At 43.3% G+C, this 71532-nt stretch overlaps 3 protein-coding genes and 1 long non-coding RNA gene across 6 annotated transcripts; 2 read left to right on the top strand and 2 right to left on the bottom strand.

The window, feature by feature from the left end:
- Positions 1-12863: 12863 nt before the first annotated feature.
- LOC134870404 (uncharacterized) lies at positions 12864-13168 on the bottom strand. Its single transcript, XR_010166556.1, has 2 exons — positions 13009-13168; positions 12864-12903 (listed from the first exon to the last, which is right to left on the bottom strand). It is a non-coding gene; the product is annotated as an uncharacterized LOC134870404 (long non-coding RNA).
- Positions 13169-19898: 6730 nt separating this feature from the next.
- On the bottom strand, positions 19899-42555 carry eme1 (essential meiotic structure-specific endonuclease 1). The gene is made up of 9 exons (XM_063893519.1): positions 42369-42555; positions 28110-28774; positions 27527-27654; positions 25567-25656; positions 23822-23940; positions 23438-23534; positions 22873-22988; positions 22600-22789; positions 19899-20228 (listed from the first exon to the last, which is right to left on the bottom strand). The coding sequence occupies exons 2-9, from the start codon at positions 28756-28758 to the stop codon at positions 20052-20054; spliced, it is 1566 nt and encodes a 521-aa protein (XP_063749589.1). The 5' UTR covers positions 28759-28774; positions 42369-42555; the 3' UTR covers positions 19899-20051.
- Positions 42556-42908: 353 nt separating this feature from the next.
- mrpl27 (mitochondrial ribosomal protein L27) lies at positions 42909-45167 on the top strand. 2 transcript variants are annotated; one of them, XM_063893520.1, is made up of 4 exons: positions 42909-43042; positions 43682-43810; positions 44344-44411; positions 44508-45167. In XM_063893520.1, exons 1-4 carry the CDS (start codon positions 43003-43005, stop codon positions 44712-44714), a joined length of 444 nt encoding a protein of 147 aa, XP_063749590.1. In that variant the 5' UTR covers positions 42909-43002; the 3' UTR covers positions 44715-45167. The 2 variants fall into 2 exon arrangements, with proteins under 2 accessions (XP_063749590.1, XP_063749591.1); XM_063893521.1 differs by having other exon boundaries at positions 42986-43065.
- Positions 45168-52047: 6880 nt separating this feature from the next.
- On the top strand, positions 52048-71217 carry LOC134870912 (ras-related protein Rab-37-like). 2 transcript variants are annotated; one of them, XM_063893430.1, is made up of 9 exons: positions 52055-52348; positions 55879-55989; positions 57613-57654; positions 57818-57884; positions 57991-58043; positions 58211-58276; positions 69151-69207; positions 69289-69365; positions 70211-71217. In XM_063893430.1, exons 1-9 carry the CDS (start codon positions 52109-52111, stop codon positions 70314-70316), a joined length of 819 nt encoding a protein of 272 aa, XP_063749500.1. In that variant the 5' UTR covers positions 52055-52108; the 3' UTR covers positions 70317-71217. The 2 variants fall into 2 exon arrangements, with proteins under 2 accessions (XP_063749501.1, XP_063749500.1); XM_063893431.1 differs by lacking the exons at positions 57613-57654; positions 57818-57884; positions 57991-58043 and having other exon boundaries at positions 52048-52348.
- Positions 71218-71532: the final 315 nt, after the last annotated feature.

The following is a 71532-nucleotide window of genomic DNA, read 5'->3' as shown; positions in this document are numbered from 1 at the left end:
AAATATAGCCCTGGCAAAAGCTGGGAAGCTGAAGGTGTCACTGCCTTGGCTAAATGTCAAAAAACAAGTCCCAGACTGTAATGCTCATCCAGCAACAGGCTCAGCTGAGCATTATGCGCTATATGATCGGTTTCATGAGGATAACACAAAAGATCCCAGAGATAAGTTGAGAAAGCTTGGCTTAGTACCGCAACTGGCTGGTAAAGTTAACAGCCAAGTTGCAGAACAGCTATTTGCAAAGATGAAGAAGAACAATTACTTCTTAAACATGGCTTTGCCGTCGACCCATCTCTTCCTCATGAGAAACATCATTCATCACCATAATGCCCATAAGAACAAGCAACGCCTGGACCAAATTACCAAGGTTTTTGGAAATGGGGTAGCTATGAACAGCTATGGCCAAGCAGTTGTAGGTACTTGAATGTCTATTTTCAGTGCAATACAGCTGTTCTGTCTTGTTATTTGTGCAGCTTTTTTTTATAAACTGTGCTTATTTTTAGGGAATCTTGCATCTTCAGAGACATCTACCACTGTTGAACCTGTTCCAATGGACACTGATGCACCTGCAGGTGAGTAATTATAGGGGCTGGGGGACCTTTTTTTTCAAGTTCTTAGCTTTTGTATAGCAAGAAATTAATTTCATGATCAAAATGTGTTGTTGACATGTGTGAATGTTTCTCTTTACTGTTTTTTTTTCTTTCTTTTCAGTGGAATCACTGCCTCTGACCTCTGGTCCCTCAGTGCCTCTGACCTCTGGCCCCTCAGTGCCTCTGACCTCTGACCTCTGGCCCCTCAGTGCCTCTGGCCCCTCAGTGCCTCTGACCTCTGGCCCCTCAGTGCCTCAGACCTCCGGACCCTCAGTGCCTCAAACCATTATCCTTGGCTATCTTGCACAAATCAAACCCTGGGAAAACGGCTGGAACCCAGTCCAGGACCAACTGGTAAGCTAACAAATATTTTTGTTATTTTTTGCCACACATCATTACTAATCTGTTTAACTGTTGTTTGCAGCTCAAATATGTCCTGGACAGAAAGCGGCCAATGGCTGAGATCATTGTGAAAGAAGGGGCTATATGTCTCACTCGGGAAGATTTCTGCAGCCTGGGGTTGCAAAGAGACATGGACTCTCTCGTGAGTAATAGGGTGATGGTAAACATGAGGAAGGCAATATCAGGATGTGCAGTATAAACTGTGTTCGTGATGACTTTGAACATTTTCTTGCAGATTGGAAATGTGTGCCTGAAATTGATTCAAGAAGCAGCTCAGCAACTTGTATGTATTGTTTTTTTTAAAGTTTTAAGCTCATATACCACATAGAATAACATTGTGAATGTTGATGATGATGTGAATCATTATAGATTTGTGTGTTTCCTACAGGGAAATGACATTTATGTAGAGAACATGTACGTTGTTCCTACATGGAAGGGCCCACAAGAGTCAGGCTATATTAATGTCAACTTTCCAGTGAGTGCAAATAAATATGTATTTATATACATATAGTCACAAGTACTTACATCTGCATGATGGTTATCTGTCTTTAAATATTAGGATGATGTCGACATGAAGGATTTCTTGGTCTTTCCAGCATGGAGCAATGCAAATGGACCTGACCACTTTTTTCTCTGTGTAAGTGTGCATTTTTAGTGTTTCATTCTATGAATATTCAAATGCATCATCTCCAACTCTGAACCTTGTCCTAATGACTGTCAAACTGTTGTTCATCTCCAACTCTGAACCTTGTCCTAATGACTGTCAAACTGTTGTTCATCTCCAACTCTGAACCTTGTCCTAATGACTGTCAAACTTTTGTTCATCTCCAACTCTGAACCTTGTCCTAATGAGTGTCAAACTGTTGTTCATCTCCAACTCTGAACCTTGTCCTAATGACTGTCGAACTGTTGTTCATCTCCAACTCTGAACCTTGTCCTAATGACTGTCAAACTGTTGTTCATCTCCTCACCTATCGCATTAATGAGTAGATCATGAAGCCACTCCTGAGAGAGATCATCTTTTTAGACTCGCTGTACTCTATGCATGAGTCTGGATTTGGTGATGCAGAATACGTAAACATTTTTAGGTCCACAAATATACCAAATTCTTGGAGCTTGTCATGTTTTGGCTACATTCCTATAGCCTTTTTAAAGATAATAGGCTACGTTCCTATAGCCTTTTTACAGATTTGGGCTACGTTCTATAGCCTTCTTACAGATTTGGGCTACGTTCTATAGCCTTTTCACAGATATTTTGGCTACGTTCCTATAGCCTTTTTATGGATATATTGGGCTATGTCCTTAAAGCATGTTTTGGTTGCACTCCTGTTGCTGTTTGTCTCAGTGGTTGTCATTTTTTACAATTTTATTTTTTAATTCTGATTGTTGGTTTATTCATTTGTCCATGCCTGTTTACTTAAGTGTAACCTTACTAAGAAGGTCCCTTTCTCTAAACTGAATTTGACATGCATGGCAGCCACTGTAGACTCACGCACTGTAAGTGCAACTTTATTCTACAACATGTTTTTAATTAACATTTGTTTGTGTGGTTTTTTTTTTTTCTCTAGTCAAATTGCTCAGCAAATTGATCCTGGTCTCTGGACAGAGAGGACTGGACATGATATTCCAGTAAGTATAAATACATGATTTGTGTGGAATAAATTGACTATTGCCTGTAATGTCCACTTTTATTTTTGTTAATTTTAGGGCTTGCCTCGTCAGACATGTGGGAACGACTGTGGAGTTTTTATGCTCATGGTAAGGTTTCTTGTGAAAGTATATGCAGGCATCAGTCAACAATGTAAATTGATCAATACTAACTTGCCTTGTTTCTATTGCCTATGTTCTAGTATGCTCTTTCCATTGTGACAAGGCAGGGATTTGCTTTTCATGAGGTAAGTTTAATCAAATATATTGAACAAAGAAAAAATATGGTTTATTGGTATGGTACAGTTGCTGTATGTGACAACATACTATTCTTCTTGAGAAAATAATAATTGAGTTAAACATTTTTCTCACCACTGGCACATGTTTTCAGATGGACATGCCTTTGATCAGGGAGTGGTGGTGCCTTCTTCTAATGAAGCGTTTCAAAATAGAAGGGTATGACAATTCTAAGACATGTTAACAACACTCAGTGATCAACAAGTGACTTGCTAAGCTAGTTTAATATCTGGCTTAACTCACAGACCGGTAGTTGCCTCTTTAGTTGTGGCTTAGGAGGATCAAAATGAATAACAAGATCAGTAAAATATCAATTGACATGTAACACTATGTATGTCTGCCTTAAACAGTAATATTTATACATGTCAGTTGTGCACAAATTATTTAACTTTTCAAAATGTCATAATTTGGATTAATGTTTTGCTTGTTTTTAAGTCATGGGCAGCGGTTTGCATTCTGGACAACTGAGGCCCTAAGTCTGATTAAGGGAGACCTGCCACCAGTGTTCAGAGTGCCTAGACAGAGTGGCCTCACTACTCAAGTTCCACCCCACATTCAAGCAGTCAGTGGCCGCACTGAGGCTGAAAAGGCACTGGTGGACTTCATTGTGCACTCACAAGGAGCTGAGCAGCATTTGATGGTAATTTTCGAATTGTTTACATTTTCTCATTACTAGTGCTTTTTGAAAAGGCACGCTGCCACAACAGCCCCTTTGTGTTAGGATTATTCTCAGAAATTGTATCACTCACCACTGAACTAACTAGCTCCTTTTTTAAGCTTTAGGATATGCATTTATTTGTGTATATGCAATGTAATATAAATGTACAGTATGCCATTATGTATTTAATTCAACTGCTATTTATAGTCAGTATTTCAGGCAGTTCTCGCCACACAGCACACTAAATAAATAATTTCCCAATCCTTGCCTTAGAGTATACTTGGTGGCAAGCCATCCAAGTGGGCAGTGATGAAACAGGTCCCAGTCTACCTGGACAGTGAAGAAGAACAGAAGACTCTCTTCACCCATCTTAAGTCACTGCTAGACAGAACACAAGCAACAGTGAAATACACTGATGAGGTTCAGTTTATTTGTGAGGTTTTCTTTCCAGAGGTGAGTATATTCTTATGTGTGCTACATAATTTTAAAAGCATGAATGGCAGATATTTGTATCAATTTAATTGCATAAAATTCTGTTTAGGCCATCATATATGGCATCTCTGCCTTAAATGCCATTTCATGGGAGGAGGCAGAGCAGGTCTTCCTGGCAGGGCCTGCTGTCGATCAAAGGTAAGGGGAGAGAAGTAGGAATTTCTGAGTACATTGATGGTTCTTCTATTCCAGTATTTATCATTTTGTCTGTTTTCAGTGAAGTGGACGAGTTCTGCAGGAGGCTGGAAAGGCAGATGAGGAAGGAAGGAGCGCTGCCATAATATGAAGGCTATTATTATATTAAGACTGTTTTGTCATTATAACCCCATGCAATAGAAAATTTAAAAGCATCTCATTTCATTGGAGGTTAATTAGTTAAAAAGTAAGTAATCCAAGCTTCACAAACAATTAGATCTTGGTGTTTTTATTTATTTATTTAGTCCAAATTATTTTTTAAAAGTAACCCAACCTTCACAATTACATCTTTTTTTTTTTATTTGTTTTTTTTTTAAATGTATTTATTTCGTCCAAAAGATTCTTTAAAAATAATCAGAGCTTCACAAACAATTAGATCTTGGTGGGGGTTTTTATTATTTATTTATTTAGTCCAAAATATTTTTTTAAAGTTTAAAAGTAATCTGATAGCTTCACAAACAATGATTCTTGATCCTCGTTGCAGTTTTACAGTCAATCAGTAGGTGGCACTGTCAAAAAACCACAAGGGGTCTGAACGTGCAGGTCCATACGTGCGGATCTGAATCTGCGGTCTCCAGGTCTGCAGAGACATACTATTGGCCCGTGTGCATCAGAGCCTAGTGTGTACCCCCTGTATACATACCGGTATACGGTACGTCCGCTCGGTCACTGGCGTCGTCTGCCGTCATCTTTTGTAAGCCAATTGCCGGCAGCCGGGTGGGGTTGGTCCCGGAATCGACCTCCCGGGTGGACGGATGCTGCAGCAGCTCCCGCAGGAGAGCACGATCCTCGTGCTGGGTTGCCGCTAACTCCAGGAGAGCCTCGCTCTGCCGTCGCTGGAGATGGCTGGTGCTCTCCTGCAGTGCTGCGAGGCTCTTGAGAGCCTGCCCCAGCGGGCTCGGAGGGTTCTGGCCTTCCATCAGGTCCCTGTTCAGGCGCCACTGTGAGCGTTCGGGCTCACACCTACGTTCCCAATGATGGAAGGACCAGTCGGTACTTTGAAACAAAAGGAAATCTTTATTACGGAACCGTACTTTCACAGTGGTACTGGCGGTTAGTGGCTCTCGTCCTGCGGGCGAGGGGAAACGGTCCTCACTCAGGCCACCGTCGACTGCAACCGCCTAGAACCAGGTTACCACCATGACTTTAATCAGTCCCTGATTACCTGATCCCGATCAGCTGTCTGGCATCCGGCTGAGCCACTCCTACCACTCCAGCAGCCGGCGCCCTAACCACAACCCGCTGCTACTGTAATGGGCTCGCTAGCCAAGCAAGCTAACTATCCATTCAGTTAAACGTTTCCCAAAAAACTCCACAGCGTGTTGAGGATTACTCATGTAGTTTAATGGTAATTTCGTGAAACTGTAAACACAATACAAACATAAGGTAAGTATTAATAAAGCTAAACAGTAAGCATAAAGAAGTAAATCTATAATTCAACACATGGAAAATAAAGATAACACTTACAGACATTGCTTTAACAAACAAGAAGATGTGGAACTGCATCTTAATGGAAGAGCTGATCAAGCTGTCGATCCTGCATGCTCTCCATGTGAATAACGTGCTTGTGACTTCCGGTCACCTAACTAGCAGCCCCTCCCTTAGAGCATTCCCTCTTAAAGGTACAGGAACCTATGCCACATACATTACAAAAAACACACTTTCAATGCCAGGGGCAGAACACTCCCCACTTAGGGTCTTACAAGACTCTACATTAATTAACAGAATCAGTCTTAGGAGACAGAAGCAGAACAACTTCTGTAACAGGACGAAAGAACGTCTTCTTGGTTCCACCTTTGACGACTTCCACTTCAACTTTCCGAACCAGTCCATCTTCTCCTGGAAAGGTCTTGGTGAGAATGCCCATGGGCCATTCATCTCTCTTTGCTTGACTATCTTTTAAGAGAATGATGTCCCCTTCTTGGAGACAAGGCTTCTTTCCTTGCCACTTGTGACGTAGCTGCAGGGTTTTGAGATATTCACTCCTCCATCTGCTCCAAAAGATGTCAGCTAGGCTTTGAACTTGCTTCCATTCCTCTTTGAAGAGATCTGCCTCATCAAAGTGGCCAGGAGGAGGAGGAGGAGTAGAGCCTGTTTTGAGGGTCAGGAGCATTGCTGGGGTGAGGATGAGAGGCGACTCCGGATCTGATGACACTGGGATGAGTGGTCTCGCGTTCATGACAGCAGTTACCTCGGACATGAATGTTGTGAGAACTTCATGGGTCAGACGAGATTTCTTTTCTTCCAACAGCATACAATCCAGTATACGGCGAGCGATGCCAATCATACGTTCCCACGCTCCCCCCATGTGGGATGCGTGGGGCGGATTAAACACCCAGGTGCAACTCTGAGTGCTCAGGTACTTTTCCACTTTCTGGAAAGTAGGACTTGTCTTGTCCATCTCCAGCTCTCGGGAAGCGCCGACGAAGTTCGTGCCACAGTCGGACCGAATCTGTTTTGCGGGGCCCCTGATGGCAAAGAACCTTCTCAAAGCGTTGATGAAGCTGCTGGTGCTCATTGCCTCGATCACTTCAATATGAACTGCCCTTGAACTCATGCATGAGAACATCACAGCCCATCGTTTAGAGTTAGCGTGTCCTCCTCTTGTGCGGCGTGAGACGACTTCCCATGGCCCAAAAACATCAACACCTACGTAGGTGAATGGAGGTGCTACTTGGAGTCGTTCTGCTGGCAGATCGGCCATCTGTTGATGTTCGGTTTTTCCTCGCAGTTTCCTGCAGGTGACGCATCTGTACAGCAGACTGCCGATACAGCGTTTTGCTCCCACCAGCCAGAAACCAGCAGCCCGTATTGCACCCTCAGTAAGATGTCTTCCCTGGTGTTTCACAGCCTCGTGATAGTGACACACCAGCAGAGTCGCCAGATGATACTGGCCAGGGATGATGATGGGGTGTGTTTCATTCATGTTTAAACCTGCTTGTGCTGTGCGTCCTCCTACTCTTAGGAGTTGATCTGGGTCTTGGAGAGGATGCAACTTCCAGAGGCTGCTGGAGGATGGAATGGGGAACACTTTGGCTATGCACTTCAGCTCTTCTGCATAACAATGGTTCTGAACACTCCTCATGATGCACACTTTAGCTCTCGCCAGCTCTTCCTCTGTAGGACGACAGATGTGCCACCCTTGGCACTCGCCTTGCACAGGGCGGATGAAGGAGTGTGCTACATGGATCAGGTGTGCAACTGCTGTGACGAGAGTGCTGAACTTAGAGAAGCGTTCAAAGCGTTGAGGATGAACCATACCTATGGCTGCATGTGTGATACTTGTGGTCACCTGAGGACGTACTTCAGAGTCAGAGGAAGGATCGATGAGGTCGTAGCTCTCTTCAGTTTCAGGCGTGGACAAGGATTCACTCTTAAGAAAGTCTGGCCCGGTGAGCCATGTTGTGCTGCGTAGGAGGGCTGGAGTAGCTGTTCTTGTTCCAACGTCGGCTGGATTAAGGTCTGTACGGACGTACTTCCACTGGCCGAGACAGGGTGATTGACGAATACGTTGAACCCTGTTATGCACGAACACATAGAATCTCCTCGACTGGTTGTGGATGTATCCCAAGACAACCTTGCTATCTGTGTAGTATGTGATGTTGTTGAATGTGACATCCATCTCTTCAACTATCAGCTCGGCTATCTCCACAGCAAGTACAGCAGCGCACAACTCTAGTCTTGGGATAGTGAGGTCAGGCTGAGGCGCCAGCTTTGCCTTCCCGAAGACAAAGCCAACCTCGGGTTGGTTTTCGTGGTTCGTCACCTTAATGTAGGCCACAGCTGCGACAGCTTTCACCGATGCATCTGCAAAAACACAGAGTTCTCTTACTTGTGCACCTGCGGTAGAGAGGGACGTGTAAGGACGAGGTATCTGAAGGTCCTGTAAGTCCTGAAGCGACTCTTTCCATCTTGTCCACTCGATCTCCATGTTTTTTGGGAGTGGTGAGTCCCAATCCTCTGCCTGCGTGGTGAGCTCTCTGAGTATCAGCCTTCCGTGAACAGAGACCGGTGCAACAAACCCTAGAGGGTCATATAGACTGTTTACGGTTGACAGCACCCCTCTGCGAGTGAATGGCTTTTTGTCGTTTTCAATCTGGAATGTGAAGGTGTCTGCTCGCATGTTCCAAGACAATCCAAGACTACGTTGGACTGGCAGGTCATCGACAAGGAGATCCAAGTTGTTGACGTCTTTGGAGCGATCTTGAGGTGGGAATGCGTGAATGACTGCTGGTCGATTTGATGCAATCTTGTGCAACCTGAGGTTAGAGGCTGAAAGCATCTTCTGTGTTCTTCCAAGAACGCTGATGGCCTCTTCCTCAGTAGCGAACGACTTCAAAGCATCGTCAACATAGAACTCACGTTCAATGAGTCTTCTTGCGTCACTGCCATACTCTGCCTCTGCTTCTTTGGCCGCTCTTCTCAGACCGTACACGGCCACAGCAGGAGAAGGACTGTTCCCAAAAAGGTGCACTCGCATCCGGTAGTCCACGACATTGCAGGTAGGATCATTGTCCCTGTACCATAGGAAGCGGAGATAGTCCCTGTGGTCTTCCTTCACCACGAAGCAGTGGAACATGTGTTCGATGTCAGCCGTAATGGCTACTTGCTCCTTCCTGAACCTCATAAGTACGCCTAGCAGGCTGTTGTTCAGGTCCGGGCCGGTGAGCAGGACATCGTTGAGTGAGACTCCTTCATGTGATGCGCTGCTGTCGAAGACCACTCGGATCTTGTCCGGCTTTTTGGGATGGTACACGCCGAACAGGGGTAAGTACCAGCATTCTTTCCCTACTTGCAGGGGTGGAGCGATCTCTGCATGTCCTCTGCTAAGCATGTTCTGCATGAACTCTAGAAAGTGGGCCTTCATCTGCGGTCGTTTTTCCAGAGTGCGGCGGAGCGAGAGGAGGCGGTCATGCACTTGTCTTCTGTTGTTGGGCAGCCGTTGTCTTGGGGATCGGAAAGGCAGAGGTCCGACCCAGCTTTTGGAGCTGTCTTGGTGGAACTCAGCATCCATGATGTGAAGGAACTCTAGATCCTCCATGGAAGGTGCAAGTCTGTGATCATCGGCAGTACGAGTGAAGATGGCTTGGCCTAAGCTGTCTTCTGCTAGCTTTCCTAAGCTATATGCGAAGGTAGGTACTGGATGGTTTTGATATGTAGGTGCTTGACTGAAAACCTCTTTCACTTTGATTTGGTTGTTGCATGGCTGTAGATGGGTAGCACGACCGTTCTCTAGGATGGATGTTTTATAGCTGTTCACCTGTGGTGATCTGTGTGCACCTCCAAGGCAAACGTCACCGATGACGACCCACCCTAGGTCCAGTCTCTGGGCAAAGGGTGCATTGCCTGGACCATTAATCTGATCTCTGACCTTGTGTAACCTCAGAATGTCTCTTCCCAGAAGGAGGAGTACGTTAGCATCAGGATCGAGAGGTGGTATTTCATCTGCAATACGTTTCAGGTGAGTATGGTGGCGTGCGGCGTCCGGGGTAGGTATCTCAGCTCGATTGTCAGGGACTTCGTTGCATTCGAGAAGCGTAGGTAGAGGAAAGCTAAGTTTCTTGTCCAGTGACTCGATAGTGTAACCGATGGCTCTTCTCCCCGCTGTCTCTTTAAGTCCTGCACATGTCTTGAGAGTGTATTCGTAGGAGCACCCAGAGATCTTAAAGACATCAAAGAACTCTGAACGTGCAAGGGAGCGGTTACTTTGATCATCGAGTATTGCGTACATCCTCTTGGACTCCTGTCTGTGTCCAGTGGGGTACACACTGACGAGGCAGATCTTAGCACAGGCTCTCGCACTTAATCCTTCGCCACACACTTGAGTGCACCTCGAAGTGACCTCCTGGGCCTCCGCTTTGTCCTCCTCCCCACTATGCTCTGAAGCGGGAGGGGACGAATTGGACTTCCAGGTTGCTGGTCCAGGGTGTAGTGCTGTCGTGTGGTTGGTGCTCTCACATTCCATACATTTGACATCGGCGGAGCAGTTCCTGGCGAGATGCTCTGTGGAGGAGCAACAGCGAAAGCAGATGTAGTGTTCTTTGAGTAACTGTTTGCGTTCCTCTAAACTCTTTTCTCGAAAGCCTCTGCATTTCATCAGGGGGTGAGGCTTTCCATGTAGGGGGCAGTGTTTGCTTGGGTCCACTGGTTTGTTACCTACTCTTGACTCAGGCTTGTCCACTGAAGAGACTTGGGTCTTGTGAACGTATACAGGCGCCTTCATAGGCCTCTCCCACTTGTTCTTTTTCTCTGCTGGAACTTGTGTGAAGAGGTTGAAGCTTGGGTCTGTACGTGCTTTTGCTTCATTGCGAATGAAGTCGACAAACACAGAGAAAGGAGGGAAACTGACCGAATGGTCACGTTTGTATCGTGATCCGAAGTAGATCCACTTTTCCTGAATGTTGTGTGGGAGTTTCTCAATTATAGGATTGACTCCTCTTGAAGTGTCCAAGTATGAAAGACCGGTGAAGTAGCCATCTTGTTTAGCTGCTTCCAGCTCTGACAACAGATCTGCTAAATCTCGAAGTCTCTGTGGATCCTTTGTTGTGATTCTGGGGAAGCTTTCCAGTTTACCAAAGAGGGCCTGTTCGACGGCCTCCGGTGAGCCGTATAGCTCGTCGAGCCGCTCCCATGCCATAGTCAATCCAGTAGGCGGGTGTCTGATATTGACCGATTTAATCCGTTTAACCTGTTCTGCTGACTCTTTTCCGAGATACTTGGTGAGAAGGTCGAGCTGTTCTCCAGCAGACAAGTCCAGGTTGTCAATAGCACTATGGAACGACATTTTCCATGACCAGTAGTTCATTGGTTGTTCATCGTATACAGTGAGTCCTGATGTCACGAGGTGGCTGCGGGCCAGATATTTAGCGAGGTCATTGGTGGTTTGAGAGTGGTCGCATCCAACTCTACAGGGCGCTCCATGGACAGGCTGATGTACAGGGGATGGCAAATGCTTATTTAGGCTATAATGTGGCGACGCTTTAATATGATGAGGGACTTGCGGTGTGTAGTCAGGTGTAGTCTCTCTATAATGCGACACTTGAGATGCGTAGAATGACGTAGTCTCATAAGGAGTGGTGTCTTGGGCTTGGCTGATGCTTTGTGGGTTTGGTAATGTGGGATTGTCACCATTTATATTGGCTGGCGAATCAACTGCAGTTATACTGGCTTGCTCTGCCACGTAAGCAGCAGTACGCTCTTCTTTGCTTTTTTTTGATACTTTACTGGCAGCCTCACTGACCACTTCGAACCACTGTTCTCTCATACCAGCCATCAGAAAATCAGCCTCCGCTATGGCAGCATCTTTTTCTTTCTCTTCGTTTAATGCGTCAAGATTGGCATTAATCCGTGCTTGCTCTACCTTTAATTCAATTTCCCTTTTTGAATGTGCCGCTCTAGCTTGCGCTGCTTCAGCTTTTGCTTTGGCCATGGCCACAGCCATAGACATCTTTGAGCTGGACGATGTACCGGAAGAGCGAGAGCTCACAGGTTTCAAGGTTTCAAGGTTTCAAGGTTTCAAGGTTTTATTTGTCATATGCACAGCAGATACAGCGTATATGTTGGCAATGAAAATCTTATGTCGCGTGCTCCTCCAACAACTCAACATACATGGTGCAAAAGATAAATAAAATAGTGAAAAAGAGAGAAGAATATTTACAATATCAGCAATACAGATTTGAGGATGTGAAATATATACATATGTGGAGTACATTGAAAGTATTTAAATACTTTACTCTGTGGAATGAGGAGGTATGGACAGATGCATATATTATGTATAACAGATGTATATGGCAGATATGTACAATATATAGATATGTGTACTATAAACAGATATGTATAATATATAGATATGTGTACTATAAACAGATATGTATGGCAGATGTGTATAATATATATATATATATATATATATATATATGTATGTGTGTACTATAAACAGATGTGAGTAGACATTCACACAGCTCAGGAGTTCAGTAGTCTTATAGCCTGTGGTATAAAACTGTCTCTGAGTCTGGTGGTCTTGGTCCGGATGCTGCGGTACCGTCTGCCAGACGGCAGCAGACAGAACAGATTGTTGCTGGGGTGATGGGGGTCCTTTAATATCCTACCGGCCTTCTTCCTACACCGCTGGGTGTAGAGGTCCTCCATGGATGGCAGCTCCGTCCTGGTGATGTGCTGAGCAGTTTTCACCACCCTCTGTAGAGTCTTACGGTTGAGGGCGGTGCAACTGCCATACCAGGCGGTGATGCAGCCAGTCAGGATACTCTCGATGGTGCACCTGTAGAAGTTGCAGAGTATCCTGGAGTCCATGTTGAACTTCACAGACTTATTATCTCAATTTTCTTTGTTTTTACTGTTAGCTGCTGACATAATGACGGTGCGTTTTTAATACCAGCAACAGATATGATGGCGTACAGGCTGTATGGATGTCTTTCCGTTAGCCGGTTAGCAATTTAGCTCTGTAAGATGGCTGTCTTCGGCTATCTTGTTAGCTGTGTTGCCGTCTTTTCACTGTAATGGGCTCGCTAGCCAAGCAAGCTAACTATCCATTCAGTTAAACGTTTCCCAAAAAACTCCACAGCGTGTTGAGGATTACTCATGTAGTTTAATGGTAATTTCGTGAAACTGTAAACACAATACAAACATAAGGTAAGTATTAATAAAGCTAAACAGTAAGCATAAAGAAGTAAATCTATAATTCAACACATGGAAAATAAAGATAACACTTACAGACGTTGCTTTAACAAACAAGAAGATGTGGAACTGCATCTTAATGGAAGAGCTGATCAAGCTGTCGATCCTGCATGCTCTCCATGTGAATAACGTGCTTGTGACTTCCGGTCACCTAACTAGCAGCCCCTCCCTTAGAGCATTCCCTCTTAAAGGTACAGGAACCTATGCCACATACATTACAAAAAACACACTTTCAATGCCAGGGGCAGAACAGCTACACTCATCTTTCGGGTTTTCACATCTTCCATTATGTTCAGTGTACTAGTGTTAGAAATAATCAATATATTAGAGCGGAACTTTAAAAGATAATTCACTGTTTCTGGACGGATCATATTTGTCCATTTCCGGTAGTAATTACAGGATGTTGTTTTTAGCCTCAGATAGCATAAAGCTAATATTGTTTTGTATATATGAGTAGAGGGAGAAGGACCAGTGGACTTGCATACTAAACACACCGCCTCTACCTCTCACTCATTGATGCTGCAATGATACAGTTGCCTGTTTAATAACTGATAAACCTCCTAAGAATTGCATAATAGACTATCGTAGATGACAGCTCCAGGACTTCGCTAACAAGATGGCGACGGTGACGTCATAAGAGGACACGCCCCCGACGACGTCAGCCTATAGAGGAGGATCCAGCCCCCCGCTACCAACCAATGAGAGCACGACAGCGGGGCGTGTCTGATTTTGAAGTTGTTTATTGTATGGTCGGAAAGGGGTGGTTCTATAAAACATGTTAGGATTGTGAAATCGAGCTCTCTTTTGTTCCGGACCGCCAGACAGTAACAACTGATGAGCTCCGCTCAGTCAGTGGCCTGTGGACGCGTGTCCCGGGCTATTGAGCCACAGCTAGGGTGGCCAGTCCGGCTTTTCAATGCCCTGTCCGGCGTCCGGCGCAGCATCAAGCCGGACTCGTATTTGTCCTCCTTCTTGAGGCACTAGGCTTGAAGAGCGGAGTTCTAGAATCTTTGCTGGGACGCAGCACAACGTCCAATGCCGTAACATATCTGTTCTAACAAATGATTGGCTAAGAGCGGTGTCAGATAAATATCTGCTATATCATTGGTTAAAAACGTAAACAAGGCTCCATGTGCTGCCACTTCATACATATGCCGGCTTCCTTGACAGAAAGTTTGCATCATGCCAAAACGTAAGACCTCATTCAATCCAGAATGGACGAAAGAGCACGATTTTATATCTAAAAGCAGTCGAGACTCCTTTCATGGCTTCTGCACACTTTGTTGTTGTGATTTTTACATAAGCAGTAAGGGAAAAGCTGCCATGGAACGACATGCGGATACGGAGAAGCATAAAACTAATAGACGTGCGGCAGGTACCTCTTCAATGAGGACATTTTTTCGTGAAGCCTCGTCGCCCCTGGATAATAAAATAACCGCTGCTGAGCTGTGCAAGGTTTACCATGCTGTAAAGCAACACCAGTCGTACAGAAGTGTAGACTGCAGCGTGAAAGTGGACCGGGAGATTTTCAGTGACTCGCCCACAGCTAAAGGGATGACTGAAGCAGCTGCCCCCTTGCCAGTCAAAAAAATGTGAAGCAGATGTTCTGCTTTTTTATGAAAGAGCAAAGAAATACATCAGTGAAAGATATGACTTCTCTGACACAAGCTAGCAAAGTGGCCAAGCTTGGCCTCAAAACTTCTGTGCCATATGAAGACTACAGTGCTGCTGTCCAGGCCTGCAATCTGGACATTGATATGGATGGACTGTATGAGGAATATGCCATGGTGGAAGGTTCCTTCAGCTCACCAGAAATGGAAGGTTGCCACAGTGAGGAACGATATTTGAAACTGTTTTCCAACGCAGATGTACCACTTGTGAATCTCAGGAAGGTCAGCGCCTATATTTTCTCCATCCCATGCAGCAATGCACACACAGAACGTGTCTTTTCAATGATGACAACTGCATGGAGAAACGAGAGGAATCGCCTGGATGTGGACAGTGTCAAGGCTGAGCTGCAAGTGTGTGTCGATTTCACTTATCCCTGCACAGAGGTGTACAAGAAGTTCATTGAAAACAAAAAACTCTTGGATGTAGCCAGGACAGAACAGAAGTATTGCAGATAGACAATCAACTACTTTGGTGAGTACACTAGTCTTATGATTTCACTGATGGGCTGCATGAAATATTTATATTTATTGGGTTGAAAACAATACAGATTTGTGAAGGTTGATAACAGTATTCTTGCTATGTTGTTATTTGTACCAGTCCCTGCAGGATATAAACAGGCCCAGGGGCAGTGGGGGCTTGGAAGCCATGATGTCAGAGGTGCTGTTGTCTCCTGAGCTGCTACAGAGGGTGAATGTGGAGTTTGCCTAAATACAGCTGGACTGCTGTACACACACACACACACACACACACACACACACACACACACACACACACACACACACACACACACACACACACACACACACACACACACACACACACACACACACACACACACACACACACACACACACACACACACACACACACACTTTAGAAATGCTATACTTTTTGAGCTGTTGAATGTAAATGGGTTTTTTTTTTTTACAATCTCCTTTGTTGTTTACATAAAAGGTTATTTATGCTTTTCAAAAAAGCATTTTTGTATTATTATGTATGTTACCTGTTATTTGTTTTTTCCATTTAAGTCCACACATGTTATGCTTTGTGGCACTCTGCACTTTAAAAGATTCATCTCAGTGGTCAGTTTTTGAACACCACAATGAATTGAATAAATACAAATACTGTGAACAAACACTTTTTGACTTTTCATTAATATTTTTTCCTATTCAGCTACACAAACATCATCTTTAAACCACACAAAATTGTATTGTAAATGAGAGTATACCAGAGTCCTATGTACACCATAGTAATTTATTGATATGCCGCATAATGTCCTCCTTTTCGGTGTTATGGAAATGGTCACCCTAGCCACAGCTGTGAAGCTTTTGTAAGGCCTACTACTGCATCCTTTTATTAAACACTCCTTTTATAACTTTTAAGGGAGTTTTGCTTTCTTTATTTTAAACCGTCTCCTGGGCTTCAAATAAACGAACATTTCCTACACTACCATTCATTAGCCTACCACGTGATTCACCTAATAGGGTGACAAAATAAGCTAAATCATCGTAGATTTAATGACGTGTGGAACTTAATGTGTAACAATATCCGATCTGACTGTTTACACGGTGGTCGCATTGTCACATATCCTATTCGTATCTGATTTCCACATATGAAGGGGGCCTGTATCCGATCTCAAAATATCCGTTCTATTTCATTGTTACTGACCGCCAGAGGCAGTGCTTAACACTGGATGTTATCCATCTCGCGCATGCGCAGGTCGAGTAATTAATATCAACAAAGTCACATGTGACCTGGGGTGACATAGGGCAGCCCCGCCTTTATCAGCCACATCACCATTAGAAATGTCTCTATTATTTTCTCGCAGGTAGCGAATACAGGTTGTTGAACACGTTGGGAAATAAACATAGCCGGTGGCCCTTCGCTGGTAGCCCTGTAACCATAGGGTTGGGGCCTCGGTTTCATCCTCCGAGGGCTGCAAATTGGTCACCAAAATCTGCACTTGTTGTACTGAAAGATCGGTGTTTTCGCAGGGTACAGTTGGCAAATTGCAGATGTGTCGACCCAGCTGAGATGCTACAGAGGTAAGTATCTGCTTCCTTGTTATAGTTTGTAAACGGCTCCCTGACGAGTTCAGAGCGTATTTTTATTATAGTATATAAAACCGCTCTCTGTCGATTGCTTTCGTTCTTCGCTGGCGCAGTCCCCGCTTTCAGAGCCATGCCGGCGAGCCCTCCTGACTCTTCCTGTAGTTCCGGGGGAGCTGTTTGGCCCGGCAGCACAGCAAGCCTTGGATCGTGGCATCAAGGCAAACCAGACTTGGCAGCAGTTTGATAGCTGGCGGGGACCCACGCCACAATACAGACAGCGACCGCCACAGGGTTATGGCCCCAATGGGCCTCACCTGCCAGCCCGTGCTGGTGGCTATCCGAAGAACTCGGACTCTCCTCAGCAGCCCATCAATCATGCCGGGCTCGCGCACGATCGGCGCCTCTGATGCCGAAGGGCCAGGGCTCTGGGTTTCGCACCCCCAGAGGCCCAAGGGGGCAGGGTGGCAGGCGCTGAGTTTTTGGGGCCGTCTGTCGGACGCTTCTCTCAGCAGCACCTCAGCTGCTGGGAAAGCTGCACTACAGACCCCTGGATGGTGTCCACGCTTTTCCAGGAGTACAATATCCAATTCCGACGCCGGCCCCCAGTTTTCAGGGGGATCAGACTGACTACAGACAGCGATCCCACAAAGAGTCAAGCCCTCTGCCAGGAGATCCACATCCTCCTGGAGAAGTGGGCAATCGAAACCATAGATCTTCAGACACAGCAAGGTGGGTTTTACTCAGTTTATTTTTTAATTCCAAAGAAAGAGGGTGGGTTGCGCCCTATACTGGACTTACGAGGGCTGTACAGTTTTCTAAAAGTGTTGCCCTTCCACATGCTGAGGACAGCAGATGTGCTTCAGGCCGTGACACGGCAAAGCTGGTTCACATCCATCAATTTAAAGGACGCATATTTTCACGTCCCAATAGCACCCCAACACAGGCAGTACCTGCGCTTTGCGTTCGAAGGGTAGGCCTATCAATTCAAGGTGCTCCCATTTGGCCTATCTCTAGCCCCACGGGTCTTCACAAGGTGTATACAGGCAGCGCTTGCCCCATTACAAGCCAGAGGCATCCAAATCCCCCCGTATTTGAACGATTGGCTGGTTTGCGCTCCGACTCGGGAACAAGCAGAGCAACACACAACAATCCTATTTGGCCATGTATAATGGTTGGGGTTGACAGTCAACCATGCCAAGAGTTGTCTTGTACCTAGTCAAAAGGTTGGCTTCCTGGGTATGTCCCTGGACTCCATCCGGATGCTAGCCTCACCGGCTCCAAGGCGGGTAGAGGCCATACTCAACCTTCTAATGCAATTTCAAAAAGACAGGAAGGTGAAATACAGTCTTTTTCTCAGGCTGTTGGGGATGCTGACATCAGTGACGCAAATAGTGCCACTGGGCTTACTCCACTTAAGGCCATTCCAAATTTGGACCGGGGGTCTCCACTTAGATCCGCGGTTAAACAGATCCAGGAAGATCAGGGTGTCCAGCCGATGCCTAAACGCGTTACGGTCAAGGAGAGACAGGGCATACCTGGTCAGAGGTGTCACATTGGGGTTAATCCCCAGCTTCGCTCACACAGGGCAGTGAGCGGGCTCTGGAGTGCTCAGGAGGCCACATCACATAAATGTGCTCAAGCTCCGTGCTATGTATTTAGCACTCCGCAAATTCCTGCCATATATGAGAGACAGACATGTTTTGATACGTTGCGACAAGTCAGCTGTCTACCATGTCAACCATCAAGGGGACACAAGGTCGTCCAAAAACGCCTACAACTAAGGGCATGACCCACTCTTAATGGCATGTGACCATGAGGTAATTCAGACTGTCATTGATTCAAGGGCCCCCTCTACCAGGGCGCTGTATGCCAATAGATGGAAATTATTTGCAGAGTGGTGTGGGGCTTACGGGGAAGTGCCTGAGAGTTCCTCAGTGCCCATAATCCTGTGTTTTTTACAGCTGTTGCTGGAAAGACGACTCTCAGCTTCCACCTTAAGGGTCTATGTGGCTGATATTTCAGCCAGCAGGCATAGCAAGGTTGATAACCAGACTGTTGGGGATCACTCTTTGGTAGGCTGATTTCTTAAAAGGTACCCAACGGCGAAACCCCCATCGGGCTTTCAAGGTTCCCTCATGGGACCTGCCTCTGGTGCTGGAAGCCCTCCTTTCCACACCCTTTGAACCCCTTGAGCAGGTAGGGCTTAAATGGCTTTCGGCAAAAGTTGCTTTTCTTTTAGCGATGGCATCAGCCAAGCGTGTGAGTGAGCTTCATGCCTTATCAGTGAGTGAAAAGTGCATATGCTGGTACTAGGTGGCAAAGGGGTAGAAAAAAAAGCTGCTTCGGCAGAGCTGCTCTGCCCAGTGAGGGCTTTGAAATATTATATACAGGCAATTGCTGGCTTTCGCCACTGATGGCCTGTTCATCTGCTACGGGGGCCCTAAGAAAGGGCACGCACTGTCAACCAGGAGTGTCTCAACCTCCTGGGCAGCATTACGAGGGGTAACTTTAAGTGACATTTGTGCAGCGGCCTCCTGGGCTTCACCATGCACCTTTCCCCATTTTTACCGGGTCAATGTTGCTGCCTCCTGCACAGCGGCGACAGCTGTCCTTCAGGAAGCCTCAGGCCGCTCCCGGTAAGGTGGGAACTGGATTCCTCGTGACTATGTTGTTAATAGTCATCCAGTGTTAAGCACTGCCTCTGGCGGTCAGTAACAATGAAATAGAACGATAGTTAGGCATGTAACTACGGTCCTGTGAATTCTGGATGACCGTCAGAGTTCTCTGTCACTCGGAATCTTGGCGAAAATATTTCATTGGGACATTTCTGATGTTGACTGGGCTGATAAAGGCGGGGCTGCCCTACGTCACCCCAGGTCACATATGACTTTGTTGATATTAAATACTCGACCTGCGCATGCGCGAGATGGATACCATCCAGTGTTAAGGACTGCCTCTGGCGATCATCCAGAATTCATAGAACCGTAGTTACGTGCGTAACTATCGAATGCATGCATCCTTTTCCTATTTACATGGTCAAAGAACATATCCGATCTGTGTCACATGAGAGCAAAAAATCGGAATTGGGTCACATTTAACTGACAGTGTAAATGCAGCCTTAGTGAGATAAGGCGCTTTTGTCATTTTCAGCGTCTTTCAGTGAAAGAATTTACGAGTTTACATTTGGCATGAACCAGTCATATGAGAAGAGAAATGAAAGGTTTTAATAACAAAAACATGACGGAAAAATAACACAGAAATTTAATTAAAACCGAATTCTAACTACATTGTGTGAAACTCCATGTTGTGAACAGTGAGGGTGATAAGTCCGATGCTGATAAAAATGCAAGGCAAAGGTCAGGCGGTGGAGTCCAGGGTGTGCTGGGGGTCCCAGGAGGTCATAAGCAGGAAGAGGCGTTTGGACAGCTCGGGACCGACGCGGCGGGTCGTGGAGGTGACTCCTTCTCCTCTGCGTATCAGCAGCTCAGAGAGAAAAGAAACCCTCTCACGTTCACTCTGACACTGACTGTAGGCCTGTAGGGGACGGGGAATGATTTAGAACCAAAAAGAGAACATTTAAAATATTTTGAGAAGTCTCTTTAAATGTGTCTTAGAAGTGTTGCCTTTATCTTTGACCAACCAATTATCTGTGGCCAAAAGAATTCACAGTAAAAATGTTATCGCAATATCTATAGACAATTGTAGAAAAGAAGAAAATGTATTATAATAGAAAGTATGAATTCATCTTTAATTATGATCACTAACTTTGTTTTTTGTACCTTTTGTCTATTGTTTTGAAATGAAGAAGGCAGTTTGTATGGACAAAAGCATACAAATATTATTCACTGGATTATTAACACAATATTATTATGTGTATTAAAATGATGTATTATATGTAATCTTTATGAGGCAGAAACAGACATCCATCAGATGTGTCTGTCAAAAGCTGCTTCATAAAACAGTTAGGATGCTTGCAGGACAATCAGTAAACAAAAACACAAGAACAAAGAAAAGAAAATGCAGGAAATGTAAAAAGTGCAGGAACAGAAAGAATGGATGAACGAAATCTCATTCTATGCATGGTCAATCTGTAATAGCCTGTACAGGAAACAGTCTTTGTAAGATTTATTTTTCATCCTCACCTCATACCAACACACTGCAGACTGGTCCATTGATTGAGGAAATCTTTATGATGTTTTTTATTTTTTATTTTACCAGATAGAAGTGCTGGGCTGATATTAAAAGGTCACCTATTATGCAAAATGCACTTTTTGCTGTCTTTATACATAAATATGTGTCCCCGGTGTGTAAGGAGACTCACTAAGTGTCAGAAAATACAACCCTCTCTCTTTTCCTCCTTACCCACATCTCTAAAAACGGGGGTACAAACGAGCTGATCCAGATTTGCTGCCGATATGACGTCATATCGGAAATGTGGGCGGGCTTTACATTGAACTCCTGGCAACGTCCCACCCATGTGACACGTCCCAACCTATCGTCCCCCATATACAGTTGCGAGCTGAATCCCCTCCCCAGCTGTGTGTCTGTGTATTCAGCAGGATGTCTGCAGGAGGGACTTAAGAGTAAAGCTGTTATATATACATCAGGGTTTCCCCACACAGACTTTACTTGGGCAGGCCGCTCAGGTATATTAACGGCCGCCAAAGTATATTTCGCATCCCATTTCGTTTTGGTTTTTTTATCCGTCCGCGAGCACGACACCATCTGCGATCGATTAACTAGTGGACAATGATCTCTCGCTCTATGCCTCCTGTACCTGTTCTCTCTGCTATCGCGTGAAGGGTATGCTAACAAGCGACCAACAGAAAGGGAGACCTTACGAGAAACAGAGAAGACAATGTTGGAATTAACTTGGAAGACGTGGACATGTGTGTGTGTGCGTGGCAAGAGAGCGAGTGGTTGTTGGCTGTTCATGCTGCAGCTGCAGTGTGTGTGTGTGAGAGTGAGTGAGTGAGTGAGTGAGTGAGTGAGTGAGTGAGTGAGTGAGTGAGTGAGTGAGTGAGTGAGTGAGTGAGTGCACTGGTACCGGGGACTGAATTGTTGTTGTTAGCATCTGGAGCTAGCTGCACTAACGGATATAAGGAGTGGTTTCTACAACAAGGTGGAGGAGAGTCCTCTATTGTCAGACAGAGTCTGATAACTACAGCTCAGTGAGGTAAAGGACTCTCTGAGTGTTTAGATTGTTAACTTTAGTCTAAGTTATCTCAGTGGCTCTCAAACGGTTCTATCACCATTTATGTAAACAAGTATTTCCAAGGCACACCTTGATATGATCATTATAGTCAGAGAATAAATGAAAAACAGCTATGAAATAACAAAAATTCATAATATAAGACAGTAAAATCTAAAATAGAGTTTAAAAGGAGAGTGTCTGGTCCCATTACTGGAGTTAATGTTGCCCCTCAAAGTGCACCAGACTGATGCATTTAACTTCAAAATTTTAAAAAAATCTTCCAGGGGCACGCCACCGGGCGCTTTAGAGGATGTTAGGTCCACCCCCACTTAAAATATCTTGACATGGAAAGGATACCGAATATATTTGCACACTTTTAATATAGTCACCCATGTACATGCTTCTGTTTTGGTGGTCATGCCACAATCGTACGCGTGCATGCATACGCTAGTCGTAGGTGTGCTCCGGTACTTTTATATAGCACTACACCCCTGGTTGCACGTCACAAGGCCATGCACTGCAGAATCATTACTTCAGGAACAGGGCTGGAATAGAGGGGGATGAGGCATGCTACAATGGGGGATCTGTTTGGTATTTTGAGCAAAACACTTCACAGACATGTTTTGTACAGATATGGCCCTACAATATATTGTTCCCTTATACGGAACCTTTCTAAGAGAAAAGCTGTGGTGAGGATGTAGGGCTGAGTACCTTGTGGAGTAGCTGTGGGGAGGGATACGCTGCCAGGAGGGCAGAGGCCATGTCCGGACTGACTCTGTTCAGCTGCTGGATCTGTCTCCTCCAAACCTGCAGCAGCCCCTTCCCAGCCTTATCTACCCGCTGCCCTCCAGCCCACTCACTCTCAAGGTAGAAGGAGAAGCCTGTCTGCTCCCTCTCTCGCCTGGAAACAGAGGAACAGAAAGCAATGAGTGCACATCAAAAAATGTGTGTTGAACAAAAAGAGGCTGAACTAAGAGCATTTACTTGAACGGGGATTCTGCAACAGCTTTGGTTGTCATGGTGATGTGATCTGAGAAGTCCTTCCAGGTTGACAGGAAGCGGACGGAGACACCAGTGTGAAGCTGGAGATGCACCAATGCCTGATGGGATGAAGAGGACAGAGAGTGAATCCCGGTGAGTTGAGCTGACAAACCATCAGGTCAGTATTTACCCAGGAAATTGAACTGATGATTCAGGAGACACTGCAAAGATTTTGATTTTAAATAGCAAATAAAACACTAATTTGGTAGATTTGAACAGTAATACATAATTAATCATTTATATAAATGTAAGGTCTTGGGATTTCCAGCTGAATGGAATTCAATTTGTATTCTTGTTCAGACATTTGACAGGTGTATTGTATTAATAGGAGATAATATTCTACAAATAATTTAACTTAAGGGATACAGTAATAATATATTTTTCTTTAATTTGGCCTCTTATAAATTAAGAGCATATATAACTCCATTCAGTTGCGATTGATAAGGAATCAATATCGAACAATTTAACAAAATATAAAAATGCGTCATTCCTTCACTAACCCACCCACCTCCTCCAGGTCGACCCGGGACACCTCAGGGAGGTCCTGGGCACCTCCGTTCTTCCTCCTCTTTTTCACTCCCTGTTTCTTTGTTTGTTTCTGCAATCTGATGATAGAAAGTTTCATATGTTGTCAGTATGGTCAAATGTCATTTTTTATACTATATAATTCATGATTTTTCATGTTGTCTGCTTCCTGGATCTCCTCTGTGAGGAGGTTCTGCTTTGTGATATCATTGTGAATACGTTTGAGTTTCAGACTGTTGGAAAAAACAGCAGTGCAGAATGAATATGTCCCCTTAGGCTCTGGGAAATCATGTTGGAGATCTTTTATTATTTTCTGACATTTTACAGATTAAACAGTTGATTGTAAAGTGACGCTGTGTGGAACTACCTGAAGTAGTTCTCCAGTTCGATGACCACCAGGCTGAGAGTCTTAGTAGGGTGACATCTCTGCTGCTGCAGCACCCAGGAGGTCAGAGTGGGACCGGAGCCTGCGCCGTGCCGCTCTTCCTGAAAACACGAACACACACACACACACACACACACACACACACACACACACACACACACACACACACACACACACACACACACACACACACACACACACACACACACACACACACACACACACACACACACACACACACACACACACACACACACACACACACACACACAAGGAAAAAAACTCTGTTCCAAGGCGCACCAACGGCTGGAACTGCGACAACAACAACTTTATGGCAGCACTGATGGAGGTTTTCAAGGTTTCAAGGTTTCAAGGTTTTATTTGTCATATGCACAGCAGATACAACGTATATGTTGGCCATGAAAATCTTATGTCGCGTGCTCCTCCAACAACTCCACATACATGGTGCAAATAAGATAAATAAAATAGTGCAAAAACAGAGAAGAATATTTACAATAACAACAATAAAGATTTGAGGATGTGAAATATATACATATGTGGAATACATTGAGAGTATTTAAATACTTTATACTGTTGAATGAGGAGGTATGGACAGATGCATATATTATGTATAAGCAGATGTGTATGATATATAGATATGTGTACTATAAACAGATATGTATGGCAGATGTGTATAATATATATATATATATATATATATGTATGTGTGTACTATAAAAAGATGTGAGTAGACATTCACAGAGCTCAGGAGTTCAGCAGTCTTATAGCCTGTGGTATAAAACTGTCTCTGAGTCTGGTAGTCTTGGTCCGGATGCTGCGGTACCGTCTGCCAGACGGCAGCAGACAGAACAGATTGTTGCTGGGGTGATGGGGGTCCTTTAATATCCTACCGGCCTTCTTCCTACACCGCTGGGTGTAGAGGTCCTCCATGGATGGCAGCTCCGTCCTGGAGGACCTCTACACCCAGAGGTTTTCTGTAACTGTTCAAGTCTTTTCCCAGTTTCTTTTTTTTTGGGGGGGGGGCTTTTTGCCTTTAATCGGAGAGGATAGTGGAGAGTGACAGGAAAGTGCGAGAGAGAGTCGGGGTGGGATCCGGAAAGGACCACGGGTCAGGAATCGAACCCGGGTCGCCGTCATACGGTGCTGGTGCCCCAGCCAGTTGCGCCACAGCCGGGGCCCTGTTCCCAGTTTCTGATCCACTAACAAGTCCTTAAACCCTGCAGAGCCCAGACCGTGTTCCTATTAGTGTTCACTTCCTGATGACCAGCGCTCCATATTTTAACCTCTTTTCCTTTCCCTTTCTTGATCCTCCTGAGCAACGGTCATTATAAAGCTTCACAGCAGTCTGCACTCCTGTATTTACCACATGTCACATGTTCTGAATCGAGTATTCGACTGAGCAGTATAATAACTAATGTTTGGTGATATTGATAGGACAATCATACATTTTCTGTCAGCTGCTCTAGCCGTGTGTTGCTGGTGAGAGTATGCTTGTCCATATTTGTAATTATTATTAAATTGTATTCTATAAAACTACTGACATTTTTTTTTCTGTGTTGGAATTCAACAGACACTGGAATGTCTGTCTATCTATCTGTCGGTCTATTCTCATGGCTCCATCTTGTTGCTGCCTCTTATTAGAACATTCCACTCTCCCCGAAAAGGTTCATTACAGTTTCCTGTGGTGTGATTAAGCAGCAGCTGACCTGAATGTAGCTGTGGGTAAGATAGATGAAGTCATCAACGGTCATCTGCATCACAACATGTGCCTCTGGTACACACTCCTCATCTTCTGGCTGAAGACACACAGGGGACAGACAGACCCCGTCACTCAGGGAAAACATATGAAATATGCACAACAAAATGAAATAAATGTCAGTAAAACCGCATCTCATTCCTACCCGAGGTCTTATATGTTACAATTACAGCAAGATGTCACAAGAAATATTTTTGTCCGTTTCTTAATCATTAAAATGTTATTGTATATTTACAAAGAAATAGATACAGTGGGGCAAAAAAGTATTTAGTCAGCCACCAATTGTGCAAGTTCTCCCATTTCAAAAGATGAGAGAGGCCTGTAATTTGTATCATAGGTATACCTCAACTATGAGAGACAGAATGAGAAAAATAATCCAGAAAATCACATTGTAGGATTTTTAATGAATTAATTTTCAAATTATTGTGGAAAATAAGTATTTGGTCAATAACAAAAGTTCATCTCAATACTTTGTTATATACCCTTTGTTGGCAATGACAGAGGTCAAACGTTTTCTGTAAGTCTTCACAAGGTTTTCACACACTGTTGCTGGTATTTTGGCCCATTCCTCCATGCAGATCTCCTCTAAAGCAGTGATGTTTTGGGGCTGTCGCTGGGCAACACGGACTTTCAACTCCCTCCAAAGATTTTCTATGGGGTTGAGATCTGGAGACTGGCTAGGCCACTCCAGGACCTTGAAATGCTTCTTACGAAGCCACTCCTTCGTTGCCCTGGCGGTGTGTTTGGGATCATGTCATGCTGAAAGACCCAGCCACGCTTCATCTTCAGTGCCCTTGCTGATGGAAGGAGTTTGTCACTCAAAATCTCACGATACATGGCCCCATTCATTCTTTCCTTTACACAGATCAGTCGTCCTGGTCCCTTTGCAGAAAAACAGCCCCAAAGCATGATGTTTCCACCCCCATGCTTCACAGTAGGTATGGTGTTCTTTGGATGCAACTCTGCATTCTTTCTCCTCCAAACACGACGAGTTGAGTTTTTACCAAAAAGTTCTATTTTGGTTTCATCTGACCATATGACATTCTCCCAATCCCCTTCTGGATCATCCAAATGCCCTCTAGCAAACTTCAGACGGGCCTGGACATGTACTGGCTTAAGCAGGGGGACACGTCTGGAACTGCAGGATTTAAGTCCCTGGCGGCGTAGTGTGTTACTGATGGTAGCCTCTGTTACTTTGGTCCCAGCTCTCTGCAGGTCATTCACTAGGTCCCCCCGTGTGGTTCTGGGATTTTTGCTCACCGTTCTTGTGATCATTTTGACCCCACGGGGTGAGATCTTGCGTGGAGCCCCAGATCGAGGGAGATTAGCAGTGGTCTTGTATGTCTTCCATTTTCTAATAATTGCTCCCACAGTTGATTTCTTCACACTAAGCTGCTTACCTATTGCAGATTCAGTTTTCCCAGCCTGGTGCAGGTCTACAATTTTGTCTCTGGTCTCCTTTGACAGCTCTTTGGTCTTGGCCATAGTGGAGTTTGGAGTATGACTGTTTGAGGTTGTGGACAGGTGTCTTTTATACTGATAACGAGTTCAGAAAGGTGCCATTAATACAGGTAACGAGTGGAGGACAGAGGAGCCTCTTAAAGAAGAAGTTACAGGTCTGTGAGAGCCAGAAATCTTGCTTGTTTGTAGGTGACCAAATACTTATTTTACCGAGTAATTTACCAATTAATTCATTAAAAGCCCTACAATGTGATTTCCTGGATTGTTTCCCCCATTCTGTCTCTTATAGTTGAAGTGTACCTATGATGAAAATTACAGGCCTCTCTCATCTTTTTAAATGGGAGAACTTGCACAATTGGTGGCTGACTAAAAACTTTTTTGGCCCACTGTAACAGGAAATACAGGGATACAATACAAGGTCAATAATTGTGTGTGTGTGTGTGTGTCACCTGTGCACACGGGGCCCTCCTTATCCAGCTCACACTGCGTGGGATGCCTTGTTTCTCGATGGCGCAGTTACAGCCCAGAGCCTGCAGTGCCACCAGCAGAGTCCCGCCTCCTTCCAGCTGTAAGAGAGCTGCAAACAAAATCACTGAAGCATGTCCTCAACAAACCCTGACCTGCCAGGCATACAAGTATAAAACACAATGTGCTTAAACTACAGAATGCAATTCCTGAAGAAATTGCAGTATGAATGCTGTATGGCGAAAAGCTGACACTACACGGCGATGCTGGGTTAGATGTGTAATGAAAAAGGTGAAGACTTCTACGGTAATATATTGAAGAATTATTGTTAATATTTCTGGAATTATGAAAGGTATGAATGTCCAGAGTAATAGCACGCCTGTCCTAATTGAGCTGCACATTTTGATTTCTAACCATTTCATACTGAGTATCTGCGATGGAAAATCTGGGGAAGAAAGAAATAACATATGTTGTGAATGCTTCTCAGCACCAAATTACCTTTAATAATTCTTTAGAGCGAGCTGATTATTTGTCAACCTATGCACTGTGCCGATTGTTTCTCTGTACCTGGGTCCACAGCCACCACCATGTGCTTGATGCACTCCTCCGGCCTCAGAGCCTTGGCAGCCTCAGCCAGAGCTTTCCTCTCGGATCTCTGCCTCTCCAGTTCCTGCCGGAGCCCGTCCTTGGCCCTCTGATTGCCCTTCCTGTTCCACTTTTTCCTCAGAACCTCTTCGCTGGAGTTCTGGATCTCCATCGTCTGCTTGGTAGCTTTCCTCTTGGCGTCGGTGGGTGGCAGCCCTTGCTTAGGGAAAACTGCCGCCTCACCTGGGTTCACTGTTCTCACCTGATGGAAGCTGAGCGGCCACTCTGACAGGCCCTTCTGTCGAGAGAGCTGTAGATCGGCCAGTTTGGATGGTGAATAGTTTTCAGCATCTTTCCCATGAGTGACAGAGGAGGAGGCACTCATAACATTTCCCTGTCTCTGTTTGAGTCTCTGTGCCAAAGGGACGTAAGGTGTATCGCCATCAGAGTCGCTGCTGATCATCATTACATCAGCCACTCCTGAACATGTTCCCACATTGCCTGAGTGTGTGTTCTCTGTGCTGCTCTGGGAAGCGGGGCAGGGGTGTCGACCCGGCTGCAGGAAGTCAAACACAGGGAACTTCTCCTCCAGATCGCTGCTGGAGTCACTGCAGCCGCCATGTTCCCCCATGGCCGAGCAACAGCAACTGGATATAAGTATGAGACAAAAAGTATTACAGCGTCATCAAGGACCGGGCTTTTCCAAGCTCCACGAGTGCCTTTTATTCTGTTAGCAGAAATCCCACCAGATTTCTTTCTAATCTTGAAAATATCAGAAACTGACATCCTCCAATATTATCCTAATCAGCCAAGCCATTTTTTAACTATTGTCCCCAAATGGTTATTATTGCTAATAAACTAAACTTGTGCTAATTGTACAAATTGCCCAACATATGCACGTTAGCATCCGGATATGATACATTTCTGACATAAACCTTTGGGGTATTCAACATTTCCGGGTTCACTATTGGACGCTGGTTCCAGTCCCACTGCAGTCAGCATGTTGTTGTGTTCCTGGGCAAGACACTTCACCCCATATTCCCCCTGTATGGATTGTCCACATTAACTGGGCCGGATCTACCATATGGGCAACCTCAACAAGTGCCCAGGGGCCCCTCTATGACAAGAGTTTTTGTTGTCTGCACAACCTCACTCATGATAAAACATTTTAAATAAAATTCACTCTTCACAGCCATAAATACCTCTGCTTTTCAATAAGGTCAAATATTATTTCCAAACTGTCTCTGCGAGGGTATCACTACACTATTTATGCACTATCACCTTTATTTATTTTTTATTTTTGCAATGCCCCTGGATCAGTTGGAGGGAATTAATGAAGTGATCTGCCTTGTACAGTACTGAATGTATGAAGTTGCTTAGGATAAAAGCATCTAACAAGTACCATGTAATGTAATGCAAGGCAATTAGACTATTGGTTTGCTTAACGTTGGTTACGTTATATTGGTTATTGCTACTTTGCCATTATGCAGGGACGTGCACAGGTACGGGCAAATGTTGCCCGGGCAATGGCCCGTTTGCCCTTTTTGGCAGACCTACCCCTCTGGAGAGAGCGAGAGTTTTTTATTTTTTCTGTTGTGGCCGAATCAACATGATAAGCCCACAATTACGGCCCGTACACACGGTTCCGTTCCGTTAACGCTTGACGGGTACCCCACGTCAAGCGTCGCCGAACTGCATTGTGGCCCCGTTGCGTCGCGTCTGCTCCGTTGCTCTCTCGAAAGTTGAGAAAAGTTCAACTTTTCAAGCGTTGAAGGAAGCGCCAGCTTATCAAATCGCATGTATGTAAATATGCCAGGAGAGCCATAGCCATATTTACCGTGTAATACAGTATTAGCTGCCCCCTGTCCCATAGGAGAACTGACAGCGCGAGGATTGTTTGGAACTATGACAGTCTACATGAACCACGTGATCGTGTGGTGGCGAGATCAATCAGTGTCATAACTCTCTTTTTCAATGGCTCTGGGGTTAACGCGACCGACAACCAATCACATTAATCTCAAGGTTTCAAGGTTTCAAGGTTTTATTGGTCATATGCACAGCAGATACAGCGTATATGTTGGCAATGAAAATCTTATGTCGCGTGCTCCTCCAACAACTCAACATACATGGTGCAAAAGATAAATAAAATAGTGAAAAAGAGAGAAGAATATTTACAATAACAACAATAAAGATTTGAGGATGTGAAATATATACATATGTGGAATACATTGAGAGTATTTAAACACTTTACACTGTTGAATGAGGAGGTATGGACAGATGCATATATTATGTATAACAGATGTATATAATATATAGATATGTGTACTATAAACAGATATGTATAATATATAGATATGTGTACTATAAACAGATATGTATGGCAGATGTGTATAATATATATATATATATATGTATGTGTGTACTATAAACAGATGTGAGTAGACATTCACACAGCTCAGGAGTTCAGTAGTCTTATAGCCTGTGGTATAAAACTGTCTCTGAGTCTGGTGGTCTTGGTCCGGATGCTGCGGTACCGTCTGCCAGACGGCAGCAGACAGAACAGATTGTTGCTGGGGTGATGGGGGTCCTTTAATATCCTACCGGCCTTCTTCCTACACCGCTGGGTGTAGAGGTCCTCCATGGATGGCAGCTCCGTCCTGGTGATGTGCTGAGCAGTTTTCACCACCCTCTGTAGAGTCTTACGGTTGAGGGCGGTGCAACTGCCATACCAGGCGGTGATGCAGCCAGTCAGGATACTCTCGATGGTGCACCTGTAGAAGTTGCAGAGTATCCTGGAGTCCATGTTGAACTTCCGCAGCCTGCGGAGGAAGAAGAGCCGCTGTCGAGCCGTCTTGGATATGACCCTGGTGTGATGTGTCCATGTCAGGTCCTCACTGATGTTAACCCCGAGGAACCTGAAGCTGCTGACTCTCTCCACAGGAGTCCCGTCGATGGTGATGGGTGTGTGTGCTTCTCTCTGCCTCTTCCTGTAGTCCACAATCAGCTCCTTTGTTTTGCTGACGTTGAGATGGAGGTTGTTGTCCTGGCACCAAGATGTCAGGGCTCTGACCTCCTCTCTGTACGCCGTCTCGTCGCCGTCTGTGATCAGGCCGATGACGGTCGTGTCGTCAGCAAACTTGATGATGGTGTTGGAGCTGTGTGTGGCCACGCAGTCGTGCGTGAACAGGGAGTAGAGGAGAGGGCTGAGCACACAACCCTGAGGGGCTCCGGTGTTGAGGGTCAAGGTGGAGGATGTGATGTTCCCCATCCGCACTGCCTGGGATCTGCCCGTCAGGAAGCTCATGATCCAGTCACAGAGGGCGCTGTTGAGCCCAAGGTCCCTGAGCTTAATGATGAGCTTGGAGGGCACAATGGTGTTGAATGCTGAACTGTAGTCAATGAACAGCATTCTCACATAAGTGTTCCTCTGGTCCAGGTGGGAGAGGGCAGTGTGGAGGGTGAGGGAGATGGCATCATCCGTGGACCTGTTTGCTCTGTAGGCAAACTGCAGGGGGTCCAGTGAGTCAGGGAGGGAGGAGGTGATAAAAGTTTTGACTAACCGCTCAAAGCACTTCATGATGATGGAGGTGAGTGCAACTGGGCGGTAGTCATTGAGGCAGATGGGTTTTGTCTTTTTGGGGACAGGGACAATGATGGACTCTTTAAAACATGTGGGGACTACAGACTGGAGCAGTGACCTATTGAAAATGTCTGTGAACACATCTGCCAGCTGAACTGCACACACCTTGAGAGCACGGCCAGGGATGCCATCAGGTCCTGGAGCCCTGTGTGCGTTGATTCTTTTCAGAGATCTACACACATCTGCACTGGTTAAAACCAGTGAGCAGGGATCCTGGGCCTTTGGTGCCTCCACAGCCGGGGGCTTCTCAAAGCGTGCATAAAATGTGTTCAGTTCATCTGGGAGAGATGCAGACACTTCCTCAGCACCACTCGTTGTCCTTTTGTAGTCTGTTATTGTTTTTAGTCCAGACCACATATTTCTGGCGTTGGAGCCCTTGTAGTTCGACTCCACCTTGTCCCTGTATTGTCTCCCGCCTGGCTCCGGACACTCAAAGCAAAAAAGCCCACTCTCTAGAGCTCGATTATATCTATATCGATATCGATATAGATATAGATATAGATATATATAAATAAAGGGAGGCTGACACAAATTTAGGTTTTCAATAAATAAAATAATTTATTAAATGGTTTCAATGTTGGCAATGTAATAAGAAACAGTAGGACAAGACAAAATGGTGGTGTGTGTGTATTGTAAGTGTGTGTAAAGATGTGTGCATGTGTGAACAACAACAACAACACACAGAAGAGCAGTAAGAGCACTGAAACAGCAGAAAAGAATAAAGGCAGCATTAAGGCAGAAAAACATTAAAATTAGGGAAGCACCGATTGCAAAAATGTCGGCCGATGCCTATACAGATGTTAAGACTAACAATGATGCCGATGGCCGATGTTTTACTACGTAAACTGCAGTTGTAGCATAATGCAGATAAGGCAGTCTATCCCTTTAAGAGAGAGAGTGGGGGATACGTGTGTGCATCAGGGATGGAAATTAGCACCCGCCACATGCGGGTGGATTTGTATGCTGGCGGGTATATTGTGTCACTTTACCAGCCACTGTAGCGGGTAATACTTTTCAGTCATATCCGATCGAATTCGCCTATCATTCATGGGTCATACGGCTGCACTTTCCACAACCATACAGTCAGATCTGGTCAAATGATGTGCTTCTGATTGGGCCGAAGCGGCGTGAGAATGACACTCCGACTCCTTATCAACAATTATTACTCCGCGCTTAAATCAAAGTAGGCTAATCAAAGTGGAACTATTTGTTGCGGAGAGATAAAGAATGTTGCAGGAGGCTACCTAAACTTGCGGGCATCACAGGATAGCTGCTAGTTTAAACCAAAAATGTGGCGTTACATCGGAGTGTACAGGAGGGGGGGATAGTAGACCTACCACCGAAAAAAAAGCATAAGCGCTTTTTTAATGAGAGATGGCGAACAACAGATTGCGACTGGCTGGTGTACCAGGAAACGAGCCAGACCATGTACTGCTCAGCCTGTCATCTGTACGCATTGGACGCTCACAGGTCAAACAACTTCATCGTTGGGACAAAAAACCTGAAATTGGAAGCCGTGAAGGACCACGAGTTCTCTAAATGTCATATTCACGTCCTGAAAATAGCAAAGGGGAAATCAGCGCCCGAAGACACCGCCCGAAGCCCACTGCCTTGAATTATCCTTCAAGGATGTGATCCATACATGCAATCTAGCCAAACAGCTGGAAGATCTGCTGTCTGGCCTGGATACTTTTTACAAAAAAAGCGCACAGAACAGGGCAAACCTAAAGCGCTGTTTTTTGGCAAAGGGCCAGAAGCCCCTTATACCCACTAGGGTTGGTGGCACCAGGTGGGTTTCCCACCTTCTCAGGGCTGTGGACCAGTTTTTAAAAGGCTACGAAGGACTTGCCAGTCACTCTGAAATGGTAGGTTAAGTCATACTGTAGAACAGAACATTAGGTCATCTATCTGCAATCCATCCAGAAGTATAATGACTAATACTAACTTTCTTTTCAGAGAGACCATTGATCTAAAAACCTTTTCTGTTTGACTTCATTGATCTTGCGCATAGGTTCGTTCACCAGAGGCTGAAGGCGTGAAAGCAGTGCATCGACTGTCACAGTAGCTGAAGTCCACAGCTGTCTGGCCACAACCCAGATCCTCACAAAATATAAAACCAGGTAAGTAACATCCGAGAATTGAAATAATTGAAAATTCATCTATATCTTTGTTGCTGAATTTCTTGACCAATATGATCCATCTACGATAGGCCTGGCCCAAAGCTGAAGGCCTACATGGACCAGCATTCAAGTGATGACACCACTGTGGCCCGTGTTATCAGGGCGAAGTCAAAGCTGCAAACTCTGCCAGAGTCTCCAAACCAGGTTATCAGACATGACCACAAGCCCGCTCCAAGCTACGAAGTTGGTTAATCTCGACAGTTGGCCTGATTCTGAACATTCTGACGGTTGGAAATTTGCAATCACAAAATAACATTTATTTAGGGTGTTTTCACACTTAGCTCAGGTCAAGTTTAGGGTTGAAAGGGACCAAGTGTGAAAACACCCTTAGAATGCTTGAAATCATATAACTTGTAACTAGTATTCTGTATTTTTACACTATCTGTGTCTCCACAATTTGGTGAGTCTGAAGTGGAGGTGCTGACTGTCCAGGACCAGTGGACCATGCTGAAGACACGCCTGTATGACACAGGAGAAAGTCTGCACATGAAGACCTGGCCAGAGATAAACAGGTTTTTGAGACACCAGTGCCCTGACATCCTGAGTCTGGTTGATCTAATTCTTACTCTGCCAGCATCCACAGCAGACTGTGAAAGAGGCTTCAGCCAGATGAAACTGGTCAAGAGTGACTGGAGGTCTCGGCTATCAACAACAAGCCTCTGTGACCTACTGGTCGTCCAGCTCTCTAGCCCTGCTGTTCAGCTGTGGCATCAGGACAGCATCCGATCTAGAAGACCAGACTTCATGTAAGAGGAAAACTAAAGAGTGTGCCTCTCATACATCAGAATTTGATTCTGATGATGAGTGACTGTCTACAGTATGTCTCTGGTTTGATTGTGTGACTGTTTGTGCAACATGGGGCTTTCTTTTATGATGTGTGTCATATGCAGTTATGTAACATTTGGAATTGGGACATTGAGGTTGATAGATTTGTTCTGTACTGTTGTGTGGACTCAGGGTTTAACATGCTGAACTGTGGTGACTTCTTTAAAAGTTTTCTCGCTGATGTTTTGGAGATCATCCTTTTCTATGAAGCATCTTGGATCTTGGATGGTTTGATGCACTGTCTATGCCTATGGTTTGTATTTGTAGTGGTTGCAAGTGGCTTGTGCTTGTGTTGTCTGTGACTGAAAGTGTTAACCATTTCCTGAGGAAATAGGTACATGTATGAAGTTTAATGGCACAATGTTTCCCAGAATAAACATTACTTAACATGGCAGATACTTGTGTATTGTTTATCATATCATATGCAGTAAGAGTGTAACATTTGCAACTCAGTTCCTTGGTAGCACCTACTTATTTTTTGATCAATTCTGATGAAAAACTAGTTGGTAGGCCTACTGATTAGAAAAAAATAATATACCCTATTATATTGTAAACATTAACGCATATATATATTACGTATAAAAAGTGGCTGGTAAAAAAGTTGAGTGGCTGGTACATTTTAGAATCCACCAGCTACAATGGCCGGTGGGCCAAAAAGTAAATTTCCATCTCTGGTGTGCATGCGTAAGAGCGAGAGAGAGGTTGAGCAAGCGAGAGAGAGGTTGAGCGAGCCATGGTACGTTTTTGGAAGTTAACGGGAGTAGCAGCAAGTATAACAAAGTCACAAATATATACGACGGCCTCCCAAGAACACTGAATGATTGATTTAATTTACCGATCCTGCAGACACCCGCTACACGGGGCGGAAGTCCTGCAGCACGCACCCCCCCACCCCCCTCCAAATGACTTTAAAGTTATGGCAGACCTACAGTCACTGTTCTAATCCTTCAAAATGTGGCCCTGACTTCAGATTTGGTCCGTCATATTTAAAAACAACAACGATAAGGCGACTTCTTCCCGTCACTTCGTCACGCCATCGGTGATGTCACCCTGTTTTACCGATGTGCCGATTGTCGTAAATAGCGCTAATATCGGCTGATGCCGATGTATCGGTGCATCCCTAATTAAAATTCAAAAGAAATTTGCATCAATTTTTACAAAAGATTAAATTAGAGCAACTGAACTAAAGAATAAAAAAGAGGGATAAGGTGGGGAAAGGAAACTTAAAAAAGCAATACAGACCCGCTTCACCTCAGGTACAACAGGCTATAAAACACTCCAGGAAATGCAGATTCCTCTCCCTGATATTAGAACCCTGCAAAGAAACCAACAGCATATAAAGATGGAATCTGGAGTATTAGGGGAGATGTTTGACATGCTGAAGCTGAAGGTAGATGGCCCGACAAAGATGGAGAGGGAATGTGTCCTGACTCGGACGAGATGGCCTGGAGCTGCATCTGGGAACAGGAAAGCTGTATGGGGACGTGACGCTACCCGGCCACACAGAAGAGGCAACACATGCATGTGTTTTTATGTTGGCAGGGAGCACCACGCGATGGAAACAAGTAGTGGCTTACCACTACAGTGGCAATTCCACTAAAGGGGCCATTTACAAATCCATCGTCCTGGACATCATTCACAGAGCAGCTTCCATAGGGCTACATGTTATTAATTTGATCACTGACATGGGCAGCCCTAATCAGAAAATGTGGAAGGCCTTTGGAGTGAACCACAACAGAACGTCTGTCCCACATCCAGCAAGACCTGACAGGAGGCTGTACTTCATGCCAGATGTCCCACATCTGGTGAAGAACTTGGAGAGTGCCCTGGTCTGTGGACAGACGGTCACAATTCCATCAGAGAAGGTAGAGAGGGAGAACCTCTCCTCCAATGAAGTTTCTGTAGGTCCTTTGAAAGATTGGGTGGATTTTCAAGGGAAGATGACATTAAAAAATTGCTCCAAACTTGTCACGCAAAACCCTTCAGCCCAGTCACAGTCAGTCAGTTCAGTTTGACAAGATGAAGGTGGGCCCTGCGTTGAATGTGTTCAGTAAAGCAACAAGTGCTGGCCTGAAATACATGGTGGAGCAAGAACAACGCCCACCCTCTTACCGGAAAACAGCATGGCTTCTAGAGCAGGTGGACCATTGGTTCGATATCATGTCCTCTCCATCGCTCCACCAGCCTCACTAACCCACCAGCCTGGTCGTCTCACCGGCCTCTCCATCGCTCCTCACCAGCCTGGTCGTCTCTCCACCGGCCTCTCCATCGCTCCTCACCAGCCTGGTCATCTCTCCACTAGCCCCACTAACCAGCCTGCCATGGCTCCACCAGCTAGTCTTCGCTACACTGGCATGGTCATCTCCCCACCAGCCTTTCCATCGTTCCACCAGCCTGGTCATCACTCCATCAGCCGGTCATCGCTACACCGGCATGGTCATCGCTCCACCAGACTCTCCATCGCTCCTACAGAAATGGTGCCACGAAAGTGCTATCACATATCTTACAGGGATTATACAAGCATAAATTGTGTCAGTGTCCAGCTGTATCTTCAAACATCTTCAACTATTTAAGTGGCATTGGCATACATTTTGGATGCTAGAGATATATAGATATATAATTGTTTATCACTTTAGTGGTTCTCAAAACATCTTGCCAAAGGACTGCATTTGAAAATGAGCCAGCTGGCTAACACTGGCTCATTTAAAGAATTTTCAATTAATGCGTTGTCCTTATAAATAAATAAATTAACTTAAACATTAATGAAAAATGATAACAATTACATACCTTGTTGCTTTTTGGTTCCTCTGAACACATGCAAACAGTCTGAGGAGTTAACGTTAGTTCTCTGCAGACACACATGGAGCTGGACAAAGGGTTGCTTGAATCAACAATTTGGAATGTTTACTCAAAAACATTCAAATTTAAAAGTAAAAAAAAAAAACGACTTGCCTCCAACGTTCTCCTGTTTGCCGAATTTCAGCAAACATCTGGTCATCAGTTAGCCTCCCATGCTTTCATATGTCAGCTCTTCAACAGAAAAATATGTGAAGTAATTAGCTACCTGCAGTTATACTTTCTTTTCATTGGTCATCTACATTTATGCTGCTGATCTTATCACTTGTCATTGATGCAATGCCTAGAAAAACGATGTGTGTAACATTAATTCCTGAATTACATCCTTGCTAGATACAAGCTAGTTGAGCTAGCTACCATTCATTGTAATCAGATGTACTGATACGGTCAAAACTAAATGTTGCTAACTTTAACAATAAATGAAACTTTAACAATAAATACTAAACAAACTCTAGGCCAATGAATACCAATAACTGCAATTAATTTGAGGTAAATGTAGGCCAACTGATATCTGGTTATGGTAACGTTAGTTAGCGAAGTGTTGCTTATGTTAGCTAATGTTAAAGTTAACTGCATTTAGAATATAACGAGCTATTATCTTACGACAGTGTTGTAGTCAAGTCACTATGCCTCGAGTCCAAGTCCAGGTTCAAGTCTCCAGTGTTCAAGTCCGAGTCAAGTCCAAGTCATTAAAAAAATGTCCAAGTCGGGTCCGAGTTGAGTCCACTACTCATCCAAGTCAAGTCCGAGTCGAGTCCCTATTGATCAAGTCTGGGGTATTGAACAGGCACAGGAGGCGTAGAGCTAGGAGATCATTTTCCACTAGTTAATCAATCACGGATGGTGTCGTGCTCGCGGACGGAATAAAAAAAAACTAAATGGGTGGTGTTACACCTAATATTGATTATCATTTCTCACAGTCGCGAGATACAGTTGGGCGGCGTTAATATACCTGGGCAGCCTGCCCAAGTAAATTCTATGTGTGGGAAACCCTGTGTTGTTAGACTTAAAAAACACACAACTGTTGTCCCGCAGCTCATAGGCGTGTCCTAATGGCAGGCGCTATGAACTTTCATATGCATTGAAAGGGCGAATAAGAGAGCTTGACACACACATCATTCACAAAGATGTATGCGTCAAGCTCTATTATAGGCCCCCTAGCTCCGTCTGTGTATCACGTAGAATCTCGCGGGAGAATGCATCGGAAAGAAGAGTCTACCTCCATAAAATACAGCTATTAACTAAATTCATTTGAGGTCTGCTAAAAATAAAAATAAAAATAGTAATTTCATCAACTTACCAGGGATTGTGCCTCAGAAATACTGAAAATGAATGTGGCTCAAGGCTGGAACTTACCGTGTTTTGGAACTATTGGTCGCTCCACGACACGCCTCACTTCCGCATTCCTCAATGACATCAGAGGTCTATGGGAGTGTCGTAACTCTCTTTTCCAATGGCTCGGTTAACCCCAGAGCTATAAAGATACTAAGAGTTGCGACACTCTCTGATGTGCCGCCAGGGCAGTCACATGGTTCATGTAAGCCCCGATAGTTCCAAACAAACGCTGCGCTGTCATGTTATTCTATGGGACAGCAGCGATTGCATTATTGAATGGTAAATATTAAAGAAAACACACACCTAAGCACTTTTTCAGCTGTTATTGCATTATTGCATATTTGTAAATGTCAGTTTTGCATTTGGAGAGGCAGGTTGACAACGGAAAGCTGTTTATTACTTAGATTAGTTTTTTTAATGTTTGGGGAAAGCTTAGTGTTCATGTTAGCATGGGTCGCACTACTGGCTTTAGAAGTTCTAACTTATATTTTCCTTTCCATATCATTCATCTGATGACAGACGTCTCATGATTTTCATTTTAACGTAACTGGGCTGTTTTATTTATTCGTGATTTTGCTTATAAATTCCATACCAGCCTCTGCCACAATCAGCTGCCGTTCACCACTGGCAGCAGCCTTGGTTGATATGAGGCTGAACATTTTTTTATTTTGTTAAAGTAAACTAGTTAACATTAAACTAGTTGACATTAAACTAGTATGTACATTACAATACAAAGTTTCTTCACAGTAAATGAGTATCTGAGATATATCACGGGAACCCGAGTGTTCACGCTTCGTTCATAAATCGACATCCCTTACAGAAACTTCTCCAATCAAGTAAACACGGAACAGTTAAAAAAAACGTCGTACAATAAGTACATTCAACAAAATGATAAGTTAGTACATCCCAAAATTCAATTAAATATTAAATGAAATATTAATCACAAATGCCACCTTATTTCTACGAGTGCTAGCAGTTAATCTTATATCATACACAAAGCCACGGTCAGGTTCAGCAGATAAAAGCCAAAACCCAAAATAAATTGGGTAATCAATCCAAATCCTGCTTGTTAGTTACCCAACATAATTAATATAAACGTCACTAACGATTCATTACCGAACTCTTACCTTCACAACTGGCAAAGTCGTGCTAGCTAACTAGCAGGCAATGCTTGCAAGTTGGTTGTAACAACAAAGATAAAATATAGATTATTACGCTGTGCATATACAAATGAAGACCAGTATAAGCATCATAAAGGGCCTGTGATACAATATAAACACGGTAGTAGGCGCCGCCATTTTTTACAACGGATGTCTATGGGAGTGTCGCAACTCTTAGTATCTATATAGCCTTGGTTAACCCCAAGCGTCAGACACGCCCTCCGGCAAGCGTTAACGGAACCGAACCGTGTGAATGCTGCGTTAGTATTGTAGCTTCTCGCTGCGGGAAACACACCTCGTCAGCGCTGTCATCTGCCCCCAGTCACGTGACTTAATTTACAAATCTGACAGCAGAGAGTAAAGGAAAGCCCGTCCGAGTCCGGCCTCATACACAGGAACGCTGGAAGTAGGGGTGCTGAGGGTGCTGCAGCACCCCCTGGTGAAGGACTATTGCAACACTGACGTAGTAAATTAATAATTTTTATTTTCAACTTTTTACTTTTCAAAATAAAAACATTAATTTTCTACTTTTACATAATCGTGATATTTTTAGTCTCCCGTCTCATTTGTTATCAGGCTATTTTAAGAAATGTAGTTGGCTAATTGCTTATGTCTTGTTTTACTTTGTAGTTCTGTGCTGAGCGCAAGAGGATGGCTGTTCATGCTGCAGCTGGTGTTGTGTGTGTGTGTGTGTGTGTGTGTGTGTGTGTGTGTGTGTGTGTGTGTGTGTGTGTGTGTGTGTGTGTGTGTGTGAGAGTGAGTGAGTGAGTGAGTGAGTGAGTGAGTGAGTGAGTGAGTGAGTGAGTGAGTGAGTGAGTGAGTGAGTGAGTGAGTGAGTGAGTGAGTGAGAGACGAGAGAGAATGTTGGGTATAACGATAGACCTGGATTTGCCTGTTGGTAAAACAGTAATCAGTTAAGTCGCTCAATAAATGCACTTATTAGGAATAAAGTATGTGTGTGTCTCAGTAAATGTATACAGTAGGCTATACTACACGCTGGCCATCTGATGTACACAAAACTATTGTAATGTTATGATGACACGACGTGTCGTTATAAGATATAGCTAATTTAAGTAACCTATTGTAAGTTGTAGCATAATATTGAATCTAGCTCATTTTTTGCTCCGTTGCGCTGCGTTTGGTGTGACGTCATCGTCACCGGGTGTCACTCAGCACCCCCAACTCTGAATGACTTCCAGCGTCACTGCTCATACGGCTAGGGTGATCATACCAAATGCCTGCCTGGCTTTGGAGACCAATTCCCGGGTCAATCTGTCCCCGGAAATGTCCCCGTTTTCGAATATGCTTTAAAAATACATAGCAAGCATTTCTACTAATTCTCCTTAGGCTATATGTAATTGCCTGCGAAAATGTTTAATAAAGAACTCGTTTCAGTGTGAAATTATTCCACACATTATGACCACACAAGTGTTTTAAACCAGGTACGTTTTTATTATTATTACTGTTCTAGATCGCTAAGTGTGTGATTACACATTTCACGTATTAAATATATAATATTTATTATACTGTAGGCTATTTGGTGCCGATGCGTTAAAGGCCGCCTCTAATGCTGGATTTTGGAAAATAGATTTTGAGTTTTCTCATGGCAGTTAGAGTTTAGGGGACAAACCAGTGGACTTTACTTCCTGTTGATACCGTCATTTACCGATACCGTTATTTACAAAAAACATCTAATCTATGTCTTTTAATCTGCTCCGTAAACTCCCTCAACGTTCGCTCTCTTCTTATCGCCCTCTCACAAAGGGAGAACACTTCACTGTCCCGCTTCATTGTAGGATTTCTGCCATGTTCTACTACTTTAGTTTGACCATCTCTGTTATTAAGTTATGGAAGACTGAATAAATAAGTAATTAGATACCTTATCGTAACTGCACTCATAAAGAATGATAATAATAAGAATAATGCGTATTGAAATGGTTTCATTCATTAGTGAGAAGCCCTTTTTCCAGTTCAGAGCAATATAGCCCCTCCAAATATCTGTGCACGTCCCTGCTACTATGCCAATACTTTTCTACTTGTACTTGAGCAACTTTTTGATTGCAGGACTTTTACAGATTATTCCTACACTCTGATATTTTTACTCAAGAATACCATCCCAGTACTTTTTCCACCGCTGCCTTAACATACATCACATCAGCTAACACGGAGTCTAAACTGCAAACATTTAAGCAGAGAGCATATTTTTGGTTAACCGGATGTGTCTCAACATGCTTTGTATACTCACTTCAACCGATATCTTGTTGCAGGCCTGTGTTTACTGATGAAATAAAGTACTAATTTAAAGACTTGCTACTGGCAGAAACTCTTCATTAAGTTCAACACACGGAACGTTGCATTTTGTCTGCAGAGCCTTTAGATTTCCCGGGTTGAAGAGTGCACAGTAATGTTGCATTCGAGTTTATGGAACGACTCTAAACTTCCGGTCCCCACAGCCAGTCTGTAAGAGAACTAAAAATGTATGATGGATTCAAACATGAACTACATGCACATTGCTTAAGTAACATATTTGTGATTGTTCTTTAAAAGGGAAAGTTTGTCATGAACCTCAATTTAATATATGTTTTACTGAAACATGGCATTTTGTAAACCCTTTATATAATAATAATAATAATAATAATAATAATAATAATAATAATAATGATAAAATAATTAAATGCAATATAAATCCAGGCATTCTAAATATTGTTTGCAGTATTTTCCCGATCAAGCTCACGTTTCTTTGTTTGCTTTAAGCTTCAACTTCAGCTAAACAGTATTTCAGAATGCTGTGCAGTAGACCACTGAACTTTTCTTGGGGGTCTTAAATGCGGCACCGTTTCCGGATGTGACGAATTTACGTACGTAACGCCAGATTCAAGATGGCAGCGCTGGCGTCCTTGATGCTCAAGTCCAGAACCGGTTGGTATCGAACATCTAAATGAGTTAATACTACATTCCTGCATATTTACAAATAGCTTGACAACACTATTCATTTATTACAAGCCGATCCGTCCCTCCGCTAACATTTGTTCACGTTTTAAATGTGCTACATGCTAACTAAGCTGAGCGAGCAGCCTGTACATTAGCACTATAGTATGTCATATAAACGCATGCTTGATGCCAGTATAAACGTGTGTGTCTGTGTGTGTGTGTTTCAAACACGAATGCTACTTTTGACGTTTGTTGGGATCGACTGACGTAATAAGAAACATATCGGTACTTTGCTGCCAATTCATTTTCAGTTAACCCACTCATGGTTTATTATATATGTTTACCTAAATATAATGTTGGATGGTTTAATCTTTACCTAATAATCATAGTTTAAAAGTGTTTCCTACGTGTTGTGTGTCAAAATCTACATTTATAAAGAAATACATCTGTAATATAAACGTAATCGAGTAAAAAGGTGGTTTCTAAAAAGTAGAAAGGGTAGAAGTGTGAAATGAAAATACAAGGGTAAAGCACCCCAAATGTTTACTAAAGTACAGTACTTGAGGAACTCTACTTGGTTACTTTCCACTACTTACTCCACATGAATGTTTATGTGCTGCTGGGCAGGAGTTCTGGTTTCGGCTCAGACCACTCTCCTGGACTCTCTGAGGTTTGCTTCGAAGAAGGCTGGTGGCAGCAGTAAGAACGTCGGGGGGAAAAGCGCTGGCCGGAGATATGGATTCAAGAAACAAGATGGTAATATAAAATATTTGTAAGACTTAAGTTCTTTGTTACCTATTCTTACCCAGCCTCAAGTTACTTTGAATTGATTATACACCTGCTAAATGTAATTTTTTCAATTTAAATAGCAATAGCTGATGCTCGGATTGAGCATGTAACACAGTGAGTGAGAGGAGCTGATGCCAGTGTTTATTTAAACACCTAATATTTAAAGAGAGGCCTGGCAAAGTGGTCAATATTTCTTTGTTAACAACTCAAACCAAAGACAGACTAAAAGTTAATGTACATTCCTATGAGACTTTTTCAGGTTAAGGTTTCATCTAGACAAACATTTCCTTGAAGTTCACAGTCTTTAGTTTAAAAACGCCCGGATTGAATTGGGATTGTGGAGGCTGCTGTTTATTGTTTTATACAGAGGGTTGTGTTTCTTACTTCCCTTTCTTGGTTGATGCAAATAGCTTGTACAAAATAATGCGGACACAAATAAATAGTTATAATAATAACAAGACATTAAGTTATCCAATGTCTCTTTTTAATTTGCTCAAAAGGTAATTTTGTCCATGCGGGTAACATCCTTGCAACACAGAGGCTGTTGAGGTATCACCCAGGAGCACATGTGAGTAACACTTTCTATATCAAACAATGTGTCATACAGTAGAAATGTTCACATCTCTTTGAGCATCTCCACCTGTCCTCCTTCTTTACACCGCAGGTGGGGATGGGAACCAACAACACGCTGTTTGCGCTGGAGGATGGCTACATCAAGTTCACTAAGGAGGTGTATGTCCCTTCCCCACGCAGTGCAGAGGCAACCCAGGTCATCACCAAGCTGCCCAAAGGAGCCGTGCTGTACAAGACCTTCATCAGCATCCTTCCGGTCCCACAGGAGGGCAAGTTTAGACTGGTGGACATGGTCTAAGTGGACTGGACTGGGTTTCCGGCTGTTCTTGCAGTTGTCAATATCAATAACGATTTGTTTGAGTGACACTTTGACTGATTTCTGGGGAGTGATTCTTGGCCTCTCCTTAGCTTCCTGTCTTTAGTCCCATAATTCTGTGGCTCTTCAACAGAAGTTAAACTCTGTCGCACATGGATGTTTATTTTATTACACAGAAGTGAAGATAATGTATAACAAAAAGATTTCCTGTTATTTGTGATGCCAGCAGGGACATAATATCTGCAGTAAATAATAATATCATCCCAATATAGTTCAGGATATTGATGTATAACCATAAGCTGTATTGTATTGTTGACTGGGATTCTGCATGGTCACCCAGTACAACTTTAATGAACTGAGGTTCTGTTACTGTGATAAAGAATATGTGCTGTATTAAAGTTGTATATGCAAATTAAAGTTCTTTAAGTAAAATGACATGGACAGTTACATTAGTACTCACTTTAAGGGGCCAACTGTAAGCACTGCAGTTAACTATAGTATTTCACATGACGTTTACCTGCTCAGCTCTAATGTAGAGTTACTCACGTTATGACAAGAGGAAGTAAGACACCCTGAGCACTGTAGTGTGCACAATTTATTGTATGTGTTGTAAGGAACACATACAGTAAATCCAGATTAGATATGGATTTATTGTATGTGTTCCTTATATAATTCATCCAGTAGTAGTACAAATATGTGTACAGATTCCACTATCAATTTAATGTGATATACCGGTAATTACATCTGCACTATCTGTTTTGAGCACATTTAGATTTGTGAGTTTCCAAATATTGATTCTTCACTAATTTTTATTTTTTATTTTTCTGCTTGATGATTCAGTTATTCTGGTGGAAACGTCTGAAACAATGGAGAGGAAACTCAGAGAGACACTGGAGAGCAGGAACTGGATGGCAAAACATTGTTGGGTTTATTCTGAGTTACGGCCGGAGAATTGACAAGACATTTACTGTAGACACGAGTTGCCACAGCGGTTTCCAAACCAATTCTGAAGATCTCAGGGATAGAAAGAGGTTTTAACTAGTTCCAAATGGATAATCAACATTCTCAGAGCAGCAGACTAAACAAGTTTGGACAATATGTTTAAGTTAAACTGCCATCTAGGTCACAAATAAGGTGTTTACCGGAGCATAGTGGGCCAGATAAGCTGGAGCTAGCTGTCCCTAAACAATAAAGCCAATCTTAGGTCAGTATGAGCTTGTACCCACTGGGGGAACAACAAGGCTTTGAAAGCACAGGCTGCCCCTCCTTAATGAAGATAACAGCACCTGCAAGGCCGTAGAGCCAGGTGAAAGGAGGACCGAGAGAAGAGATGCAAATGAGCTAAAGATTTACTTTACCGAGTGTGCGTAATGCTTGGTTTGCTATAAGGGAGTTGCACCTCTGTCATGGACCAGAACAAATGATGGATATGAAGAGACATGGCATTCTATTTATTTGGTGGGGAGGGTAAATTGCTGTCTTATTGGTTAATATAATAACGATGAACTGAGGAATGTTTACCATAACCTACAAGTGTTTCTTTGATATCTGTGACACTTTATGTTTATGTCCTATTTGAACAGAACAAGGGAATCATGTAGTTAGTAAATGCCCACTGGGCGAGATCCACATTCTTAGATAGATAGATAGAATTGGAGGATGAAACCCTCTTTATTGTCACATACATGCACACAGCAGAGCACACACAGTGAAATTGGTCCTCTGCATTTAACCCATCCTAGTACTAGGAGCAGTGGGCAGCTATCGTGCAGCGCCCGGGGAGCAATGGAGAGGGGGGATTGGAGGTGTCTTGCTCAAGAGCACCACAGCAGGGCCTAGGAGGTGAACTGGGACCTCTCCAAGTAGCAATCCACTTTCCATATTTCAAATCTGTTCGGGGACTTGAACTGGCGACCCTACGTTTCCCAGTCCAAGCCCCTACTGACTGAGCCACTGCTGGACCAATAGATCACTACCAGTGCAAGTCATCAGGTGGATTCAGTGTAGTGATCTCTGATGCTTCCTGCTTGTGGTGAGTGTGTGGTTTCTGTAGTTAGTGTTTAATCTGGGTAATAGATGAACCCTGCGGACATACTTAACCTCTCGAACTCAGACACAGCCGCTGTCAGTAGACCGATGAATGGTTTCTTCATATGTTGGCTGAGGCAGTAATGGAATGTGTCCATATAAAGGTTATGTAATGAATCTAAAGATCCACAACTCCCAAATCAGATCACACTCTGTGATGTATAATAACTCCTGTGGCTCTGGAGGAGCATCCAAAAATCAGTGCAAACAGGAGGATGACTGCAGGGTGATTTCAGCTTTGGTCTGAACACTACTCATGTATACAGAAAGGCTGTGGGTCAAACTGGGGCAATGTAAGGGGCTAGGGTTAGTTCTAACAAAAAAAAAGCTATACGTGTCTGTTGGAGCTATATTTTGAGCTATATTATTTAACAGTTAAGCATTTATTTTCGTAGTTTTTGTTCATAGTCTATGTATTATTATTTAGTCACCATTGTGCCCTCCAAGCTCATCATTGAGTTCAGGGACCTCGGGCTCAACAGCGCCCTCTGTGACTGGATCCTGAGCTTTCTGACGGGCAGATCCCAGGCGGTCCAGATGGGGAACATCACATCCTCCACCTTGACCCTCAACACCGGAGCCCCTCAGGGTTGTGTGCTCAGCCCTCTCCTCTACTCCCTGTTCACGCACGACTGCGTGGCCACACACAGCTCCAACACCATCATCAAGTTTGCTGACGACAAGACCATCATCGGCCTGATCACAGACGGCAACGAGACGGCGTACAGAGAGGAGGTCAGAGCCCTGACATCTTGGTGCCAGGACAACAACCTCCATCTCAACGTCAGCAAAACAAAGGAGCTGATTGTGGACTACAGGAAGAGGCAGAGAGAGGCACACACACCCATCACCATCAATGGGACTCCTGTGGAGAGAGTCAGCAGCTTCAGGTTCCTCGGGGTAAACATCAGTGAGGACCTGACATGGACACATCAAACCAGGGTCATATCAAAGATGGCTCGACAGCAGCTCTTCTTCCTCCGCAGGCTGCGGAAGTTCAACATGGACTCCAGGATACTCTGCAATTTCTACAGGTGCACCATCCAGAGTAACCTGACTGGCTGCATCACCGCCTGGTATGGCAGTTGCACCGCCCTCAACTGTAAGACTCTACAGAGGGTGGTGACAACTGCTCAGCACATCACCAGGACGGAGCTGCCATCCGTGGAGGACCTCTACACCCAGCGGTGTAGGAAGAAGGCCAGTAGGATATTAAAGGACCCCCATCACCCCAGCAACAATCTGTTCTGTCTGCTGCCGTCTGGCAGACGGTACCGCAGCATCCGGACCAAGACCACCAGACTCAGAGACAGTTTTATACCACAGGCTATAAGACTGCTGAACTCCTGAGCTCTGTGAATGTCTACTCACATCTGTTTATAGTACACACACATATACACATCTGCCATACATATCTGTTTATAGTACACATATCTATATATTATACATATCTGCCATATACATCTGTTATACGTAATATATGCATCTGTCCATACCTCCTCATTCAACAGTGTAAAGTATTTAAATTACTGTAAAGTGTATTTAAATAATTTCAATGTATTTCACATATGTATATATATTTACATCCTCAAATCTTTATTGTTGTTATTGTAAATATTCTTCTCTCTTTTTGCACTATTTTATTTATCTTATTTGCACCATGTATGTTGAGTTGTTGGAGGAGCATGGGATATAAGATTTTCATTGCCAACATATACGATGTATATGCTGTGCATATGACCAATAAAACCATGAAACCTTTGGTGCAGATCAGCAGCACAGCCAGAGCAGTGTATTCACATCTGATCATGTGGACCAGATGAGAGATTGAACCTCTCTTGAAGGGATCAATGTTACAGTGCTGTGTTGATACACATACAGTGGGGCAAAAAAGTATTTAGTCAGCCACCAATTGTGCAAGTTCTCCCATTTAAAAAGATGAGAGAGGGCTGTAATGTTTATCATAGGTATACCTCAACTATGAGAGACAAAATGAGAAAAGAAAATCCAGGAAATCACATTGTCTGATTTTTAATGAATTAATTGGTAAATTCCTCGGTAAAATAAGTATTTGGTCACCTACAAACAAGCAAGATTTCTGGCTCTCACAGACCTGTAACTTCTTCTTTAAGAGGCTCCTCTGTCCTCCACTCGTTACCTGTATTAATGGCACCTTTTTGAACTCGTTATCAGTATAAAAGACACCTGTCCACAACCTCAAACAGTCATACTCCAAACTCCACTATGGCCAAGACCAAAGAGGTGTCAAAGGAGACCAGAGACAAAATTGTAGACCTGCACCAGGCTGGGAAAACTGAATCTGCAATAGGTAAGCAGCTTGGTGTGAAGAAATCAACTGTGGGAGCAATTATTAGAAAATGGAAGACATACAAGACCACTGCTAATCTCCCTCGATCTGGGGCTCCACGCAAGATCTCACTCCGTGGGGTCAAAATGATCACAAGAACGGTGAGCAAAAATCCCAGAACCACACGGGGGGACCTAGTGAATGACCTGCAAAGAGCTGAGACCAAAGTAACAGAGGCTACCATCAGTAACACACTACGCCGTCAGGGACTTAAATCCTGCAGTTCCAGACGTGTCCCCCTGCTTAAGCCAGTACATGTCCAGGCCCGTCTGAAGTTTGGTCATATGGTCCGATGAAACCAAAATAGAACTTTTTGGTAAAAACTCAACTCGTCGTGTTTGGAGGAGAAAGAATGCAGAGTTGCATCCAAAGAACACTATACCTACTGTGAAGCATGGGGGTGGAAACATCATGCTTTGGGGCTGTTTTTCTGCAAAGGGACCAGGACGACTGATCCGTGTAAAGGAAAGAATGAATGGGGCCATGTATCATGAGATTTTGAGTGAAAACCTCCTTCCATCAGCAAGGGCACTGAAGATGAAGCGTGGCTGGGTCTTTCAGCATGACAATGATCCCAAACACACCGCCAGGGCAACGAAGGAGTGGCTTCGTAAGAAGCATTTCAAGGTCCTGGAGTGGCCTAGCCAGTCTCCAGATCTCAACCCCATAGAAAATCTTTGGAGGGAGTTGAAAGTCCGTGTTGCCCAGCGACAGCCCCAAAACATCACTGCTTTAGAGGAGATCTGCATGGAGGAATGGGCCAAAATACCAGCAACAGTGTGTGAAAACCTTGTGAAGACTTACAGAAAACGTTTGACCTCTGTCTTTGCCAACAAAGGGTATATAACAAAGTATTGAGATTAACTTTTGTTATTGACCAAATACTTATTTTCCACAATAATTTGAAAATAAATTCTTTAAAAATCAGACAATGTGATTTCCTGGATTTTTTTTCTCATTCTGTCTCTCATAGTTGAGGTATACCTATGATAAAAATGACAGGCCTCTCTCATCTTTTTAAATGGGAGAACTTGCACAATTGGTGGCTGACTAAATACTTTTTTGCCCCACTGTATAACATCCATATGAGATACGAGGTGTTAATAAGTGAGTTTTAGAGGTCCCAGTGAGTGTGTTTTTGCAGTTTGGAGATATCATTGTCTAGCTGTTTCTCCTGTTTGTATTATTGTACTAAGCTACGTCTATCGCCTCAGGATTCCAGTTCCAAAATCATGGAAGTTGAAACTTGTCATTTTTTTTGTGTATTTCCCTAAAAACTTGGTCATTTTTTCGTGGACGTGGAAGTTTGCAGAGAAACTATCTCAGACAGAACCTGACAGAGTCCACTTTGACCTCACCTGTTAGTGGCAACAACCCAGGTTGAAGCGCTGTGAGATCAGGCCATGGATCTGTCTCTGTCGGTCCTTCTTACGAACGCTTTCATAGGAGGGCAGCTTCGGCAGAGCCCCATTCAGGTGGTAATTATTTGCATTTCTAAACTGTGTTTCAATAGCTCCCTGGTTCAGGGTAGCGCTGTGCTCAGCGGGGCCAATGCCAATCAAAGAGGGCCAGTGGGGGTAATGAGGGGCACCATCCTGGGAAGAGAGGTTTACAGGGCTTTACTGCTGAAACTTATTCACTATATTACATGTGCAATGGGAAGTTCTGAGTTACCTGCCCAAAAATATAAGCGGCAGTATGTCACCTCTGCTACTGGGTTTATACAGTCTAAATGAACAGTCATCAGTTTTTTAAAAAACCTTCTTTGTTAGGTCTAGATATATATATTGTTTTTTTTTGTTGTTGGTTGTAGTCGTTTGTATATTTTGTACTGTATTCTCTAACTATATATCTTTCATCTAGTTCTGATATTCTGTGTATTTTTTACTCCTTTGCTATACAATATGTGTCTTTCCATCCATCCATCTATCTAACAGAGCTGGTCAAAACACCACTGCTATCTTAGAACTGTATACGTACAAAGTACACATATCCATACATAGGAAAACCAGAGAAACTGATAATGCTGCAGTGGTCTCTTAACTTTTTCCAAAGCTCTTGGTAGAAATGTGAAAAGATTCTCTTCATTGGTTTGCAGAGTAAAAGTATAGGCTAGTTTCAATGTAATCTGATTTCTGTGAGGATTAATAAAAAGGAAAACACCACATTTGCATAGTCTGGGATAAGAAGATACAAACTCAAGGAATACAAAAGTTTGAGAGAAATTACCAGTCAATAATGTTGCTCGCATGTTTAAATGAAGCTACATTCAGACATAGTATCAATAAGGATTAGCCAGCGGTTAAATATTAACACCCTGAAGAGAGGAGGAGGGGGAGTGTCCAGCAACAATTGCTGAAAAAATGGCACTCATTCTGGAGTAGAAGGAAAAGTGACTCTTGTGCAAACTCTAGTGGAAGTTAAGGGAGGCTGAACAAAAGTGTTTTTAAATAATCAAGCAAAACAAATCTCCAACATCATTTCTATCATTGCTAACCTAAATGTTTGAACACAGATTTATTACACATTAGTGGTGCTGCGGGATAATCTTTGTCCCTGTTAATAATGAATTATTGAAAATGTTGTAAATGTCTGATGTTGTGTAACAAAACAAGGGTTGTGAATATGTTTTATTTTAGATGTGTTACTGATGTGTATGTATATCTACGGTGTAATAATGTGCACAGCCTCCCCTCCTCCATTTTCTTAATTCCTCACTCCATTCTCATCACCCTCTTCTTCCTCATCTTCTCGTTGTCCTTCTCCCCATCCCCCCTCCTCCTATCCTACCAGTCAACTTCACATCCTCTCCTTTCCTCTCCTCAGCCTCCCCCTCTCTCCAGCAGCACCACCTCCCCCACCCTTTCTGTTGTATTCCGCGATCACGACATGCCTTTTAAATGTTAGGTGATGAGAGAGAATGATTCACAGAGAGAAAGAGAGAGAGAGGGAGAGTCTTATCCACCTCGCAAGCTGCTTGGGTGCAGAGCAAGCAGAGGACAGGATGGAGCGGATGGAGTCCATGGAGCCGATCTCTGCGCACTACACTACAGATTACCCGGAGATCCATCCTGATAGCGGGTTCGAGTCCAGAGAGAGCTGCGACATCCAGGCAAAGACCCCCCCGCCCTCCACATATGATGAGGAACTGGTGCACAAGGTATGGGAAATATAATAATATATTGTGTTATTCTTAGACCGCTTCTCCTATTATTTGTCCGTGTCCTACTGGCATTGGTGGCATGTGTTCAGTAGGTCTCCTTGGCGCTGATCTCGCTCTGCCTCCACACTTCCTGCTCTCACTCACACTGGACCTCATTATCACTGAGTGTTATTTAAATGTGCTCTCTTCAGTGTTATATAATACCCACTTCCATATTGAAATGTGCAATAACATGGAGTAATACTGACTGCGGTACAGGGATGAAAACAACAGCAATAATAGTAGTAGTAGTAGTAGTAGTAATAATAATAATATGCAAATAATAATAGTAATAATATCATTATATTTTGCCCCTTATAAGTAAGAATATATATATATATATATATATATATATATATATATATATATATATATATATATATATATGTGTGTGTGTGTGTGTGTGTGTGTGTGTGTGTGTGTGTGTGTGTGTGTGTGTGTGTGTGTGTGTCTACAGCCTACATTTTGCTGCTTACTAATAATGTTTTCCCTTTAACTCTGTTGTTTTTTGGTAATATATATAAATATATAAAACAGCAGCTTAAAGACGATACATCTGAAACCATTTGAAACATGAATTCTGTTAGTATGTTTTTCTTCTTTTCATTTCCAAAATGTAATATATAAAAATGTCATAGCGAAAGGTTTGTAATGCAACCATTATGCTCCCTGAGCAGCAGCCTGTAATACCTCGAGAAACAGTGTGTGTTTGTTTGCGTGTCTGTGTGTGTGTACGTTTTTATTGTGAGACCACATGGGCAGATAATAGCAAGACAAGCTGTCTGAAACCATCTTTTCAGGTGAGTCTCTCTGTCTATCTCCCCGAAGGAGCACCCTATCTGTGTTCTCTTCTCTTTTACTCTCCCCCTTGCATCTCTTTTGGGTCTCTCCTGAGTCCATAAGCTTGTGGATACTACTGAAATGCTTTCTTGGGTGTTCTGTAGTTGGATAGTGGTTAAAGGTAATGACTATAGTTTTAAAAAAGCATGTTAGCAATCCTGGCCATAGAAATGGTGAACAAACTCCCCCTGATATCAGGACAGCAGAAAGTCTACAGACTGAAACCCACCTGTTTATACTGCAGCTTAGCCAATTGTCAAATGTACAAATCTAATTTCTGTATTTGGACTTGAAAGGCTTTCTTATTAAAAGTTGTACCTGCAGGATTATGCTGTTTTCACTTTGTTTCTTCATGGCACTAATTGTAAATCATTTAGGATTAAAGTATCAGCTTAAGTATTTAATATTATATATCTTATTCCCATGGGGATAAATCAATATAACATTGATCTTTAGATTTTCAATATCTTATTATAATATTAGCATATCTCCCACAGTAGGGGACCTGTTGATGTCACATGTATTTTCCACAGACTAACAGTAACATGCATTAGTCCAAGTTTAAAAAAATAACAATTTGTAACAAAAGGACAAAATATACACAACATCAGACTTAATATTTATGTGTTTACTGTGTTTGTATTCTACAATATTTAAAATGTTTTTCCTTAGGTAAAAATTCTGACGAATATATTTAATTTTTCATGTTTAAAAGATATACAAACGAATATGCTTGAATTGAATGAGTTTCTACATTTGTACTCAGCTCTCTTCTGAAAAAGTGATCAAGATCTAATAGAGGAAGATTAAGACACCTTTCCCTTTGCACATGCTGAGGAGATCAGAGGAACCTCCCTGTTGCTCTGTTACTACAATTACCAAGGGAATTCTACATTTCATATTTATTACCTGGATCACCCCTAAGGAAGATAATGAAGGTCCCTGTTAAAAACATCTGGGCTCAAACAGAAAGAAAGGAAACCCCCTGTACTGCAGATAAAACCATCTTCTCTCTCCGACCACTTACATGCACAATAAGTCTTCATTCACATCTTCTTCTCTCCTTCCAGAACATCTGCGTCACTGTATTGCCTCCTGCCTCCAGTGGGGTTTAAAAGGGAGGCCCAATTCCCAGCTAACATCTGTTACCACGGAAACAGCATCATACCCCTGCACCACAAACACACTCATCATTATCACAAATGCTTGTTTAGTGTGCCGGTTTGTCTCCTACGTGCTCACACACATGCAGCATCATGTTACATGCTCTCAGTGATGGAAACATGGTCAGATGAAATATTATTTATGTTGCTTTGAATTATGCTCTACCTATGAGCCCTTTGTTGAACTTTTCTGACAAGTATTTATTTCTGTTGTTATGAGAGGGTTAGGGTTAATGATGATGAGTCTTTTAATTATGGCCCCAGTGTGTTATATGCAATGACTGTTGACCGGCGTTAGCTACACCTAAGAAATGATTCTGCACAGGAGGCTGTTGTAAGATTGATACTTGGCATTCAAAGCTTGTGATGCCGTTTTTTTTCCCTTTCCAAAGAAAAAAAAGTGTAACAAATGTGTTAATCCATGTGTATTTCCTCAAAAAAAAAATAGGTGGCGAACGTTAGCATGTCCTGCTAGCATAGCCTACTACCTGACAGTAACTGAGCAGGAAAGAAACATTTGGTTTACTAACAGCATCATATGGTGGGCTAACACAAAACTTACACTCTGTGGCAGTCCTGTATGCTGCTATTTACCTTTGAACATTCAAACGTGAGAGTTAATAACTATAAAATATTTAGCTTATTTTTGAGTACGCCGAAAAAGTGATATTGTCATCACTTTTAATGAGTTCCCTCCATAGCATAACCCGGGCTAACCTAACAAAGGTGCTTACCTCAAGCACAGACTAAACATAATTGTTCTTTCAAATGCCGCTCTGACTTTAACTGCAGGTCGTGGCAATGCCTCAATAAAATTGATATGGTAGTTCAGAGGATGCATGTTTGTTGATGCAGCATCCATATTTTATCCTTAACTGAGATGTAACCCACTTCTGAGAGTTTTTAAAATCCCTCTAAAAGCTGACATCAAAGGGAGGCTGTGTTGAATAAGTCTGCTCCACCTAATCCTCTCAGCCTCTATCATTCATAAAACCCAGACCGATTGACACTTCAACATTGATGTTTTAGAACTTGTGACTCTTTTAAATGTGTTCTTCATACACTTGTCCTTGCATTGACATGCATGCTATTTCTATTCAGTTAGTCTATCCATTACCACCATAACCCAGACATCCACTGCATCCGTCACTGCTGGAGGGTGGAGTGCACTGTGTGTATGTGTGTGTGTGTGTGTGTGGGGGGGGGGGGGGGCTATAGAAGAGGAATTCTGCAGGCCCTGGTGACTAACTTGTACGTTGCCTTTATTAATTTCATGTCTTCACAGTAATCTCCTGCAGTTTGTGAGTCACACTGACACTGCCAGCAAAATGAAAATGTTATTGGGAAACTTAAAGGAGACATGTTCATGGTGACGCAGATGCTGACTCACAACCAAAAATTATAAAATGATGGTGTGGGTTAAACCCGAAATGAATGTTGGAGTTTGATCCTGATTGTTCTACATTTCCTTTGTTTTTCCTGCAGACCATCCTGGTAGGGGACAGTGGCGTGGGGAAGACTTCTCTGCTGGTGCAGTTTGATCAGGGGAAGTTCATTCCAGGCTCCTTCTCTGCTACAGTGGGCATTGGATTCACGGTGTGTGTGTGTGTGTGTGTGTGTGTGTGTGTGTGTGTGTGTGTGTGTGTGTGTGTGTGTGTGTGTGTGTGTGTGTGTGTGTGTGTGTGTGTGTGTGTGTGTGTGTGTGTGTGTGTGTGTGTGTGTGTGTGTGTGTGTGTGTGTGTGTGTGTGTGTGTGTGTGTGTGTGTGTTTGTTAGGATCTCCATGTGACAGTTAGCTCTCAGCTAGTCCTGCTACATGACATTTGGGTCCTCAGGAGCTCTCCCACTGGTAAGGGTGTGTGCTCCTTAACCCCCACCAGACCCACCGTTGTGAACCCATCTGACCCACCCTAATAGATCCCTTCACATCTCAAGTCATTGCCCCCCCCACACCCCAGTAATCCACTAACCATAACCATGGTTATGTCATGGTGTGTGCTTTTATTTAACAAACAGTACATTCTCGTGTTTTAAGTACACAGGAGAAATCACATGTTAAAGTGTCAGATCACACAAGAACACACACACTTTCCTCTGCTGCCACTAAGCCATGAAGATAATTTTGGTTTAATTGGTCCAATCTTTTGAGATATCTGAGCAAAATATCTGCCTTCTTTTCTCTACCGTGTCGTTTGAATTGTGGTGCTCACAACATTGCAAAATTCAACAGCATAGTTCGCCATCATAGTTGCGAAGCCCCCACATTCTTTTTTTCCTCTTTTTTTTTAACTATAAAAGCACTGCCCTAATCCATTTCAGAATGCCTCCAACAGAATGTAGGGCAGGCTAACGGTCAGCAGCTAAACTGCTGTGATGAGCTCCAGCGCAGGCACTCCTGAGGGGCTGGAGAGCCTGGCCCTTTAACACTGTGTGTTAGCAGACCAAGAGCCTGGCCCTCTAAGACTGTGTGTGTGAGCAGACAGAGAACTTGGCCCGGGCACCTGTAGCAATTTGGAATGTGATGACATTCCTGGAGGGAACAGGTCTCTGGGCAGCATGAGTCCTCCTGCAGGTCTGCTGGTGGCCTCTTCCTTGGCCAGCCTGCTCTTTTTAGATGTCAAAAAACAGCAAATCACAGCTTATAACCTTAACATATTTAGTCTTTCCTAATAATGCACCGAAACTTTTTCACTCGTGTGATGTCACTTCTCCACATGCCTAAGTAGTCAAACAGGAAAGCCTATCTCAGTTTGTGTAAACCCCCTGCCTTTTTAGGCAGGGGCAGGTTATACTTTAACAGAGAGGTTAAATAAAAGTGCATGAAACACAACTAATACACTACGTAAGAACCTTTCATTTTTGTCTTGCCAGCTTTTTGTAACCTCAGGGATCAGAATGTCATACTTTGTCCCGCCGAACATATCCACTGAATGTGGTGAGTCTGTAGCATTGAATTGATTTAGGCGGAATTCTGCCATTAAAATGGAAGTGCGAGACGGCCTTTAATGCAAGTAATTAACCCCAGTGACAGAGGTTCCACAGAAGATACCTTCATTGAAGGCATCTTTGTTTGAGTGGAGTGGGGGTAGAAGCCTGATAAATTAAGGAAAACTTATCTATGGTTTTTCAAATGAAATGGGTTTTTTTTTTTTGTGAATTGATGAATTCAAATCAAGTCTTCAGCTCATTCTAACATGACAACTCTTTCCGCTTCTCCCAGAATAAAGTGGTGACTGTTGACGGTGTAAAGATCAAACTACAGGTCAGTAATGAATCAGTTCTGGTGAAACTTCATGTGCTTTCACAATCGGATCCTATTTTTAGAGCACAGGCGAGTTTCCTCTTGGGCAGCAGTGTTGTAACCGAAAATGAGTCAGCAGGCAAGTGGAAGCAGGCCAAACTATTTGTTTCCTATTCTATCTCAGATTTGGGACACCGCAGGACAGGAGAGGTTCAGAAGTGTGACACATGCATATTACAGAGATGCTCAAGGTGAGGCAGATATAAACCATAACCTACATGTGACTGTCAGATCTACTTTACTCATGTTACTGTGACCTGCAGAATATAACCACATGTGATTCTTCCTGCTCCAAAGCCCTGCTCCTGCTCTACGACATCAGCAGCAGAACCTCCTTTGACAACATAAGGGTATGTGTGTGTGTGTGTGTGTGTGTGTGTGTGTGTGTGTGTGTGTGTGTGTGTGTGTGTGTGTGTGTGTTAACCTGCCTTCCAAGTTTGGCCTTATGCATACACACTTAATTTCAGTTTTGTTGGACTGTGTGTGTATTCATGGGTGTGTGTCTCTCTTGTTTCAGGCGTGGCTAACAGAGATCCATGAGTATGCACAAAGTGATGTAGTCATCATGTTGCTGGGCAACAAGGTAAGAGGGAAATGTTTGAGAAACTCAGCATGTGTATGAAAAAGATATTAGAGATAGAGATATTAGAAATGGATGTGATCTTTGGTGAAACCTGACTGAATACTGTGGCTTTTTATTAAAGTTAATATTCCAAAACATTTCTGTGTACAGCAAACTGGCTGTAAGCATCGGGAACTAAGGGATCAATTTTGCAGCTTAAGACACATATCTTTCTCAGGATTTGGTGAACATCAGAAGTATCATCAATCAGTGGTGTAAAGTAACTAAGTACTGTACCTAAGTACACATTTGAGAGACTGGTACTTTATTTATGTAATTATGAGTATTTTAAATTGTTGCTACTTTTTACTTCTACCTCACTACAATTCAGAGGTAAATGGTGTACGTTTCAACTACATTAATTTATTACCTTTAGTTCCTTTACAGATTTGGATTACTGATGTGAAATATGATCAACCCTTAAATCAGACTTTAGTTACACCTGGAGTAAATTCACAAGCTACCCTACAGTTTCTATCCGTTGTTTGTGATTCGCCACATACACATGCATCGGAAGTTGTTGTTTTCCATTTCTACATGGACGCCTTGCAACGTCCTTTGCCATCTTGCAGGCGGTTTATTGTTTTCCATGCAGCCCAAAGTTGCTCGTAGCCTGTAGCGAGACACTGGTTTGATGCCTCTTGCCATCCATTGGGATGTATGGCTGCCAAGGCTGTTCCTATGGTTCTGCCATTCAGTAGTCCTGGCATCAGTTGGGGGTGGTCTCCAATACTTCAGTGGTGTCCAGAAAGCTGCTCCGGGATTTAAGGCATTTCTTGGCAGCAGAGTGCTCGGGAAGTGGGTGCAGGTTGTCATTGGCCTGCTTTGTGCGCTCTGCTTTTTTGATGACTGCTCTGCGGATGTCAGGGGGGCAATGCCAGAGAGGGCATAAAGGCAGTGTACACCCAGTCACAATCCTGCGTGTCTCATTGAGGATAGGGTCTAGTTTACGTGCATGACTAGATCTGGGTAGGCTGATTCAGCAGTGGAGAAGCTCAGGGCTAGTGCCGATGTACGCACTGCTGGGTCCCCCAGTTTGTTAGTTGTTGTAGGAGGTTGTTCCTGGTGGAGACCTTGCCTCTTGTCTTTTGGATGTGTTCTTTGTAACTAAGGGTATGATATAAGTTTACTCCCAGATAAACTGAGTGCTGGTGGTTTACGTCAAGCTCCCGTTTAGCATCTCTGTTTTTAAGATGAAAGCTACAGATCATCGCTATCGTCGGCCTCATCTCCAACGAGGAGGACAGGGAGTATAGGGAGCTGACGCAGGACTTCCTCCTCTGGTGCCAGAGGAACCACCTCCAACTCAACGCAGGGAAGACCAAGGAGCTGGTGGTGGATTTCAGACGTCGCCAACACTCCCCCCACCACACCAGTGAACATCCAGGGAGTGGACATAGAGATTGTGAAATCCTACAAATACCACGGTGTTCATCTGAACAATAAACTGGACTGGTCCGACAACTCTGCTGCTCTCTACAAGAAGGGACAAAGCATACTCTCTGGACCAAAATGCTGCAGCCAGATTACTCACTCGGTCCAAAAAAACCTGCCACATCACTCCGATCCTTTCCGCCCTGCATTGGCTCCCTGTCCATCTCAGAATACAGTTTAAAGTTCTTGTTTATACATATAGAGCTGTCCATGGCCAAGCCCCCGCCTACATTCACAACCTGATCCACCCTTACAGGACAAACCGGGCCCTGAGGTCCTTTCAGCAAGTTCTTTTAAGGGTGCCACCCGTCCCAGAACAACGCGTCTTAGAACAACAACCATCTTGGAGCAACACCCCATAAGCACCATCACTATCTTGTGTCTGATGCTGCCTCCTAACATGTTGATAACATAACAAGATGTTTTTTAATCATGTACTAAAAAAACATCTGAATCTGAATGACATTCACCAATGCATAGCCTACAGTATACATCTTGAGAGCATTCTGAAAGACTGGTTATGTTATCAACATGTTAGGAGGCAGCATCAGACACACGGATGTAATGAGACTGGACAAATCAGTTCGGAAAGCTGGCTCTGTGCTTGGTTGGACACAGTGGGAGGTGGTGGAGAGATGCACACCGAAAATGTTAGAGGCTATTTAAACAACTCAGATCTTCCACTTCATAACACCATGATGGTCCAAAAAAACAGCAGTGGTGGATGGCTCCTGTCTCTTCACAGCAGGACGAAGAGATACAGAAGACCCTTCATACCTACAGCCATCAGGCTTTCTAACTCTTCTGCAAATGGTAGATTAGCTGCCAGACAAATTATGTCATTCTTATTCTTGTGTTAATTTATTGTATGCAACACAATACTTTTAACAGTCAATGAATGAACAATAATGATAATTTAGGCGTATCAGTAGTAGTCACAATGAACATATCATTTTGAATAAATTACTATTATTATTATTATTAAATGAACAAGAAAACACCTCAAATTGGCTTCAAACAAGACAAAACAAATTAATTAACAAATACACTTCACCTCAATAAATGGAAGTTCAAAAAGGCAAAAAGTATCCAAACTGGATTCACTGTGTTAGTCCACAAGCCCTGGAGAAAAAAGGGTGGAACTCTTAGACAGCCAAGCTCCTGTTTCAACTGGTTTGCAGGCAGTGTCCTTGTGGTGGGGTAAGGAGTATAGGGTTAGTGGGGTGGCTTAGTCACTGCAGGGGGAGGGTGGATAGCCTGGTAGCCTACAAAACTTTCCGAATACGTTTGTACTCAGTCATCTGAGGTGTGCATTGCCTCCTTGTTTCCATGGCAGAGCGATGGCTTTTTAGCCATGTTGTGACATATTTTCTTGGCTCAAAAAGTGATACAGGAGGCCCATTGATGCTGATCGTCATCAAATTACTTACATTTGACAACAACAGTGTAGATCTCTTATCTGTGCAAATACTGTTCATGAGACTGAAGCCCCTTTCACACTCAGCAGTGCTGCAAGGGATGGTCTGCATGCATCGTATGAGTGGTATTAGGCTTTCAGGCTCACTGTGTGGGTGCTCTAGAAAATCTCTCATACCATTGATTGCTTGCTCTTCACAAAGTTTGAACCGCCTGCACAGCCGTTTGACTTGTGCCTCACCATGCCGTATGCCAGGTGTTGATGGCCAGTTGTCTGTATCCAGAACGCTGAGATCATGAAGCATTTCACCCTCAAATGAGAGGCGCTTCTCCAAGTTGTTGATAAGGCTCTGTAAGAATTGCTTTGCATTGATTGGTGTGAGCTTTGCATTTCACTCCAGGGGGACAGATCCAAAATGTCCCAAAGCTTGTGCAATTAGTGCTTCCTCTGTTTTTCTCCCCTGGGGTGTCTTTGAATGATGCCAGCACTCTGCGCTTCAGAAGCTGCTCTGCTCTCATGACTGTGACTGAATGGGCCTGGAGTTGCTGAGACAGGTTTGCAAGTTCAAACAGTGCATCAAACATGAGTCCAGGGTCACACAAGAATTCCTTGCTTTGCATTTGTCTCTCTTTGCTGTTTCTTGTTTGGTCACCTGCAGCATTTTCAAAATGTCTGTTGAGTGCTTCATACAACCTCCACACAGCTTTTACAGAACGGAAGCTGCTGGCCACCCATCGCGTACCCAAAACTTTGCCAATTCTCAGGACTTGTGAGCCCACTTCTTGTGCTGCTTCCGAAAGTTCCCTTGAATTTTTATTGGACTGACTATAGAACACTATGTGGATCTTCTCAATGAACACTATGAAGTGGTTGACTGCCTGAACCTCATCGATAGCATCAAATATAGCCAGTTCCAAACGGTGGTTCATGCAGTGCCATGTCAACAGGTTAGGGTACCTTGCAGTCAGCCTCGTTGCCACACCAGAGTTCTTGCCTAACATAACACTGGCTCCATCGGAAGCAAATGAGACACAGTTCTTTTGAAGTCACTCATCACTGAAGCCTGCAGTGTCCAAACAGTTCAGCAGAGCTTCTTCTATATCCTTTGCCCTTTGGCTCTTCAGCTCAGCCAGCTCCAAGAACACAAATTCAGGAGTAGCTCCATCTACAGAGGCTTTCAAGTTGACAACCATTGCAGATTTGTGAGTAATAGATGTAGCCTCTTCAATGAGAACAGACAACTTGCTTGAAGACGTAACAATACTGTGAACTATTTTATTCTGCATCTCTTTTGCTATGTGTTCAACAATTTTTATGGAACTGTACCTTGAGTGAAGACTGGTGCCCATGTTGACACCATTTTTCCCCTGAAGCTCAATAAGACTGTCATGATCAGAGAAAGGTGGATTCATCTTAGCAAGATAGTATGCTGTTCTGAAAACAGCATCTGTCTCAGTCAACACAGTCTCTGACACAGCTCTCACCAAATTTCCAAATATATCCAGCCCACCCTTTTCAGTGAGCTCCTGGGATATTTTGTGTGCCCTTGACATCTCATGTTGCCGAATCTTGTTCCTCAAAGAAGTATGTGATGTTGATCTGCTTGGGTTTGAGGACTGGATCCTAAAGAATACCCACTCCTTAGATACAGACACTCTTTTCTCTGTGAGGATGCCAGCTGATTTTGTGGAGCTGCAAACAGGACAACTTGGAAGTAAACAAAACATTGACAAATTAGAATCATTATAAAAGTTTTGTATTTACATTAGCAACAACATCTGCATAAGCAGGCTAAAAATTACTCAAAAGTATTAAATGAACCGTTAACAATATTCACATTATGGCTAACGCATGCATGAAATATAGGCAAAAGGAGGAAAATATTCTACTCTTGCAATAGCTAACTGACATCTGACAACTACTCATAACTAGCATTACCATATAATAATTTAATGGTCCAAATATTAAGTAATGCACTTGCAAACATGGCCATGAATTGACTCGTATTCATATAGTCATTGACATTATGAAAATCAGTTGTTAAGATCCTCTTTGCATGTGCTAACATTTACCTAACTTTCTGTCCCTCCACTCTAACCAGGGATGCCTGCTCTTAAATTCCCTAGCCTGACTTTCACTCCACAAGGCCGGCCAGGAACTCTCATCTGTGTCATCATCTGAAACAAGGAGATATAAACATAAACACCCACACTGATGTTTATGAATGTGACATACACTTAGGGGCTGAGAAATCTGTCAGTCATTGTCGTTCCCATAACAATGGGTTGTTTGGAGGTGGGCGGGAACTGGGGATGTTCTGAGGGCAAGAGTTTGTAAGCTGGAGAGTGAGAGAGCGGAGCTACAAATTGGTCAGGTAATGACTATGACAGAATTTTGTTTGCTTGTTTTGGTGTTGGCTACGGCCCACAGTGGCCTGATTGTTCATGAATAAAGCATCGAGAAACTAGCTGATGGTAGTGGTTTATACCGATGAACGTTACTATATATAGCTACACCAACAATACACTTACCGGTTGGCGTTATGGTAGCATCGGGCTCCTTCTCCGGGGTATCTAGAGAAGCCTCAGCTTCATCCTCATCTGGCTGTTTGGTTTTTTCTCCAACCTCTTCTGGCTGAAGCTGCAGTGTCACCTGAAGCGGGAGTGGGTTTAGTGGCACGCTTCGGAAAACACTGAAAAAGTGTTGTCTGGCGTTGTTTTCGCTTCATCTCTTTGAAATTCACTCGCTGATTTTCTCCTTTGTGCAATAGTGACGAGAATACCCGTGAAAGAAATGTGTTGCTGGGTTCATTTAATGAATGAAATTAATGAAAGCTGTCACAAAAATGATGTTGTTACGTATCCGGACACTACAACACTATAGCAAATCACCAGTGTTGTGCGTGAACGAGTTCAAAAGAACGCGTTCATTGAACACGCTCATTTTTTCGTGAACGTTGAACTGAACGCAACACATTTTTCAATAAAGAACTTGAACGTGAATTAGTTCACATTATGTGTCATGAACGGCAGACATCACTGTAAATGAACGTTGGCATTTGTTTTCCATTGAAAACTGAGTGACATCTGTTTTCTCTTTTGAAACGCAACGAGAGAGAAAGTTCCTCCCTCCTGCCGCTTAAATCATGTATCAACGCAGAAATAGTTTTGGCACTGTATGCGCAATGCATTGCGGGCAACGTAGTGTCCGCCTGAGAATAGTTGAGTTGAATAGTTGAAACGTACTGGCTTCCGCACGACGTTACCCATGATGAATTGCAGCAGAGCGGTTTAGGCATAGCAACGCCGAGAGCGCGGAGGGCTGGAGGCTCGAGAGAGAGATACAGAGACCAATGACGAGAGTGAGAGAAAGCGCTGCGATTTAAAAAAAACAAACAAAACAAGATGGCTAGTGGAAGTGATGGCACGGAGACGGACTCCGATTCTCCTCACGAACATTTAAAACAATTTTACACTCTTGCAAACCAAGACCCCGACGGCAAAAATCTTTCCTTCCTGTGTAAGATGTGTCCACCTGCGCAGCAAAAACAAGTTAGGACATCGACAACGTCCTTCTCGAATTTGAAACGGCACATTGAATTAAAACGTCCATCCAGTGTGAATGCAATTCAAGAGTTTTGCTCATTTCATACACACACATAGGTATGTATAATATCATATATATCAAATAATATATTCATATTTCATATTATATATTCTTTATTTAATTGAATGCTAGTAGATTTCATTGCACTAAGTATAGAACTGGTCTATCTTGTCTGTATTGCTACAAGTTTCAGCACCTGTTAAGAAACCCACAATAGCAGTGTTATGAGCAAATGTCTACAATGAACAGTTTCAAAGAACGTATAGTGATTTCTAGCTCGTAGTGTGAAAAAAAGTATTTATTTGAATATCTCACGAAAAAAGTGAAATGAACTGAACTTTGAACTAGTTCAGAATTAAAATTGTGAACTTTGAACGTGAACTGTTCACTTTGAGCATGTATGAACTGAACTTGAACTAGTTCAGAAAAGCTGTGAACTGGCACAACACTGCAAATCACTAACCTTTTTCAGTGGGTATACTGCATACCTGCGTATCATGTAGACTACAACACTGCCGTGGTACAGCCCTCAAACTTTACAACCAGCATGGCCCCTGGTAGACCCCGTACGTACAACAAAAAACGGACTAGTTGTGCAATAACAATTTATGTGCAATATATAAACAGAAATATGCCATTATTAACAACTGCAATATTTACTTGGCTGCTATATCTCACTACAGGATGTGTATTTTGTAAATTGTGTGTTTTTCTTTATCTTCATATTTTTTAAATGCATATTTTCTATGGAAAAGTTGCCTTTGCCTCTGTTGTTGCTGTAGCAAATTTAAATTTCCCCTCTGTAGGACCAATAAAGGGATTCTGATTCTGAATCTGAGATTACAGAGCTCTGTGTACATAACATAGAAACATACTGACTTAGCCTGCTAACAGTTCTCCGCATGGCATTGGCATTGGCATTGATATTTCCAATGGTATATAAGACGGTGCCGATAGCTGCCGTGTGTTTGGCTCCTCTCCAATTTAGTTTTTTTGTTGTTTTATTTCAGTGATGGTTTACATTTCGTTGTGTGATTTTAACCTTGTCCACAAAATGCAAGCTGACCATGCCAACTGTACTATGCAATATAGTAGAGAAGAACTTCTACAAATCAGACACTGTGTGTGTCATAATCCGTGTTTCGTATCTGTCATGTCTTTGTGTTGTGTTTATTTTTAAATGTTTTCCCCACTTCTGTCATGTTAAGCTTCACTTCCTGTCTGTGTTTCCCTCCTGTGCCTGATGGCGTTATTGTGTTCACCTGTTGTCCCTGTGTTTCTCCTCCCCCTTCCATAAATACATAAAATGTGGTAGGAATACTCCACAATACAATCCTCAAAATGTACTGCTGGATCCATATTTGTGTTCGGTCCTTCTGTCAGGGTTGGGGAAACAGGGCCCAAGTTCAGTAAATCAAGGGGAAGCAGGTAAGGGTCAAAAACAAAAAGCGAGCTTTATTCAAAAGCTGTTGATGAAAACACGAAGCAAGGGTAACACAGGACATGAAAAACACTTAGCTCCAGACATGAAGGGCGACAGGAACAGGCAGGTAACATGGACAAGATCAGGGAAGAAATGACTACGACCGAACAACAGACAAAAGGAAAACAGGGACTAAATACACATGGGTAATCACAAGACGAGAGGCAGCTGGAAGGGGGAGGAGAAACACAGGGGCAACAGGTGAACACATCAGGCACAGGAGGGAACCGCAGACAGGAAGTGAAGTGGGGAAAACATTTCAAAATAAAACACAACACAAAGACATGACAGATAAGAAACACGGATCATGACAGTGTGGACAGCAGTCTATCACCAAAACCGGCAAACATTGGCGATTTGCATGGCTACCTGTTGTTGTGCCTGCTGTTGTACCAGAGCAAAGAAGGAGGAAGACAAAGCGGGGATCCCGAGCTGGAGTGCTAGTGAGGCCGAGGAAACGTGATAACTGGCCTCCTCTACCGAGTATTCTTCTGGCAAATGTCCAGTCACTGGATAACTAGCTGGATGAACTCAGAAGCAGGATGGCTTTTTAATGGGACATTAACAACAGTAACGGTATGGTTTTCACAGAGACTTGATTTAACTCCTGGCTTAATCCCGGACTCCGCCATAGACCCTGATGGATTTTTATTTTTTTGCCAGGACCGGACTGTAAAATCAGGGAAAAGTAAGGGATGTGTGTGCTTTATGATGAACAATAACTGGTGCTCGGATTAGGGGATAATTTCTTCAGACTGGACTCCTCATTTAGAGCATCTCGTGATCGTATGCCGGCCTTTCAATTTGCCAAGAGAATTGACTGCGGTTGTGCTTACAGCAGTGTAGCCTATGTTCAGTTGCACGCTGACAATAACACAGCGCTGGACGTACCACCAGCACTTCAGCTGCCTGACGCGCGGTGGAAACATAATGGACCCCCTTTCCAACATGGATACAGTATAAAGCTCTCCCTCGCCCTGCCTTTGGCAAATCAGACCACATTTCATTGCTGCTGCTGCCTGTTTACAGGCAGAAACTCATACGGGACGGGCCATGACACCGACTATACAACACTGGCGTGAGCAGTCAGACTCCACTTTGCAACACTGCTTGGAAACTATGGAGTGGTGTGTGTTTAAGAAATCATCAACACACACACACGGCCGTTTGCTACATTGGAAATGTATGCATGACGTAGTACCGAAGATTACTGGTCAAACATTCCCGAATCAGAAGCCCTGGATAAACTGTGAGGTCTGTGCCAAGCTGTAAACGCGGACTACGCACACAGAGGGGGAGACTTGGATGAGTAAAGGATGTCACGGTATGTGCGCCAGAGAACTATTAGCAGTGCAAAGAGACACTACAAAGAAGACTCTGAGTTCAGAGGCTCTGACGCCAGGAATATGGCATCCTGTCTGTAGTAGAGTCTGTAGAGACTGTAGTCTCAAACACTCCACCATTCCTGTCCCCAAAAAGACTAAAACCACCAGCCTCAATGACTACCACCTAGTGGCACTCACCTATCATCATGAAGTGCTTTGAGCGGTTAGTCAAAACATTCATCATCTCCTCCGTTCCTGACTCTCTGGACCCCTGCAGTTTCCCTACAGAGCAAACAGGTCCACAGACGACGCCAAAGCCCTCACCCTCCACACTGCCCTCTCTCACTTGGATCAGAGGAACACATGTGTGAGAATGCTGTTCATTGACTACAGTTCAGCTTTCAACACCATTGTGCCCTCCAAGCTCCTCATCAAGCTCAGGGACCTTGGGCTCAACAGCGCCCTCTGTGATGGGATCCTGAACTTCCTGACGGGCAGACCCCAGGCAGTGCGGGTGGAAAGCATCACATCCTCGACCCTGATCCTAAACACTGGTGCCCCTCAAGGCTGTGTGTTCAGCCCTCTTCTCTACTCCCTGTTCACAAACGACTGGGTGGCCACACAAAGTTCCAACACCATTGTGAAGTTTGATGACGACACAACCGTCATCGACCTGATCACAGACGGCGACGAGACAGTGTACAGAGAGGAGGTCAGAACCCTGATATCTTGGTGCCAGGATAACAACCTCCATCTCAATGTCTGCAAAACCAAGGAGCTGATGTGAATCACAGGAAGCAGCAGACAGAGGAACATGCCCCCACCGCCATCAACAGGACTATGGTGGAGAGAGTCAGCAGCTTCAGGTTCCTCGGTGTCCACATCGCTGAGGACCTGACATGGACTCATCACACAAACACCATCACCAATTATTTGATTTACTTGCACATCTTGCAACATTCTCTTGCACTATTTTATTTCTATTCTGTTATTTCTTTTACTGTTTCATTGGTTTCATTTGTTTTATATCCTATACAGATACTGTATTTATGTTGCATTGTTGGAGGAGCCTGGGACTTAAGTTTGTCATTGCCATATCTACACTGTAGCTACTGTGCATATGACAATAAAGCCTTTGAATCTTTGAAACTTGATTGCAATGGGAATGTCTTCCTCCTCTCACTCTGGTTCTGTGCTGCGGCTAGTTCCTCTGTGTTGTTCTCCTTTCAATCAGTTGTAGAGATAGGGCAGCTTTCAAAAATGTTCCAAAACATGTTTTTGTCAATCTTTATGTATAATAAGGATCTATTAGTTATTGTTAAAGTTTATAAGAAAATTCCACAGAAAAGACTAAAAATATGTTTTGTACATCAAAGACAGTTTGTTTGAACAAAAAAAAAAATCCAAGATTGAAAAGGTATCATGCAACAAAATCCTACTGCAGCCATATTCTCCAAACCTCCAACTTTCCAAAAAGATAAGTAAAAATGCTGTTTCAATATATGACAGGCTGTAGGGATTTGTTTTATGAATAAGATGTGCTGTTCTAACCCTGTCTTCTGTTTGACAGGCTGACATGAGCAGTGACAGAGCCATCAGGAGGGAGGAAGGAGAGAGGCTCGCCAGAGTGAGTGTATCATTCATTCATTCATTCACTCACGCTGTTCCAACTCAGTGATGCTGACACCCTGCTCCTCTGCTTCTCCAGGAGTACTCCGTTCCTTTCATGGAGACAAGTGCCAAGACGGGATTGAACGTGGAGCTGGCCTTCACTGCTGTGTCCAAGTATGAAACTTTTTACCTGTCTGCTGCTCACTTTACTACAGAGAACTGAATGAATTATTTACTGCTCCTGATTTTTCAAACAATATACGAACACTGAAGGGGTTTAATATGATAAAAAATTACATTACATGTAACAACAACATGCTGACTGCAATGGGATTCCAGCCTGGTTTCCCCTGATCCGGAGATTAGTGCCCTAACCCACTGCGCCACTGCTTCCTTAACATATTCATTCAGTAACTTTCACTTTAACGTACAGTATGTGCTTAGAGATGAAGAAATAATACCATAAACTCATGTCATTACCAATTTCTTCACCCATCCTCAATAATATGTAAGAACTTTAACATGTAAATGTTTGTTGAACGTTTCAGCCTATTTATCAATCCATTTAATAAATGATATATTCAAATACAATTATTTCTTAGATGTTAAGATCAAAAATATTTAATGTTATCATTCCATTGAGAAGTATTTAAAGACCAATCCATTCATTTCCAGGGATGATTTGATGAGAAAATGTCCATGTTAAATAAACTGACAAAAATATTTAAACAATTGTTAAAATAGCCATCCAATCATTTATTTCTTAAAAGGCCATAACAATATTAATCCAGTTGCAAGTTTAAGGATGCTATAATGTTGATTCGTCAAAGGGCCTTCCTTTCTTAAATAATGAAATACAAAGGAAGGGCTTTAAAAGATATTGAAATGCTTTTTGAAATGTTATTTGTTAAGATTCTACCGCTAAAAATCCTTTATTCCAGTCAGATTTGAGAGAGTATAAAAGCATTATAACCCATTAATGAATCCACATTCTGTTAATGTGTGGTTCTCTTATGCAGGGATCTGAAGCACAGGGCTGTCCAACACACCAATGAACCCAAGTTCCAGATCCATGAGTACATTGAAGCTCAGAAGGAGAAGTCCGGCTGCTGCAGCTACATCTGAGTCTCTCTGCTTCTGAGTGGGGGGAAGCCCCATTAACTCACTGAAGCTCCCAGAATATCCTGCTGCCATCCTTTCATAAGATGAACCCAGCTACACTCACTGAGCCAATGGTTTGCTTTAGTTGAGAGCATTTTACCCCAATTACATGTTCAAATTTGTTTGACTTAGCATACTCAGCCATAACCACATCTCAACTGAAAACAAATCAGATTTAAATCTATTTTCTTAATTAACTAATTACATCAGTTATGCTTTTTGAACAATGTTTTTGTTTTTGTTTGCCTTACCTAGAACTAAGAGTAAAAAAATGTTTTCTACATAATTGAATTAACACTGCCAAAGTTTAAGAAAGTTTCAGATAGTTTCATAAACCCACACAAGTCTGGTACATGCCAGAGAAGCACACAGTCTTAGGCATACTTAGTGTGGATCCGCCTTGAAAAATTAACACTTATACAATCTTGTGTATTATGCAGTTTACAGACAGACATACAAAGGTCATAAATGCAATTCAAAGACATCTACTTGGACAAAGCCCTGTCTGTTAATGACTTACATTGGTGACAATCTGTTTTGGTGAAGTGACAGTCTGCTGTTAAACGTTGGCTGTCAGTCGAAACGCTCAGGGAAAACGCTGCAGGAAGCTAACATGCTCTGAGCCTGAAGAGGAAGAGCAACTGCTTCTCAACATGTTCAGGGAACCCTAAGGTTCTGGTCTCCTGAAAAATGTCACTCGCAGAGGATGCTGCATAGGACCATAATTTAGATTTCTGGTTTGGCCTAACATATATGTACAGTATATCAAATCGTGTTTATATATTGTGAGTGAGTGAGAAGACTTATGAAAATGTATTTAAAATGTTGGCCACATTGCTTACCTTCCTCTGTGTGTGTGTGTGTGTGTGTGTGTGTGTGTGTGTGTGTGTGTGTGTGTGTGTGTGTGTGTGTGTGTGTGTGTGTGTGTGTGTGTGTGTGTGTGTGTGTGTGTGTGTGTGTGTGTGTGTGTGTGTGTGTGTGAAAAAAAACACTTTTATTCACAAATAAATCAAACAAACCACATTAGAACGAACGTCAAATCAAAACAACTTCAATTCAGGAATTGATTGAAAACCAGCTCATCATTCTCCACTGAAACCAAAGCATTGTTAAAGCACCACATATTTTGAAACTCCCCCACATTTTCTGTTAGACAAAAATAACTGAAATCAGTTTTGAC

The sequence above is a fragment of the Eleginops maclovinus genome, chromosome 10 (genome assembly GCF_036324505.1).
Source record: "Eleginops maclovinus isolate JMC-PN-2008 ecotype Puerto Natales chromosome 10, JC_Emac_rtc_rv5, whole genome shotgun sequence".
Classification (NCBI taxonomy): domain Eukaryota; kingdom Metazoa; phylum Chordata; class Actinopteri; order Perciformes; family Eleginopidae; genus Eleginops; species Eleginops maclovinus.
The sequence above is the reverse complement of the archived record's forward strand: the minus strand, read 5'-3'. Positions and strand labels throughout refer to the sequence as shown.

Coding starts and splice junctions, on each gene's coding strand:
- eme1 (XM_063893519.1), bottom strand. CDS start 28,758: ATGGGGGAACATGGCGGCTGCAGTGACTCCAGCAGCGATCTGGAGGAG. Junction 22,989..23,437: donor CCCGGGTCGACCTGGAGGAG/GTGGGTGGGTTA, acceptor TCATCCCATCAG/GCATTGGTGCATCTCCAGCT. Junction 22,790..22,872: donor GTTGCAGAATCCCCGTTCAA/GTAAATGCTCTT, acceptor CTCTGTTTCCAG/GCGAGAGAGGGAGCAGACAG.
- mrpl27 (XM_063893520.1), top strand. CDS start 43,003: ATGGCAGCGCTGGCGTCCTTGATGCTCAAGTCCAGAACCG. Junction 43,811..44,343: donor TGGATTCAAGAAACAAGATG/GTAATATAAAAT, acceptor TTTGCTCAAAAG/GTAATTTTGTCCATGCGGGT. Junction 44,412..44,507: donor GGTATCACCCAGGAGCACAT/GTGAGTAACACT, acceptor TTTACACCGCAG/GTGGGGATGGGAACCAACAA.
- LOC134870912 (XM_063893430.1), top strand. CDS start 52,109: ATGATTCACAGAGAGAAAGAGAGAGAGAGGGAGAGTCTTATCCACCTC. Junction 55,990..57,612: donor CAGTGGGCATTGGATTCACG/GTGTGTGTGTGT, acceptor CGCTTCTCCCAG/AATAAAGTGGTGACTGTTGA. Junction 69,366..70,210: donor GCCTTCACTGCTGTGTCCAA/GTATGAAACTTT, acceptor TCTCTTATGCAG/GGATCTGAAGCACAGGGCTG.